This window comes from Pseudophryne corroboree, chromosome 11 (assembly GCF_028390025.1).
Source record: "Pseudophryne corroboree isolate aPseCor3 chromosome 11, aPseCor3.hap2, whole genome shotgun sequence".
Lineage (NCBI taxonomy): Eukaryota > Metazoa > Chordata > Amphibia > Anura > Myobatrachidae > Pseudophryne > Pseudophryne corroboree.
The window spans coordinates 269,516,048-269,588,136 of record NC_086454.1 but is presented as its reverse complement, the minus strand read 5'-3'; the positions used below and the strand labels follow the sequence as shown (position 1 = coordinate 269,588,136).

Genomic DNA, 72,089 nt, shown 5'->3' with positions numbered 1-72,089 from the left:
TTTCTCATAAATTGTATGTGTATTAGTTTTAACCATGGATGAAATACTAGTCACATATTTTAAGCGAAGTCTCTCCAGAAAATTGAAACCTGTATTAAGTTGCTTTTTGAAATCTTGCTACAATGTAACAGTCCACGTGTCAAAATTGTGAAGAAATGCTGAAGATATTCCTGGGTATATTTATAAAACAGTGAAACGACATTCGAATGAGCTATAATGATTAATGGCAATTGCTTTCACTGGTAATTATTTGCTCTTAGATGAACATGCTTGTTAAGCCAATATACTTTCACAGATGTTTGAGCCAGTGATACGTATCATGTACTGAAAGTATAGAATGATTGTTTTTGTCATGCAAATGTCTCTGAAGCAATCACCGTGCGTGTGATAGTGCTCCCGGCTGATTGACTCACCGATCACCTGTTAGATATGGGACTTGAATTTCTCATCTATCCACGGCAGCAGACAGTTCGTCCTCCCGGCCTTTGATGGTATTCACTTATACCTTTAGCCTTATCCGGAGTCCGTGAGTTCAAGCTGATGGTGGTTTTCCCTTCTCAGGTGGTGTCGGTTCACACCGATCAGCTGGTGTGAGTTCCTCCGTATGGATTCCTCCGCTATCTGTGCGGGCAATGATAGACAGTGACACTGAGGAAGCCGCCGATATTGAGGAGTAGGCGGAGAAACGCGTCTGTCTATCATTGCCCGCACAGATAGCGGAGGAATCCATACGGAGGAACTCACACCAGCTGATCGGTGTGAACCGACACCACCTGAGAAGGGAAAACCACCATCAGCTTGAACTCACGGACTCCGGATAAGGCTAAAGGTATAAGTGAATACCATCAAAGGCCGGGAGGACGAACTGTCTGCTGCCGTGGATAGATGAGAAATTCAAGTCCCATATCTAACAGGTGATCGGTGAGTCAATCAGCCGGGAGCACTATCACACGCACGGTGATTGCTTCAGAGACATTTGCATGACAAAAACAATCATTCTATACTTTCAGTACATGATACGTATCACTGGCTCAAACATCTGTGAAAGTATATTGGCTTAACAAGCATGTTCATCTAAGAGCAAATAATTACCAGTGAAAGCAATTGCCATTAATCATTATAGCTCATTCGAATGTCGTTTCACTGTTTTATAAATATACCCAGGAATATCTTCAGCATTTCTTCACAATTTTGACACGTGGACTGTTACATTGTAGCAAGATTTCAAAAAGCAACTTAATACAGGTTTCAATTTTCTGGAGAGACTTCGCTTAAAATATGTGACTAGTATTTCATCCATGGTTAAAACTAATACACATACAATTTATGAGAAAAATTGTGAAGCATTTACTGATTATTATCTAAATAGCTGTAATTATAAGACTCATGCAAATTGTTCTTTTTTAAGAAAGGGAATTGTCCTGTTTTAGAGTCATTATTATTTATGTATGTGGTGAGAGTGTTTCTGCCGGCCGGCAATAAGTTGAAATGTTTTAAACATTGCTAGAAAATTAATAATTTTTTATAACTTTTTTTCATTTAATATAAATAAAATATCCACATCAAATGTGAACTAGCGCTCTCTTGGTTTTCTTTTTTTAAAGTTAAATTTAGATTGGAGGATGGCAAAGGAAAAGTCACTACCAGACACCAGCTCCAGTCACCTAGATGAAAACCACCAAACCAAGGAGGGGAGTACCCAAACCCCGCCTCCTTCCTGCATAACCCGCATTGTGCTGGCCTCGCCACTCTTTTCTCTGGCAAACGTTCGGTTCCCGCAGGGGAACGTCTAAATGTCCAACCGCAAGAGAAGGACACACCTGCCGTCCTTCTAAAGAGGGTGCCCCACAATGACCACTTGTGCCTGTTTGACCGCTGGTTGGTAGCGACTTCCCGCCACCAAAGGTTTACAAAACCGCCACCGCCATCCGAACAAGCAAAGAAGAACAAACTAGAACAAACTAAAGAACCCTAACGAAAAGGACCAAAAACATTGTCCAGGAAAACCTGCACTCCGTCCGGAGAAAGATGAACCCCATCCTCCTTGTAGAACTGCCGGTTACGCAGCACAAGTAAAGGATGCCTGACAGCTACTCCCCCTATGGGCCTAACAAACAGAGACAACGCCGAATTCACCTTCTTGCGAGCTTTCTCCAGAGCTGAGAAACGCACCGCACCCCGCCAATGAAAACGCGGAACTATCTCCGACCACACAATACAGACTCCTTGCCAGTGACAACGAATCGCCACCAAATCCGCAATAATGGACAAAATTAAATCTATGCCCTTAACTCGGCCCAAATTATTGCCCCCTAAATGCAGGACGATACAACTGGGGCGACCCCAGCGGCACTCACGAAGAAAAAGGAGCCGCAACAAATCACCCCAAAGCATGCCCCTGACACCTACCCAACGCAACTCCCTGGATCCGAAAACATCAGCCGCCCTAAGTGCTATGGGATGCCTCGCCGCCCAAAAAACATAAGAATGGCCAACCAGCCACACATGCTCCCCAAAATCAATGACAGCTGAAAAAGAAAAACACCCTAACATCAGAAATTTGAACACAAAACACAGATAATGCAATAAACGAAATAAGCCAAGTGAAGGAGAAAACTCAAAAAACCTCCCGTGGACCTTAAGAGAACAGCCAATTGAAATTAGGCTCCCTCGGAGGAAAATTAAAAAATTCACTTCACACCCTCGATTCCTGAATGGTAAGCGTTCAAAAACCGACGAGTAAACAAGGTTATGGGTTAGCGCAACAGGCGCAACTACATCTTATCAAAACGGACATAAGACTTATAGGAGGCAGACTTCCAACGGCCCAGCTCCCGAATAGCCGCAGGGGATGAGCCCGTAGCCGCTGCATGGGTCGCCGCCCCAATCCGAAAGGAATGGGTCCCGAAGTCCACCCCGCGCAAGCCTAGCGCCTCCAAACATTTCTTAAACACTGCAGCAAATTGAAACTTCGTCAGCGGGCCAGCGTGCGCATGCACCAGCAACTGGTCGCCCCCTGAAGGCCTCAACCGGAGATACTCCTGAGCCAACCTCAGCGGGCACACACTCGCTTCCTCCCGGGCCTCCAAGGACACCCAGCGACCCCGACCTGTTTGATCTGTCTTGGACCGCACAATCCTACAGAGCAACAGGCCATCCTGCAGGCGCACATTCCCGTAAAGCATACCGGATTCACGAGATGCCTTACTGCACGCCACTAACTCGCTCACTCGGAAAGCCCCAAAGAAAGCTAGTGCAAAAGCACATCTAAATAGAGCCACCTCGAACTCCGAGGTCGCAATTTGAGGCAGCACACGCAGCAACTCCGTTAGAAGCTGCAACGGCACGGGTCTACGGGAGTCCGCGGGCGCTGGACGCATCCTAGCCCATCCTTTAAGCGCTCTGGAAAGGACAAAAGACCCGATGGGATCCGTCATCCCGCGGAGCAGAGAGTGAAAAGCAATGCCCGCAAGACATGGCCGCTTTTGACCTAACCCTTTGATAATGTTCCCAAACAAAGGCCAGCAAAACGTCAGCCGGGGACTCACCTGCCACACCGTACCTACTTTGAAAGGCCGACCAATCACGCCAGGCCGCATCATACGCCCTGAGCGTGGAAGGAGCCAACGCACACCTGGCCAGAGCAGCTAACCCGACTCGACAATCTGCCAGACAGAAGGCGGGCACGGTAAACCCTCCGCCGCCGCTCCCGGAACCAACGCCCGCAATCTATCAAACTGGAACCGAGACAACGCATCCGCAATTCCGTTGTCGATACCGGGAACGTGACGGGCCCTGAAAGTAACATTGCGCCGCAAGCAAACTAACACCAGATGCCGCAACAGCCGCAAAGCCTGTGGAGAGGAAGAACGCTGGTTATTGATAGCGTGCACCACCCCCAAGTTGTCGCAACGGAACGAAATGTCCCGATTCGAGAACTGGCCAGCCCTCAACTCAAGGGCAACTATGATCGGGAACAACTCCAGCAAAAGGAGGTTCTTGGTGAAACCCCGTGCCACCCAAGAGGACGGCCAAGCAGCAGCACACCATGCCCCGGCAAAAAATGCCCCAAAGCCCTGACTGCCCGAAGCATCAGTGAACTGGAGCGAACTGTTGGAACAACAAGGGGGAGGCCACAAAACCTCCCTGTTGAAGGATACCAGGAAAGAAGCCCAAATCCGTAAATCATCCCTGATCTTGCGGGAAAGGTACACTGTGTGATGCTGCCGGACCGTCCCCGCCGTGGCCCGTTCAAGTTTGCGACAGAAAACCCTACCCATGGGGATAATCCGACACGCAAAGTTGAACGAACCCAGCAAAGACTGTACCTGCTTAAGCCGAACCCTGCGCTTGCCTAAACAATCGTGAATGAAACCCAACAGCTTCCGCACTTTATCATCGGGGAGGCGACAGCAACCCGCCACCGTGTCTATTTTGATCCCCAAATAGCTAAGACAACTGCAGGGGCCCTCACACTTGTCCTGCGCGATGGGAACTCTAAAACTATCGAACAAGGACCTAGCCACTGACAGAATATCGCCACAGACCGAACTTCCCCCTGGGCCCATAAAGAGAAAATCGTCCAGGTAATGAGCCACCCCCGGTTGCCCGGAGGCGGCTTGGATGCACCAGTGTAAAAACGTGCTAAATCTCTCAAAATAGGCGCAGGAGACCGAACAGCCCATGGGGAGACACCGATCCACGTAAAACTCGTCCTCCAATTTGAAACCCAGGAACTGCAGGGAATCTGGGTGGAAGGGAAGGAGTCGAAAAGCCGATTCGACGTCTAATTTCGCCAACAGGCCCCCCACACCACAGTCCCGCACCAAGCGCAGGGCGTCATCAAAAGACTGATAACGCACCCTGCACACGGCCTCGGGAATGGAGTCATTAACCGAAACGCCAGGAGGATGCGACAAGTGCTGTATCAGGCGGAACTTACCCGGGGCCTTCTTGGGCACCACCCCCATGGGGGAGATGCACAAGGAGGGCAGAGGGGGAAAGGCGTAGGGCCCACACATGCGCCCCAGGCCGATCTCCGCGTCCACTTTCCGCCGGACCTCATGCGGGAATTCGCGAGCTGACTTCAAATTCTGGCGCGCCACCACGTGCACCGAATCCGAAATGGGCAGACGAAAACCCTGCTGGAAACCTTCCAAAAGGAACAACGCTGCCGACTTGTCAGGGTATAAACTAAGCCAGCGCCGCAATTCGTGAACTCGAATAGGGGAGGGGGCCTTACTTACCAACTCCACCGGCCTCGGCCGGAGCGGAGGGCTTACCGCTCGCCGCCGAGGTGCAGTCTTTGGCCGGGTGACCAGCCCCGCACAACTTACATGAGTGGCGAAAACGACAATTTACGCCCCTAGTGCATTTCCCTTCGTTGTAAGCAAAACACCTTCCTTTCCCCGATGACCGGGAACCCGAAACACCGGCCGCCGCGGGCTTCTTGACCGCGGCGTCCGGAGCGGGCTTGACCTGTTGTGTGACCTCCAACCACACCTCGACATCCTTAAACCCCGCGGGCAGAATGGGGTTGCCATCCTGATTATGACGGAATTTCTCGTCGTAATCCCGCCAAGCGGAACCCTTGGACTTTAAGTACATGTCATGCACCAAAAACAAATATTTGACCAAATTGGGATACTCTGCGGGCCGCGATTCGGTGTAGCAAGCCGTAAAAACCAAGAAACCCCGCAACCACTGATGAAAATTACGGAACGCACTCTCACCAATACCCCCCGGTTTCTTAGCTGCCTCAAAAGCCTGCCGCATCTCATCCGTAAGGGTGAAGATGTCAACATACTTTCCCTTCCTGATCTTTTCCCGCATTCGCTTGCGCACCCCCCGAGTAACGGCCGTGTTGGCGCAATGCACCATCTCCGTATAACGGGGGGGGGGTCAGAGGGAACCGCCGCCGACGGCGCCGTCGCCTTACGGGATTCCTTAGCCACGCGCCGCGCGATAAGTCTAGCTAGTTTATGCGGGCGCCGCGGAGAACCGGAAGAAACGCTGCTAGAAGAGGTGGAAGAAGTGCTAGAAGAACAATGGGAATTAATAGCGTACTCACCAGCGCCTGAAGGACCCGGAACAGCCTAGTCCGTTGCACCCGACTCTGGTGGCGGCGGAACATCTCCCGACGGTGCCGCGGCCCTCTCCGACCTCCGGCCCCTCCGCGACGACGACCCAGAACCATCCAGCACCTGAGAGGAGGAAAAAGAAGGGACAACAGGCGCAGGAGAAACCAGCGCATCAACGGAAATGGGGGTAACAGGTGGGAGGGGGGGCAAAGCATAATCACTCGGCGGAGGGGGGCCAGCGGGCAGCGGCGGGCGAGGACCCACGAGGGAGGGGGACGAAACGGCGTGTGGGAAGGTGGACCCGCCCCCCACCGCGCCGCCAACGGCGTAGGCAGGAAGCCACGCGGGAGGCGGCAAGCGCACGGCCGACCCGGAAAATGCCGACGAAACATGCTGGAACGAAGTAGGAGCAGGGGGTGGCTGCCAAAACTGTGCCAACGGATTTGCCACGGCTGGGGAGGGCCCGACATACGAGCCCGCAAAGGCAGGGGGGGGAATCGCAATCTGGGGGCCACCGGCCGACCACGTGGGTTGGACATCAGCGGCTGAACTCGCAACATACGGGTAAAAATGCGGGGAGGAAAAAACCGGCGGGCCCGTTAAAGGCGCTCCGGAGTCCGCTGGCAACGACTGCGCAACTGGCCAGGGAAAGCCACCGGGAAAAAACTGTCCCCCGGCAAACCCGTGAGGCGCGGAAAACGCCAGAGGAGGGCCAGGCAGGTGGAAGGCAGCCGCAATGGATGACTGCGTCGCCACCAGCTGTACCGCCCCCACCGAGCCTGGAGCCCGACGCCCGGGGACGCCGACGCGCCCGTATACCCAGCGGGTGACCAAGAGCCCAAAGGAAACGCCGCTGCTGCAAGAACCCCCACCGGGGACCCCAGCACCGAAACTGCGCGGGGGGGGCCCGGCCGCTGCAATCTGCGAAAACTCCACCCCCCTCAATGCACTGGGGCCCGTCCTAACCACCCCATCCCCAACCATATATGCGGGTGAAAACGGCCCCCCCGCAGGGGGGATCCCTTCCACAGCCGCAGCCGCCCATGTAATTGCTGGCGCAGGAGTTCCCTGCAAACCCCCAACACCTGTACCCCCCGGCAGTGAGTGCTCCCCCCACCCCCCGCAGCCCGCCCGCAGACACTAGGCACCACGTGGGCTGGCCGGAGCCGCCGTCTGGAGGGGAAGAGAAGGCGCGCCACAGTCAGACGCGCCGGGCGAGGGAGCCGCCCGGCGCTCGGAGGCCTCCGGGGACGCCAACGGCCGGAGCCCGGCCGAGATGTCCTCCGCAGTAGCATGGCCCGAGCGGCCGCCGACCGCACCACCACCGCTGGCTGGGGCGCGGGCCTTAGCGGCCTGACCCCGCCGTGATACCACCGCCGCCTGGACCAACCTGCGGGGGGCCGCACTCCGTGATCGCGGGCGAGGGGTGCCCGTGGCTTCCACGAGGAGGTGGGAGGAGGGGGCAGATCGGCGGGGACGCAGCATTGTCAGGGAACAGAACACAGGCACAGCACGGTGAATTATAGAACAGGGCACAGCACAGTAAATTACAGGGATGTCTAGGCAAGGGAGGCAGTAACAAATTAACAATAACACAAATGGGAACAAATAAAGAGCAAAGCACTAAGTATGAGAGGAAATATACTCAGCTGTCCTGGGCCATACAATAAAATGGCAAGAGGAAGTCTGAGGCACATGACCCTGCCCTATATACTCTCCTGAGGCCAACCCCTTACAGCTTGATGGACAACCCTCTGATCCTATAGGAAAAAACCACCTGAAAATATGATCTGCCTAGCAACTGCTTAGTCATAAAACAACCAATCACAAAAAGTTGGGCTCTTATATGGCCTCAGGCTTATGCAGCCTTCAGCTAATTAAAACATCATATTTCTACAATACAACACATACTCATAACCCCGAAAAATGTACAGACATACATGTCATTAACCCCTAAGACAACACATATGTGTAGTAAACCCCCATACATAAACCAAGTAAACATCTCTAAAGCACATGTAAACTCAACACAGACGAAATCAGCATAGAAAATTATTCTGTACTACTGTACCCCAGTTATGCAATACTTTGAAATACTCTTTCTTAGTGCATACCCTCCGGTGTGGCTCCCTTTATGACAAATTCTAAAAGATTGCAAAAAATTACAAAAAAATTGCTTAGACCCAGTGTTTCATTGAGCCCCTTTGGTCGTAGGGTGTCGAGCCTAAAAATCCAACAGGACTCAAGTTGAAGCAATTTGAGGAGTCTATTCCCCCCTCGAATCGACTCTGGAACTTGGTCGATAACACGATATTTCAGAGTCGCCATGCTATGTTTAGAATTTAAAAAGTGGCGTGCCACTGGTTGATCACTGGATCCAGTCTTAACAACTTGATGTAATGGAAGGTAAATTTCTGCAGAGAGGCTACCCAAGATCTTTAACCAAGAAATGTACAGATGGCGCTTTAGTTCAAAGGTGCTGCAGTCCACCAGCTGGGATGGTCAACTATACCCCAAAAGTCACAGTTTATACAATCAAATTTTGCTGTGGTGCGCTCCCTGGGTTACTTGGGCAATGTTCACTCTCAGAAGGACGGTGTTAAACTCTGATGGGGATGTTCTTTTTTCGGCAATGATTCCCCACTCCAATTCACATAATTTTACCATAGAGATGAAAGAGAAAGCGATATATAGTGAAGTACGTTCGGAATGAGTTCTGTTTACATTAATTCAATGAACTCAAATATATCTCAAAATTTGGAATCCCCCTAAATTAGCATACCCACGTACCAGATTGTGTGGGGTGTCAGTCGTGCCCACCCAAATACGCCTGTGGTACTGCTTCCACTGTTTCCTAGCAGATCTCCTCCAGGATATTCCACCACTTCACCACTCCGTTTTGAGTTATGTCCCCAAAAGTAGGAAGAAAATGGCAATATATAGTGAAGTACTATTTGTTCTGGTGTCCAAATGGTATTATTTTATTAAGTTAAAGTGCAACAGAAGGTCTCTCTTAAAAACTTAGCATATATCATCAAAGTGCAAATTTGCAAGAATAAATAGTTTAAATTGTTAAAATTATTTTTCAATCCACCACAGATTAGTGGACCCACGTACCAGAGTTGTAGGAGTGTCTCAAGTGTCCACCCAAAAACGCATCAAATATTGCTCCCCAGGGATTCGCAGCAATGATCCGCGAATTCCCTCTGGATGTGGTGGGTACCTCCAATCAGTCACCAACGCGTTTCAGCCCTTCAATGGCCTTTGTCAAGGTGTGTGGTGTGTATGGGGTAAGGTCTATTTAAACCCCCCTCTGTGATCTGATTGGAGGACCCATCAATACACCCAAAAATATGTACAACTTAAATCATATTGTATTCTGCCTCCCTGTCCCTCGAACTGTTATCCCTAATATACAGTCATATCTTAAATTTTATTATTCTTTGCATTTTATTGCATTTAAAATCGATGGCGTGCGTTCCAAGGTCCGTGGAATGCACACTACTTCCTGTGCCCGCCGGATGTCCCTCAAGTGTAGTTTCCGTGTGCGTTCCATCTGTAATGGAACGCACGTTCTTTCCGCATGGTCACGTGACCGGACGCGCCGTGTGTAGCGCTCCGTGTCATCGAGGGCACGACCTTACCCCATACACACCACACACCTTGACAAAGGCCATTGAAGGGCTGAAACGCGTTGGTGACTGATTGGAGGTACCCACCACATCCAGAGGGAATTCGCGGATCATTGCTACAAACCCCGGGGAGCAATATTTGATGCGTTTTTGGGTGGACACTTGAGACACCCCTACAACTCTGGTACGTGGGTCCACTAATCTGTGGTGGATTGAAAAATAATTTTAACAATTTAAACTATTTATTCTTGCAAATTTGCACTTTGATGATATATGCTAAGTTTTTAAGAGAGACCTTCTGTTGCACTTTAACTTAATAAAATAATACCATTTGGACACCAGAACAAATAGTACTTCACTATATATTGCCCTTTTCTTCCTACTTTTGGGGACATAACTCAAAACGGAGTGGTGAAGTGGTGGAATATCCTGGAGGAGATCTGCTAGGAATCAGTGGAAGCAGTACCACAGGCGTATTTGGGTGGGCACGACTGACACCCCACACAATCTGGTACGTGGGTATGCTAATTTAGGGGGATTCCAAATTTTGAGATATATTTGAGTTCATTGAATTAATGTAAACAGAACTCATTCCGAACGTACTTCACTATATATCGCTTTCTCTTTCATCTCTATGGTAAAATTATGTGAATTGGAGTGGGGAATCATTGCCGAAAAAAGAACATCCCCATCAGAGTTTAACACCGTCCTTCTGAAGAGTGAACATTGCCCAAGTAACCCAGGGAGCGCACCACAGCAAAATTTGATTGTATAAACTATGACTTTTGGGGTATAGTTGACCATCCCAGCTGGTGGACTGCAGCACCTTTGAACTAAAGCGCCATCTGTACATTTCTTGGTTTGAGTTATTGTTGGGTCACGCGTATAAGATTGGCAGCATTATGCTGGGCTATAGAGGGCAGAGAAACCTACTTTTGAATTCAGTATTTACCCTAAATACGATAGATGAAAATTCCATTAACAAAGAGAAGGATGAATTAGATTTTAAGGATATAGAAAGCAATATGAGAAAATTAGAGTATATCCTTCTGAAAGAGAGCAGGGTGTGGTGGGAAACCACGACTCTGGAAAGATACGTTACAGAGAAGCTTATACCTAGGGGTCTGAGAATAGAAAAAAGACCCTCCTCAGATCAAGAGAGTAAGGAATTTTATGACCAATGGGACACAATTCAAGAAGAATGTTCATTTGCCCTTATAAATTTAATAATAAATGAAAGGAAAAGAAACTTGGCCCAATTAGAGACCCAGATAGAACAATATACAGAATTACTTACACCATATAGAGATTTGGATGATTATATTAGAATAGAGGGTGAAATGGAAAGAAGGATAGTCAGAAAAGAGAAAGAGACCATTTTGAGGGGAAAAAAAGAAATTTATTAGGGATAAACAAGAGAAAAAAAGTAAAACTGGCAAAAGAGATGAAGATACACGTAAATCAGTAGAAATAATAAAATACAGTAGAGAAGAAATTCCATGTAATTGTGAACGTAGCCCGTCCCCAGAAAAACACACTGCACCAAGATTTGAAAGGAGGATGAGATATCAGGGTAGGAATTAGTGATGAGCGCCTGAAATTTTTCGGGTTTTGTGTTTTGGTTTTGGGTTCGGTTCCGCGGCCGTGTTTTGGGTTCGACCGCGTTTTGGCAAAACCTCACCGAATTTTTTTTGTCGGATTCGGGTGTGTTTTGGATTCGGGTGTTTTTTTCAAAAAACCCTAAAAAACAGCTTAAATCATAGAATTTGGGGGTCATTTTGATCCCATATTATTATTAACCTCAAAAACCATAATTTCCACTCATTTTCAGTCTATTCTGAATACCTCACACCTCACAATATTATTTTTAGTCCTAAAATTTGCACCGAGGTCGCTGGATGACTAAGCTAAGCGACCCTAGTGGCCGACACAAACACCTGGCCCATCTAGGAGTGGCACTGCAGTGTCACGCAGGATGTCCCTTCCAAAAAACCCTCCCCAAACAGCACATGACGCAAAGAAAAAAAGAGGCGCAATGAGGTAGCTGTGTGAGTAAGATTAGCGACCGTAGTGGCCGACACAAACACCGGGCCCATTTAGGAGTGGCACTGCAGTGTCACGCAGGATGTCCCTTCCAAAAAACCCTCCCCAAACAGCACATGACGCAAAGAAAAAAAGAGGCGCAATGAGGTAGCTGTGTGAGTAAGATTAGCGACCCTAGTGGCCGACACAAACACCGGGCCCATCTAGGAGTGGCACTGCAGTGTCACGCAGGATGGCCCTTCCAAAAAACACTCCCCAAACAGCACATGACGCAAAGAAAAAAAGAGGCGCAATGAGGTAGCTGACTGTGTGAGTAAGATAAGCGACCCTAGTGGCCGACACAAACACCGGGCCCATTTAGGAGTGGCACTGCAGTGTCACGCAGGATGTCCCTTCCAAAAAACCCTCCACAAACAGCACATGACGCAAAGAAAAAAAGAGGCGCAATGAGGTAGCTGTGTGAGTAAGATTAGCGACCGTAGTGGCCGACACAAACACCGGGCCCATTTAGGAGTGGCACTGCAGTGTCACGCAGGATGTCCCTTCCAAAAAACCCTCCCCAAACAGCACATGACGCAAAGAAAAAAAGAGGCGCAATGAGGTAGCTGTGTGAGTAAGATTAGCGACCCTAGTGGCCGACACAAACACCGGGCCCATCTAGGAGTGGCACTGCAGTGTCACGCAGGATGGCCCTTCCAAAAAACCCTCCCCAAACAGCACATGACGCAAAGAAAAAAAGAGGCGCAATGAGGTAGCTGACTGTGTGAGTAAGATAAGCGACCCTAGTGGCCGACACAAACACCGGGCCCATTTAGGAGTGGCACTGCAGTGTCACGCAGGATGTCCCTTCCAAAAAACCCTCCCCAAACAGCACATGACGCAAAGAAAAAAAGAGGCGCAATGAGGTAGCTGACTGTGTGAGTAAGATAAGCGACCCTAGTGGCCGACACAAACACCGGGCCCATTTAGGAGTGGCACTGCAGTGTCACGCAGGATGTCCCTTCCAAAAAACCCTCCCCAAACAGCACATGACGCAAAGAAAAATAAAAGAAAAAAGAGGTGCAAGATGGAATTGTCCTTGGGCCCTCCCACCCACCCTTATGTTGTATAAACAAAACAGGACATGCACACTTTAACCAAACCATCATTTCAGTGACAGGGTCTGCCACACGACTGTGACTGATATGACGGGTTGGTTTGGACCCCCCCCAAAAAAGAAGCAATTAATCTCTCCTTGCACAAACTGGCTCTACAGAGGCAAGATGTCCACCTCATCATCATCCTCCGATATATCACCATGTACATCCCCCTCCTCACAGATTATCAATTCGTCCCCACTGGAATCCACCATCTCAGCTCCCTGTGTACTTTGTGGAGGCAATTGCTGCTGGTCAATGTCTCCGCGGAGGAATTGATTATAATTCATTTTAATGAACATCATCTTCTCCACATTTTCTGGATGTAACCTCGTACGCCGATTGCTGACAAGGTGAGCGGCGGCACTAAACACTCTTTCGGAGTACACACTTGTGGGAGGGCAACTTAGGTAGAATAAAGCCAGTTTGTGCAATGGCCTCCAAATTGCCTCTTTTTCCTGCCAGTATAAGTATGGACTGTGTGACGTGCCTACTTGGATGCGGTCACTCATATAATCCTCCACCATTCTTTCAATGGTGAGAGAATCATATGCAGTGACAGTAGACGACATGTCCGTAATCGTTGTCAGGTCCTTCAGTCCAGACCAGATGTCAGCATCAGCAGTCGCTCCAGACTGCCCTGCATCACCGCCAGCGGGTGGGCTCGGAATTCTGAGCCTTTTCCTCGCACCCCCAGTTGCGGGAGAATGTGAAGAAGGAGATGTTGACAGGTCGCGTTCCGCTTGACTTGACAATTTTCTCACCAGCAGGTCTTTCAACCCCAGCAGACTTGTGTCTGCCGGAAAGAGAGATCCAAGGTAGGCTTTAAATCTAGAATCGAGCATGGTGGCCAAAATGTAGTGCTCTGATTTCAACAGATTGACCACCCGTGAATCCTTGTTAAGCGAATTAAGGGCTCCATCCACAAGTCCCACATGCCTAGCGGAATCGCTCCGTGTTAGGTCCTCCTTCAATGTCTCCAGCTTCTTCTGCAAAAGCCTGATGAGGGGAATGACCTGACTCAGGCTGGCAGTGTCTGAACTGACATCACGTGTGGCAAGTTCAAAGGGCAGCAGAACCTTGCACAACGTTGAAATCATTCTCCACTGCGCTTGAGACAGGTGCATTCCACCTCCTATATCGTGCTCAATTGTATAGGCTTGAATGGCCTTTTGCTGCTCCTCCAACCTCTGAAGCATATAGAGGGTTGAATTCCACCTCGTTACCACTTCTTGCTTCAGATGATGGCAGGGCAGGTTCAGTAGTTTTTGGTGGTGCTCCAGTCTTCTGTACGTGGTGCCTGTACGCCGAAAGTGTCCCGCAATTCTTCTGGCCACCGACAGCATCTCTTGCACGCCCCTGTCGTTTTTTAAATAATTCTGCACCACCAAATTCAAGGTATGTGCAAAACATGGGACGTGCTGGAATTTGCCCATATTTAATGCACACACAATATTGCTGGCGTTGTCCGATGCCACAAATCCACAGGAGAGTCCAATTGGGGTAAGCCATTCCGCGATGATCTTCCTCAGTTGCCGTAAGAGGTTTTCAGCTGTGTGCGTATTCTGGAAGGCGGTGATACAAAGCGTAGCCTGCCTAGGAAAGAGTTGGCGTTTGCGAGATGCTGCTACTGGTGCCGCCGCTGCTGTTCTTGCGGCGGGAGTCCATACATCTACCCAGTGGGCTGTCACAGTCATATAGTCCTGACCCTGCCCTGCTCCACTTGTCCACATGTCCGTGGTTAACTGGACATTGGGTACAGCTGCATTTTTTAGGACACTGGTGACTCTTTTTCTGAGGTCTGTGTAAATTTTCGGTATCGCCTGCCTAGAGAAATGGAACCTAGATGGTATTTGGTACCGGGGACACAGTACCTCCAACAAGTCTCTAGTTGGCTCTGCAGTAATGATGGATACCGGAACCACGTTTCTCACCACCCAGGATGCCAAGGCCTCAGTTATCCGCTTTGCAGTAGGATGACTGCTGTGATATTTCATCTTCCTCGCAAAGGACTGTTGGACAGTCAATTGCTTGGTGGAAGTAGTAAAAGTGGTCTTACGACTTCCCCTCTGGGATTACCATCGACTCCCAGCAGCAACAACAGCAGCGCCAGCAGCAGTAGGCGTTACACGCAAGGATGCATCGGAGGAATCCCAGGCAGGAGAGGACTCGTCAGAATTGCCAGTGACATGGCCTGCAGGACTATTGGCATTCCTGGGGAAGGAGGAAATTGACACTGAGGGAGTTGGTGGGGTGGTTTGCGTGAGCTTGGTTACAAGAGGAAGGGATTTACTGGTCAGTGGACTGCTTCCGCTGTCACCCAAAGTTTTTGAACTTGTCACTGACTTATTATGAATGCGCTGCAGGTGACGTATAAGGGAGGATGTTCCGAGGTGGTTAACGTCCTTACCCCTACTTATTACAGCTTGACAAAGGGAACACACGGCTTGACACCTGTTGTCCGCATTTCTGTTGAAATACCTCCACACCGAAGAGCTGATTTTTTTGGTATTTTCACCAGGCATGTCAGTGGCCATATTCCTCCCACGGACAACAGGTGTCTCCCCGGGTGCCTGACTTAAACAAACCACCTCACCATCAGAATCCTCCTGGTCAATTTCCTCCCCAGCGCCAGCAACACCCATATCCTCCTCATCCTGGTGTACTTCAACACTGACATCTTCAATCTGACTATCAGGAACTGGACTGCGGGTGCTCCTTCCAGCACTTGCAGGGGGCGTGCAAATGGTGGAAGGCGCATGCTCTTCACGTCCAGTGTTGGGAAGGTCAGGCATCGCAACCGACACAATTGGACTCTCCTTGTGGATTTGGGATTTCGAAGAACGCACAGTTCTTTGCGGTGCTACTGCTTTTGCCAGCTTGAGTCTTTTCATTTTTCTAGCGAGAGGCTGAGTGCCTCCATCCTCATGTGAAGCTGAACCACTAGCCATGAACATAGGCCAGGGCCTCAGCCGTTCCTTGCCACTCCGTGTGGTAAATGGCATATTGGCAAGTTTACGCTTCTCCTCCGACAATTTTATTTTAGGTTTTGGAGTCCTTTTTTTACTGATATTTGGTGTTTTGGATTTGACATGCTCTGTACTATGACATTGGGCATCGGCCTTGGCAGACGACGTTGCTGGCATTTCATCGTCTCGGCCATGACTAGTGGCAGCAGCTTCAGCACGAGGTGGAAGTGGATCTTGATCTTTCCCTAATTTTGGAACCTCAACATTTTTGTTCTCCATATTTTAATAGGCACAACTAAAAGGCACCTCAGGTAAACAATGGAGATGGATGGATACTAGTATACAATTATGGACGGACTGCCGAGTGCCGACACAGAGGTAGCTACAGCCGTGAACTACCGTACTGTACTGTGTCTGCTGCTAATATAGACTGGTTGATAAAGAGATGTAGTAGTATGTATAAGTATAAAGAAGAAAGAAAAAAAAACCACGGGTAGGTGGTATACAATTATGGACGGACTGCCGAGTGCCGACACAGAGGTAGCTACAGCCGTGGACTACCGTACTGTACTGTGTCTGCTGCTAATATAGACTGGTTGATAAAGAGATGTAGTAGTATGTATAAGTATAAAGAAGAAAGAAAAAAAAAACCACGGGTAGGTGGTATACAATTATGGACGGACTGCCGAGTGCCGACACAGAGGTAGCTACAGCCGTGGACTACCGTACTGTACTGTGTCTGCTGCTAATATAGACTGGTTGATAAAGAGATGTAGTAGTATGTATAAGTATAAAGAAGAAAGAAAAAAAAAACACGGGTAGGTGGTATACAATTATGGACGGACTGCCGAGTGCCGACACAGAGGTAGCTACAGCCGTGGACTACCGTACTGTACTGTGTCTGCTGCTAATATAGACTGGTTGATAAAGAGATGTAGTAGTATGTATAAGTATAAAGAAGAAAGAAAAAAAAACCACGGGTAGGTGGTATACAATTATGGACGGACTGCTGAGTGCCGACACAGAGGTAGCTACAGCCGTGGACTACCGTACTGTACTGTGTCTGCTGCTAATATAGACTGGTTGATAAAGAGATGTAGTAGTATGTATAAGTATAAAGAAGAAAGAAAAAAAAACCACGGGTAGGTGGTATACAATTATGGACGGACTGCCGAGTGCCGACACAGAGGTAGCTACAGCCGTGGACTACCGTACTGTACTGTGTCTGCTGCTAATATAGACTGGTTGATAAAGAGATGTAGTAGTATGTATAAGTATAAAGAAGAAAGAAAAAAAAACCACGGGTAGGTGGTATACAATTATGGACGGACTGCCGAGTGCCGACACAGAGGTAGCTACAGCCGTGAACTACCGTACTGTACTGTGTCTGCTGCTAATATAGACTGGTTGATAAAGAGATGTAGTAGTATGTATGTATAAAGAAGAAAGAAAAAAAAACCTCGGGTAGGTGGTATACAATTATGGACGGACTGCCGAGTGCCGACACAGAGGTAGCTACAGCCGTGAACTACCGTACTGTACTGTGTCTGCTGCTAATATAGACTGGTTGATAAAGAGATGTAGTAGTATGTATGTATAAAGAAGAAAGAAAAAAAAACCTCGGGTAGGTGGTATACAATTATGGACGGACTGCCGAGTGCCGACACAGAGGTAGCTACAGCCGTGAACTACCGTACTGTACTGTGTCTGCTGCTAATATAGACTGGTTGATAAAGAGATGTAGTAGTATGTATGTATAAAGAAGAAAGAAAAAAAAACCTCGGGTAGGTGGTATACAATTATGGACGGACTGCCTAGTGCCGACACAGAGGTAGCTACAGCCGTGGACTACCGTACTGTGTCTGCTGCGACTGGATGATAAATAATGATATAAAAAATATATATATATCACTACTGCAGCCGGACAGGTATATATTATATAATGACGGACCTGCTGGACACTGTCTGTCAGCAGAATGAGTTTTTTATAGAATAAAAAAAAAAACACCACACAAGTGAAGTCACACGACGAGTGTTTAACTTTTTCAGGCAATCACAATATAGTATACTACTAACTATACTGGTGGTCAGTGTGGTCAGGTCACTGGTCAGTCACACTGGCAGTGGCACTCCTGCAGCAAAAGTGTGCACTGTTTAATTTTAATATAATATGTACTCCTGGCTCCTGCTATAACCTATAACTGGCACTGCAGTGCTCCCCAGTCTCCCCCACAATTATAAGCTGTGTGAGCTGAGCACAGTCAGATATATACATAGATGATGCAGCACACTGGGCTGAGCAGTGCACACAGATATGGTATGTGACTGAGTCACTGTGTGTATCGTTTTTTTCAGGCAGAGAACGGATATATTAAATAAAACTGCACTGTCTGGTGGTCACTGTGGTCAGTCACTAGTAAACTCTGCACTCTCTACACTTCTACAGTACTCCTAAGCTCCAGTAAATCAGGTCAATCTCTCTCTCTCTCTCTTCTAATCTAAATGGAGAGGACGCCAGCCACGTCCTCTCCCTATCAATCTCAATGCACGTGTGAAAATGGCGGCGACGCGCGGCTCCTTATATAGAATCCGAGTCTCGCGAGAATCCGACAGCGTCATGATGACGTTCGGGCGCGCTCGGGTCAACCGAGCAAGGCGGGAGGATCCGAGTCTGCTCGGACCCGTGAAAAAAACCATGAAGTTCGGGCGGGTTCGGATTCAGAGAAACCGAACCCGCTCATCTCTAGTAGGAATATGAGTCCAGTCCCAGAGAGGTTTGCAACACCTCAATACAAAAGAAGAATTCACCAGGGGAATAATAAGAATTTACTTACCGATAATTCTATTTCTCATAGTCCGTAGTGGATGCTGGGGACTCCGTAAGGACCATGGGGAATAGCGGCTCTGCAGGAGACTGGGCACATCTAAAGAAAGCTTTAGGACTATCTGGTGTGCACTGGCTCCTCCCCCTATGACCCTCCTCCAAGCCTCAGTTAGGATACTGTGCCCGGACGAGCGTACACAATAAGGAAGGATTTTGAATCCCGGGTAAGACTCATACCAGCCACACCAATCACACCGTATAACCTGTGATCTGAACCCAGTTAACAGCATGATAACAGAGGAGCCTCTGAAAGATGGCTCACAACAATAATAACCCGATTTTTGTAACAATAACTATGTACAAGTATTGCAGACAATCCGCACTTGGGATGGGCGCCCAGCATCCACTACGGACTATGAGAAATAGAATTATCGGTAAGTAAATTCTTATTTTCTCTAACGTCCTAAGTGGATGCTGGGGACTCCATAAGGACCATGGGGATTATACCAAAGCTCCCAAACGGGCGGGAGAGTGCGGATGACTCTGCAGCACCAAATGAGAGAACTCCAGGTCCTCCTCAGCCAGGATATCAATTTTGTAGAATTTTACAAACGTATTTGCTCCTGACCAAGTAGCTGCTCGGCAAAGTTGTAAAGCCGAGACCCCTCGGGCAGCCGCCCAAGATGAGCCCACCTTCCTTGTGGAGTGGGCATTTACAGATTTTTGGCTGTGCCAGGCCTGCCACAGAATGTGCAAGCTGAATTGTACTACAAATCCAACGAGCAATAGTCTGCATAGAAGCAGGAGCACCCAGCTTGTTGGGTGCATACAGGATAAACAGCGAGTCAGATTTCCTGACTCCAGCCCTCCTGGAAACATATATTTTCAGGGCCCTGACAACGTCTAGCAACTTGGAGTCCTCCAAGTCCCTAGTAGCCGCAGGCACCACAAATAGGTTGGTTCAGGTGAAACGCTGAAACCACCTTAGGGAGAAACTGAGGACGAGTCCTCAATTCCGCCCTGTCCGAATGGAACATCAGATAAGGGCTTTTTCAGGATAAAGCCGCCAATTCTGACACGCGCCTGGCCCAGGCCAGGGCCAACAGCATGACCACTTTCCATGTGAGATATTTTAACTCCACAGATTTAAGTGGTTCAAACCAATGTGACTTTTGGAACCCAAAACTACATTGGGATCCCAAAGTGCCACTGGAGGCACAAAAGGAGGCTGTATATGCAGTACCCCTTTTACAAACGTCTGAACTTCAGGGACTGAAGCTAGTTCTTTTTGGAAGAAAATTGACAGGGCCGAAATTTGAACCTTAATGGACCCCAATTTCAGGCCCATAGACACTCCTGTTTGCAGGAAATGTAGGAATCGACCCAGTTGAATTTCCACCGTCGGGCCTTACTGGCCTCGCACCACGCAACATATTTTCGCCAATTGCGGTGATAATGTTTTTGCGGTTACATCCTTCCTGGCTTTGATCAGGATAGGGATGACTTCATCCGGAATGCCTTTTTTCCTTCAGGATTCGGCGTTCAACCGCCATGCCGTCAAACGCAGCCGCGGTAAGTCTTGGAACAGACATGGTCCTTGCTGGAGCAGGTCCCTTCTTAGAGGTAGAGGCCACGGATCCTCCGTGAGCATCTCTTGAAGTTCCGGTTACCAAATCCTTCTTGGCCAATCCGGAGCCACGAATATAGTGCTTACTCCTCTCCATCTTATCAATCTCAGTACCTTGGGTATGAGAGGCAGAGGAGGGAACACATACCCTGACTGGTACACCCACGGTGTTACCAGAGCGTCTACAGCTATTGCCTGAGGGTCCCTGGACCTGGCGCAATACCTGTCGAGTTTTCCCAACGGTTTATAATCATGTGGAAGACTTCTGGGTGAAGTCCCCACTCTCCCGGGTGGAGGTCGTGCTGAGGAAGTCTGCTTCCCAGTTGTCCACTCCCGGAATGAATACTGCTGACAGTGCTATCACATGATTTTCCGCCCAGCGAAGAATCCTTGCAGCTTCTGCCATTGCCCTCCTGCTTCTTGTGCCACCCTGTCTATTTATGTGGGTGACTGCCGTGATGTTGTCCGACTGGATCAACACCGGCTGACCTTGAAGCAGAGGTCTTGCTAAGCTTAGAGCATTGTAAATGTCCCTTAGCTTCAGGATATTTATGAAGTGATGTCTCCAGGCTTGACCATAAGTCCTGGATATTCCTTCCCTGTGTGACTGCTCCCCAGCCTCGCAGGCTGGCATCCGTGGTTACCAGGACCCAGTCCTGAATGCCGAATCTGCGGCCCTCTAGAAGATGAGCACTCTGCAACCACCACAGGAGGGACACCCTTGTCCTTGGTTACAGGGTTATCCGCTGATGCATCTGAAGATGCGACCCGGACCATTTGTCCATCAGGTCACACTGGAAAGTTCTTGCGTGGAATCTGCCGAATGGGATTGCTTCGTAGGAAGCCACCATTTTACCCAGAACCCTTGTGCATTGATGCACTGAGACTTGGCTCGGTTTTAGGAGGTTCCTGACTAGCACGGATAACTCCCTGGCTTTCTCCTCCGGGAGAAACACCTTTTTCTGGACTGTGTCCAAGATCATCCCTAGGAACAGAAGACAAGTCGTCGGAACCAGCTGCGATTTTGGAATATTGAGAATCCAACCGTGCTGCAGCAACACTACCTGAGATAGTGCTACACCGACCTCCAACTGTTCCCTGGATCTTACCCTTATCAGGGAATTGTCCAAGTAAGGGATAACTAAAATTCCCTTCCTTTGAAGGAATATCATCATTTCGGCCATTACCTTGGTAAAGACCCGGGGTGCCGTGGACCATCCATACGGCAGCGTCTGAACTGATAGTGACAGTTCTGTACCATAAACCTGAGGTACCCTTGGTGAGAAGGGTAAATTTTAACATGAAGGTAAGCATCCTTGATGTCCCGAGACATCATGTAGTCCCCTTCTTCCAGGTTCGCAATCACTGCTCTGAGTGACTCAATCTTGAATTTGAACCTCTGTATGTAAGTGTTCAAAGATTTTAGATTTAGAATCGGTCTCACCGAGCCGTCCGGCTTCGGTACCACAACAGTGTGGAATAATACCCCGTTCCCTGTTGCAGGAGGGGTATCTTGATTATCACCTGCTGGGAATACAGCTTGTGAATGGCTTCCAAAACTGTCTCCCTGTCAGAAGGAGACATCGGTAAAGCCGACTTTAGGAAACGGCGAGGGGAAGACGTCTCGAATTCTAATTTGTACCCCTGAGATATCACCTGAAGGATCCAGGGGTCTACTTGCGAGTGAGCCCACTGCGCGCTGAAATTCATTGAGACGGGCCCCCCACCGTGCCTGATTCTGCTTGTAAAGCCCCAGCGTATACTGAGGGCTTGGCAGAGGCGGGAGAGGGTTTCTGTTCCTGGGAACTGGCTGATTTCTGCAGCCTTTCCTCTCCCTCTGTCACGGGGCAGAAATGAGGAACCTTTTGGCCGCTTATCCACGAAAAGACTGCGCCTGATAATACGGCGTCTTCTCATGTTGAGAGGCGACCTGGGGTACAAACGTGGATTTCCCAGCTGTTGCCGTGGCCACCAGGTCTGAAAGACCGACCCCAAATAACTCCTCCCCTTAATAAGGCAATACTTCCAAATGCCGTTTGGAATACGCATCACCTGACCACTGACGTGTCCATAACCCTCTACTGGTAGAAATGGACAACGCACTTAGACTTGATGCCAGTCGGCAAATATTCCGCTGTGCATCACGCATATATAGAAATGCATCTTTCAAATGCTCTATAGGCAAAAATATACTGTCCCTATCTAGGGTATCAATATTTTCAGTCAGGGAATCCGACCACGCCAACCCAGCACTGCACATCCAGGCTGAGGCGATTGCTGGTCGCAGTATAACACCAGTATGTGTGTAAATACATTTTATGATACCCTCCTGCTTTCTATCAGCAGGATCCTTAAGGGCAGCCATCTCAGGAGAGGATAGAGCCCTTACAAGCGTGTGAGCGCTTTATCCACCCTAGGGGGTGTTTCCCAACGCACCCTAACCTCTGGCGGGAAAGGATATAATGCCAATAACATTTTAGAAATTATCAGTTGTTATCGGGGGAAACCCACGCATCATCACACACCTCATTTAATTTCTCAGATTCAGGAAAACTACAGGTAGTTTTTCCTCACCGAACATAATACCCCTTTTTGGTGGTACTCGTATTATCAGAAATGTGTAAAACATTTTTCATTGCCTCAATCATGTAACGTGTGGCCCTACTGGAAGTCACATTTGTCTCTTCACCGTCGACACTGGAGTCAGTATCCGTGTCGGCGTCTATATCTGCCATCTGAGGTAACGGGCGCTTTAGAGCCCCTGACGGCCTATGAGACGTCTGGACAGGCACAAGCTGAGTAGCCCGCTGTCTCATGTCAACCACTGTCTTTTATACAGAGCTGACACTGTCACGTAATTTCTTCCAACAGTTCATCCACTCAGGTGTCGACCCCCTAGGGGGTGACATCACTATTACAGGCAATCTGCTCCGTCTCCACATCATTTTTCTCCTCATACATGTCGACACAAAAGTACCGACATACAGCACACACACAGGGAATGCTCTGATAGAGGACAGGACCCCACTAGCCCTTTGGGGAGACAGAGGGAGAGTTTGCCAGCACACACCAGAGCGCTATATATATATACAGGGATAACCTTATATAAGTGTTTTTCCCCTTATAGCTGCTGTATAGTTAATACTGCGCCTAATTTGTGCCCCCCTCTCTTTTTTAACCCTTTCTGTAGTGTAGTGACTGCAGGGAAGAGCCAGGGAGCTTCCCTCCAACGGAGCTGTGAGGGAAAATGGCGCCAGTGTGCTGAGGAGATAGGCTCCGCCCCTTTATCGGCTGCCTTATCTCCCGTTTTTTTATGTATTTTGGCAGGGGTTAAATGCATCCATATAGCCCAGGAGCTATATGTGATGCATTTTTTGCCATCCAAGGTGTTTATTATTGCGTCTCAGGGCGCCCCCCCCCAGCGCCCTGCACCCTCAGTGACCGGAGTGTGAAGTGTGCTGAGAGCAATGGCGCACAGCTGCAGTGCTGTGCGCTACCTTGTTGAAGACAGGACGTCTTCTGCCACCGATTTTCCGGACCTCTTCTGCCTTCTGGCTCTGTAAGGGGGCCGGCGGCGCGGCTCTGGGACCCATCCAAGCTGGGCCTGTGATCGTCCCTCTGGAGCTAATGTCCAGTAGCCTAAGAAGCCCAATCCACTCTGCACGCAGGTGAGTTCGCTTCTTCTCCCCTTAGTCCCTCGATGCAGTGAGCCTGTTGCCAGCAGGTCTCACTGAAAATAAAAAACCTAAACTAAAACTTTCACTAAGAAGCTCAGGAGAACCCCTAGTGTGCACCCTTCTCGTTCGGGCACAGAGATCTAACTGAGGCTTGGAGGAGGGTCATAGGGGGAGGAGCCAGTGCACACCAGATAGTCCTAAAGCTTTCTTTAGATGTGCCCAGTCTCCTGCGGAGCCGCTATTCCCCATGGTCCTTACGGAGTCCCCAGCATCCACTTAGGACGTTTGAGAAAATAGAAGAAAGTACTTCTTAACCAATAGAGAAGGATATTCAAATAGGAATGATAGAACTGAATACTATACAGGAAGGACTTATAGGAGAGATCAGTCAAATCATGATAAATTCTATATAAAAGATGAATGGAGGCATAGTCAGGAAAGGCGACACTCTCCACCTCGAAGGACAGAAAACAGATATCAATCTTTTAACAACAATGATTTTTTAGGGGGGAGCAGGAGGAGGCAAAGAAGGTTTTAGTATTTAAGCGGACTAAAAAGAAACGAGGAAAAAGAGGTAGTGGCCTTACTAAAAAGAGGAATACGAAAGAAAATACTCCCATTCCAGAGAAAATAGCCGTATTCAATTTAAGTAAACACACACTCTCCACAGATGAGAAGGAAATTCTTGAAAGAGGTCTTAAATTCGCCCCTGACAATAAGCTCAACAAATTCCAAGCCTATTTAGATATACAAAAATTTGTCCGAAAGGTATCTTTAAAGAAATATTTTTTAACACAAAAGGGAGAAACAACATTGGCAAGAGACCCTTTTAGGCCCAAATCCACGTTTAATCCCACATTTAATCGTGGGTGTTTCATAGAAAGTTTCAACAAGGCTGTGACGACGGATTTGGAGGAAGCTGCTTTCAAAACGAAAACTCACCAAAACCTAACTAAAAATCAAAAAGAAGCCATTGATAGTCTAAGTGACAATACAAATATAGTTATCAAACCGGCTGATAAGGGGGGGTATTGTTATCGTGGACTTTGACAAGTACGATGAGGAAATAAAACAAGAGTTGGAAGACAAAGAGACATACATGACACTGAGAGGAAATCCCAGTGAAAGAATAGAGAAGAATCTTGCACATTTACTATCTAAATATAAAGAACAAAAAATGATTACAGATAAAGAACAGTATATTAAAGTGAAGGATCCTAGCCTTCCAGTATTTTACGTACTCCTGAAAATACATAAGGATGCAAGAAACCCCCCCAGTAGACCCATAGTTGCAGGGACAAATTCAATTACTTCCAATTTATCTCATTTTATAGACCATCACTTGCAGCCGGAGGTTTTAAAAATTAAATCATATATTAAAGACACCACCGACGTTCTGAACAAATTAAAGACAGTATCCTGGAATGATAATTCCTTTTTATGCACAGCTGATGTTCGCAGTCTTTATACCATTATAGACCACAAGAAAGATATTGAGGCGGTGAAATATCATTTGGAAAAAAATGAAAATTCTGGTATTTTAATCCCCTTTTTATTAGAGAGTATAGATTTTATTTTGAAGAATAACTTCTTTTGGTATAACGGGAAATTCTTTCAGCAAATAAGAGGGACAGCCATGGGTACCCGTTTTGCGCCGTCATACGCAAACCTTTTCATGAGCCTTTGGGAGGACAGTTGTATTTGGGGAAACAATAACTGTCTACCACAGATCAAATTTTGGCATAGATTTATTGATGATATTGTATTTATCTGGGAAGGAGAAAAAGAACTCCTAGAAGATTTTCATAAATCCCTCAATTTTAATGATTTTAATATTCATCTGATTTTTAATACAAGTAAGGAGGAGATCAATTTTTTAGATCTCACCATATATATATATATATAAAGGAGGTACAAATCCATACAAAATCCTATTTTAAACCCACAGATATTAATGCATATATTCCTACAGGAGGTAATCACCATCCAAATTGGATTAAGAATATACCAAAAGGACAATTTAAGCGCATGAGAAGGAACTGCACAGAAATAGAAATATATAGAAAACAGGCTAATGATATAAAAAACAAATTTAGGGCCAAAGGCTATCAAGAGGAGCCTATGAATATACTAATTGATGAATTAGCAGTAGTAAATAGGGAAGATACTCTGAAACCCATAATAAGGGAAAATACAGAAGAATTCACACTGCCTTTTATCACAACTTTTAATAGTCAATATAAAAGTATGGAAAAAATCGTGAGAAGACACTGGCATCTGTTGGCACGTGACCCAGTTTTAAAATCAGTGCTACCACCACAACCTAAATTCATTTATCGAAGGGCCCCGAATCTGAGGCAGAGGATTGTAAAGAGTGCAATGGCCCCCAAAAAATCCAATAGAATAAAGACGAAGGGCTTTCACAGGTGTGGTCTTTGTAAAATGTGCCAAACACATACAACACAGGCATCTAAAACGGAGAATTATCAGTCCACGTCCACAGGAGCTACATATGTTATTAACGAATTCATTACTTGCAATACTAAGAATTGCATATATCTAATGGAATGTAAATGTGGTATGCAATATATTGGACGTACATCTAGACCGCTTAAAATAAGATGGGCGGAGCATGTGAGAAATATAGAGAAAGGGCTCATTACCCATTCAGTCTCCAATCACTTTAAAGAGGTTCATCAAAACAAATGTGAGGGCCTAACAAAGGTGATAGGGATAAGAGCAGTGCAAAACCATTGGAGAAGAAATAATGGAGAAGAAGTATTAGCACAAACAGAAATGAGACTCATATACAAAATGGGTACACTGAACCCCAAAGGGTTAAATTTGGACTTCGAATTAAAATGGTTTTTTTTTATAACACTGCACTTTTTAGAATACAGCACTTTATATTTATTAATTTTTTTACTATCCCTATTATAGTTAGATGTGTTGTGGAGGCTGTAAGTAGAATATGCCATATACAGAATGGTTTTGGACATTCTAAATGAACCCCATATAGACATTTTTTATAATAATGCACTTTATATTAATTTATTATGTTGGATATCTCTATGACTGTTAGATGTGCTGTGGAGGTTGGGAATATGCCGTATACAGAATGAGTTTTGAACATCCAATAGAATCCTATATTGACATCTTCCACATATTCCTGAGTCTATCATATATCTGGAAGTAAACACCGATGGAGCGCAAGCTGTTAGTGCGCTCCATAAAGGTGAAAAACAATAAGGGGAGTACGGGGCATGATGACACGGAGCGCTACACACGGCGTGTCCGGTCACGTGACCATGCGGAAAGAACGTGCGTTCCATTACAGATGGAAGGCACACGGAAACTACACTTGAGGGACATCCGGCGGGCACAGGAAGTAGCGTGCGTTCCACGGACCTTGGAACGCACGCCATCGATTTTAAATGCAATAAAATGCAAAGAATAATAAAATTTAAGATATGACTGTATATTAGGGATAACAGTTCGAGGGACAGGGAGGCAGAATACAATATGATTTAAGTTGTACATATTTTTGGGTGTATTAATGGGTCCTCCAATCAGATCACAGAGGGGGGTTTAAATAGACCTTACCCCATACACACCACACACCTTGACAAAGGCCATTGAAGGGCTGAAACGCGTTGGTGACTGATTGGAGGTACCCACCACATCCAGAGGGAATTCGCGGATCATTGCTGCAAACCCCGGGGAGCAATATTTGATGCGTTTTTGGGTGGACACTTGAGACACCCCTACAACTCTGGTACGTGGGTCCACTAATCTGTGGTGGATTGATAAATAATTTTAACAATTTAAACTATTTATTCTTGCAAATTTGCACTTTGATGATATATGCTAAGTTTTTAAGAGAGACCTTCTGTTGCACTTTAACTTAATAAAATAATACCATTTGGACACCAGAACAAATAGTACTTCACTATATATTGCCATTTTCTTCCTACTTTTGGGGACTTAACTCAAAACGGAGTGGTGAAGTGGTGGAATATCCTGGAGGAGATCTGCTAGGAATCAGTGGAAGCAGTACCACAGGCGTATTTGGGTGGGCACGACTGACACCCCACACAATCTGGTACGTGGGTATGCTAATTTAGGGGGATTCCAAATTTTGAGATATATTTGAGTTCATTGAATTAATGTAAACAGAACTCATTCCGAACGTACTTCACTATATATCGTTTTCTCTTTCATCTCTATGGTAAAATTATGTGAATTGGAGTGGGGAATCATTGCCGAAAAAAGAACATCCCCATCAGAGTTTAACACCGTCCTTCTGAAGAGTGAACATTGCCCAAGTAACCCAGGGAGCGCACCACAGCAAAATTTGATTGTATACCCAAGATCTTTGTTAAAGCAGGCACGTGCCAAGGCAGTGGCCCAAAAGAGAAGCAGTTTGCTTTTAAGAGAAACTTCTCAAAAGTCCAAAGACAGGCTCCCATGGGTCAACACGTTTGACACCAATAGCCATCATACAAACAAAAGGGCCAAATCACTATGGTCTATGATCACCTCTGATCCTGATCTGAAATCACTAAAACACACTAGGATTATGCCGAGTTATAGAAGGGGAAAAAACATCAAAGACCTAGTGGTCAAAACAGATTTAAGTAAATTAAAAAAACAGGCCCCTCAACATTTCTTAAGTCGACCTAATGGCTGCTATAAGTGCATTGGCTGCACAACTTGCAGCTACATGTCTCCTGGCGATGTAATTACACATCCTTATTCTGGCAAAAAAAATCACCATAAACTGGCCTCTGTCTTGTCATTCTAAATTTGTAATTTATGCCATTATCTGTCCATGTGGACTTTATTATATTGGCAAGACAGAGTGCCAGTTTAAAATAGAGATGAGCGGGTTCGGTTTCTCTGAAACCGAACCCGCACGAACTTCATGTTTTTTTTACGGGTCCGAGCAGACTCGGATCCTCCCGCCTTGCTCGGTTAACCCGAGCGCGCCCGAACGTCATCATGACGCTGTCGGATTCTCGCGAGACTCGGATTCTATATAAGGAGCCGCGCGTCGCCGCCATTTTCACACGTGCATTGAGATTGATAGGGAGAGGACGTGGCTGGCGTCCTCTCCATTAGAAATTAGATTAGAAGAGAGAGAGAGATTGTGCAGAGTCAGACAGAGTTTACCACAGTGACCAGTGCAGTTGTTGTTAGTTAACTTTTATTTATTTTAATATAATATATCCGTTCTCTGCTATATCCGTTCTCTGCCTGAAAAAAAACGATACACAGCAGCAGCCAGTCACACAGTGTGACTCAGTCTGTGTGCACTCAGCTCAGCCCAGTGTGCTGCACATCAATGTATAAAAGGCAAAGCTTATAATAATTGTGGGGGAGACTGGGGAGCACTGCAGGTTGTTATAGCAGGAGCCCCCAGGAGTACATAATATTATATTAATTTAAAATTAAACAGTGCACACTTTTGCTGCAGGAGTGCCACTGCCAGTGTGACTAGTGGTGACCAGTGCCTGACCACCAGTATAGTAGTATATTGTTGTATGTATTGTATACTATCTCTTTATCAACCAGTCTATATTAGCAGCAGACACAGTACAGTGCGGTAGTTCACGGCTGTGGCTACCTCTGTGTCGGCAGTCGGAACTCGGCAGGCAGTCCGTCCATCCATAATTGTATTACAATATATACCACCTAACCGTGGTATTTTTTTTTCTTTCTTTATACCGTCGTCATAGTGTCATACTAGTTGTTACGAGTATACTACTATCTCTTTATCAACCAGTGTACAGTGCGGTAGTTCACGGCTGTGGCTACCTCTGTGTCGGCAGTCGGCAGGCAGTCCGTCCATCCATAATTGTATTATTATTATAATATATACCACCTAACCGTGGTTTTTTTTTCATTCTTTATACCGTCGTCATAGTGTCATACTAGTTGTTACGAGTATACTACTATCTCTTTATCAACCAGTGTACAGTGCGGTAGTTCACGGCTGTGGCTACCTCTGTGTCGGCAGTCGGCAGGCAGTCCGTCCATCCATAATTGTATTATTATTATAATATATACCACCTAACTGTGGTATTTTTTTTTCTTTCTTTATACCGTCGTCATAGTGTCATACTAGTTGTTACGAGTATACTACTATCTCTTTATCAACCAGTGTACAGTGCGGTAGTTCACGGCTGTGGCTACCTCTGTGTCGGCAGTCGGCAGGCAGTCCGTCCATCCATAATTGTATTATTATTATAATATATACCACCTAACCGTGGTTTTTTTTTCATTCTTTATACCGTCGTCATAGTGTCATACTAGTTGTTACGAGTATACTACTATCTCTTTATCAACCAGTGTACAGTGCGGTAGTTCACGGCTGTGGCTACCTCTGTGTCGGCACTCGGCAGGCAGTCCGTCCATCCATAATTGTATTATTATTATAATATATACCACCTAACCGTGGTTTTTTTTTCATTCTTTATACCGTCGTCATAGTGTCATACTAGTTGTTACGAGTATACTACTATCTCTTTATCAACCAGTGTACAGTGCGGTAGTTCACGGCTGTGGCTACCTCTGTGTCGGCAGTCGGCAGGCAGTCCGTCCATCCATAATTGTATTATTATTATAATATATACCACCTAACTGTGGTATTTTTTTTTCTTTCTTTATACCGTCGTCATAGTGTCATACTAGTTGTTACGAGTATACTACTATCTCTTTATCAACCAGTGTACAGTGCGGTAGTTCACGGCTGTGGCTACCTCTGTGTCGGCAGTCGGCAGGCAGTCCGTCCATCCATAATTGTATTATTATTATAATATATACCACCTAACCGTGGTTTTTTTATACCACCTAACCGTGGCAGTCCGTCCATAATTGTATACTAGTATCCAATCCATCCATCTCCATTGTTTACCTGAGGTGCCTTTTAGTTCTGCCTATAAAATATGGAGAACAAAAAAGTTGAGGTTCCAAAATTAGGGAAAGATCAAGATCCACTTCCACCTCGTGCTGAAGCTGCTGCCACTAGTCATGGCCGAGACGATGAAATGCCAGCAACGTCGTCTGCCAAGGCCGATGCCCAATGTCATAGTACAGAGCATGTCAAATCCAAAACACCAAATATCAGAAAAAAAAGGACTCCAAAACCTAAAATAAAATTGTCGGAGGAGAAGCGTAAACTTGCCAATATGCCATTTACCACACGGAGTGGCAAGGAACGGCTGAGGCCCTGGCCTATGTTCATGGCTAGTGGTTCAGCTTCACATGAGGATGGAAGCACTCAGCCTCTCGCTAGAAAACTGAAAAGACTCAAGCTGGCAAAAGCACCGCAAAGAACTGTGCGTTCTTTGAAATCCCAAATCCACAAGGAGAGTCCAATTGTGTCGTTTGCGATGCCTGACCTTCCCAACACTGGACGTGAAGAGCATGCGCCTTCCACTATTTGCATGCCCCCTGCAAGTGCTGGAAGGAGCACCCGCAGTCCAGTTCCTGATAGTCAGATTGAAGATGTCAGTGTTGAAGTACACCAGGATGAGGAGGATATGGGTGTTGCTGGCGCTGGGGAGGAAATTGACCAGGAGGATTCTGATGGTGAGGTGGTTTGTTTAAGTCAGGCACCCGGGGAGACACCTGTTGTCCGTGGGAGGAATATGGCCGTTGACATGCCAGGTGAAAATACCAAAAAAATCAGCTCTTCGGTGTGGAGGTATTTCACCAGAAATGCGGACAACAGGTGTCAAGCCGTGTGTTCCCTTTGTCAAGCTGTAATAAGTAGGGGTAAGGACGTTAACCACCTCGGAACATCCTCCCTTATACGTCACCTGCAGCGCATTCATAATAAGTCAGTGACAAGTTCAAAAACTTTGGGTGACAGCGGAAGCAGTCCACTGACCAGTAAATCCCTTCCTCTTGTAACCAAGCTCACGCAAACCACCCCACCAACTCCCTCAGTGTCAATTTCCTCCTTCCCCAGGAATGCCAATAGTCCTGCAGGCCATGTCACTGGCAAGTCTGACGAGTCCTCTCCTGCCTGTGATTCCTCCGATGCATCCTTGCGTGTAACGCCTACTGCTGCTGGCGCTGCTGTTGTTGCCGCTGGGAGTCGATGGTCATCCCAGAGGGGAAGTCGTAAGCCCACTTGTACTACTTCCAGTAAGCAATTGACTGTTCAACAGTCCTTTGCGAGGAAGATGAAATATCACAGCAGTCATCCTACTGCAAAGCGGATAACTGAGTCCTTGACAACTATGTTGGTGTTAGACGTGCGTCCGGTATCCGCCGTTAGTTCACAGGGAACTAGACAATTTATTGAGGCAGTGTGCCCCCGTTACCAAATACCATCTAGGTTCCACTTCTCTAGGCAGGCGATACCGAGAATGTACACGGACGTCAGAAAAAGACTCACCAGTGTCCTAAAAAATGCAGTTGTACCCAATGTCCACTTAACCACGGACATGTGGACAAGTGGAGCAGGGCAGGGTCAGGACTATATGACTGTGACAGCCCACTGGGTAGATGTATGGACTCCCGCCGCAAGAACAGCAGCGGCGGCACCAGTAGCAGCATCTCGCAAACGCCAACTCTTTCCTAGGCAGGCTACGCTTTGTATCACCGCTTTCCAGAATACGCACACAGCTGAAAACCTCTTACGGCAACTGAGGAAGATCATCGCGGAATGGCTTACCCCAATTGGACTCTCCTGTGGATTTGTGGCATCGGACAACGCCAGCAATATTGTGTGTGCATTAAATATGGGCAAATTCCAGCACGTCCCATGTTTTGCACATACCTTGAATTTGGTGGTGCAGAATTTTTTAAAAAACGACAGGGGCGTGCAAGAGATGCTGTCGGTGGCCAGAAAAATTGCGGGACACTTTCGGCGTACAGGCACCACGTACAGAAGACTGGAGCACCACCAAAAACTACTGAACCTGCCCTGCCATCATCTGAAGCAAGAAGTGGTAACGAGGTGGAATTCAACCCTCTATATGCTTCAGAGGTTGGAGGAGCAGCAAAAGGCCATTCAAGCCTATACAATTGAGCACGATATAGGAGATGGAATGCACCTGTCTCAAGTGCAGTGGAGAATGATTTCAACGTTGTGCAAGGTTCTGATGCCCTTTGAACTTGCCACACGTGAAGTCAGTTCAGACACTGCCAGCCTGAGTCAGGTCATTCCCCTCATCAGGCTTTTGCAGAAGAAGCTGGAGGCATGAAGAAGGAGCTAACACGGAGCGATTCCGCTAGGCATGTGGGACTTGTGGATGCAGCCCTTAATTCGCTTAACAAGGATTCACGGGTGGTCAATCTGTTGAAATCAGAGCACTACATTTTGGCCACCGTGCTCGATCCTAGATTTAAAGCCTACCTTGGATCTCTCTTTCCGGCAGACACAGGTCTGCTGGGGTTGAAAGACCTGCTGGTGACAAAATTGTCAAGTCAAGCGGAACGCGACCTGTCAACATCTCCTCCTTCACATTCTCCCGCAACTGGGGGTGCGAGGAAAAGGCTCAGAATTCCGAGCCCACCCGCTGGCGGTGATGCAGGGCAGTCTGGAGCGACTGCTGATGCTGACATCTGGTCCGGACTGAAGGACCTGACAACGATTACGGACATGTCGTCTACTGTCACTGCATATGATTCTCTCAACATTGATAGAATGGTGGAGGATTATATGAGTGACCGCATCCAAGTAGGCACGTCACACAGTCCGTACTTATACTGGCAGGAAAAAGAGGCAATTTGGAGGCCCTTGCACAAACTGGCTTTATTCTACCTAAGTTGCCCTCCCACAAGTGTGTACTCCGAAAGAGTGTTTAGTGCCGCCGCTCACCTTGTCAGCAATCGGCGTACGAGGTTACATCCAGAAAATGTGGAGAAGATGATGTTCATTAAAATGAATTATAATCAATTCCTCCGCGGAGACATTGACCAGCAGCAATTGCCTCCACAAAGTACACAGGGAGCTGAGATGGTGGATTCCAGTGGGGACGAATTGATAATCTGTGAGGAGGGGGATGTACACGGTGATATATCGGAGGGTGAAGATGAGGTGGACATCTTGCCTCTGTAGAGCCAGTTTGTGCAAGGAGAGATTAATTGCTTCTTTTTTGGGGGGGGTCCAAACCAACCCGTCATATCAGTCACAGTCGTGTGGCAGACCCTGTCACTGAAATGATGGGTTGGTTAAAGTGTGCATGTCCTGTTTTGTTTATACAACATAAGGGTGGGTGGGAGGGCCCAAGGATAATTCCATCTTGCACCTCTTTTTTCTTTTCTTTTTCTTTGCATCATGTGCTGATTGGGGAGGGTTTTTTGGAAGGGACATCCTGCGTGACACTGCAGTGCCACTCCTAGATGGGCCCGGTGTTTGTGTCGGCCACTAGGGTCGCTTATCTTTCTCACACAGTCAGCTACCTCATTGCGCCTCTTTTTTTCTTTGCGTCATGTGCTGTTTGGGGAGGGTTTTTTGGAAGGGACATCCTGCGTGACACTGCAGTGCCACTCCTAGATGGGCCCGGTGTTTGTGTCGGCCACTAGGGTCACTTATCTTACTCACACAGCGACCTCGGTGCAAATTTTAGGACTAAAAATAATATTGTGAGGTGTGATGTGTTCAGAATAGGCTGAAAATTAGTGTAAATTATGTTTTTTGAGGTTAATAATACTTTGGGATCAAAATTACCCCCAAATTCTATGATTTAAGCTGTTTTTTAGGGTTTTTTGAAAAAAACACCCGAATCCAAAACACACCCGAATCCGACAAAAAAAATTCGGTGAGGTTTTGCCAAAACGCGGTCGAACCCAAAACACGGCCGCGGAACCGAACCCAAAACCAAAACACAAAACCCGAAAAATTTCAGGCGCTCATCTCTAGTTTAAAACAAGGATGGCACAACATAGACAGGCCATCAGAGCAGCCATTAAGACTGGATCCAGTGATCAACCAGTGGCACGCCACTTTTTAAATTCTAAACATAGCATGGCGACTCTGAAATATCGTGTTATCGACCAAGTTCCAGAGTCGATTCGAGGGGGGAATAGACCCCTCAAATTGCTTCAACTTGAGTCCCGTTGGATTTTTAGGCTCGACACCCTACGACCAAAGGGGCTCAATGAAACACTGGGTCTAAGCAATTTTTTGTAATTTTTTGCAATCTTTTAGAATTTGTCATAAAGGGAGCCACACCGGAGGGTATGCACTAAGAAAGAGTATTTCAAAGTATTGCATAACTGGGGTACAGTAGTGCAGAATAATTTTCTATGCTGATTTCGTCAGTGTTGAGTTTACATGTGCTTTAGAGATGTTTACTTGGTTTATGTATGGGGGTTTACTACACATATGTGTTGTCTTAGGGGTTAATGACATGTATGTCTGTACATTTTTCGGGGTTATGAGTATGTGTTGTATTGTAGAAATATGATGTTTTTTAGTCACAGACATAGGGTTCAGTTTACTGCATTACATGTCGCTGGTCATAGATTAGATGTTTCTATAAAGGTTATTGAGATATACACCCTCACATGGTCTAGGATGGTAGATGTACCATGTACTCCGCATAAGTACACACAGCAACAAATTAGTGGATGTTTTTAAACTCGTCCTTTTCACACATTTTACAGTGATCATAGGCCACTGAGGTCTCTGTTATTCACGTGTGGTTTAGGGTTATACACAGTTTTTGTATTATTTTTTAGCACTACACATTATGAGCATCGCTCTCTTATTACGTTTTTTAACTAGCGGCACTATGAAATGCGGATTTTTATGCTTTTTTAATAAAGGACCAGCGGCAGGTGTGCACATGAATTTTATGTTTGTTTTACAGGGTCACCATGGCAACCGTGACCGGGACCACGCGACGTCACTTCCGGCGGAAGTGGTCATTCCGGATGGCCGGACGGCGGGCCGGGCACGGCGTGGCCAGTGGGACTCAGACACGGGGAGTGTTCAGGGGGTGAGTGCCTCTATATATTGTGTTTGTTTTTGCACTGTACACTATCCTGATGAAGGGGTCCAGTACCCCGAAACGTTGATGTAGCACTTTATGCACTAAAGTCACTTTTTTGATTTAAAAGTCTCCGAGTACCGCCTCTTTCATTGCGTTTTGGATATGGGGGTGACACCCTAGTGGAGGGCACCGGAGAAAGCTAGCCCGAGGGGCAGTCCGAGTGCCGGCGCTGTGTGTATCTATATATATATATATATACACACATATACATATATATAGTAAATTACTGCTAGTGCATGCATAATAATATACCAGATTAACAAACAGCAATGCCCTGTAGAGAATACACCATAGTCCTGTACAGTATAAGGTAATATATGTATAATGTATAATTCAAGTACACAGTCTGGAACCTGATCCCTAAAGGAGGAGGAGGGCGTGGGGCCCACCGGGGGTTTCTCCTGTACCCCTGTGGGCCAGTCCAACCCTGCATATGCCTACCCCATACCTCCCAACTTTTGTAAGGAGGGGATGGAGACCCTCGCACAGCGTAGCCGCCTGAGACTTGAAAATGGGCCAAGTGGGCGTAGCCTAGCGGCACAGACCTGTTTTGGCATTTGGGGGCGTGCCCGCAGATTGGACAGCAGAACAGTGTCCGAATAGCGGGACTGTCCCACTGGAATCGGGACAGTTGGGAGGAATGCCTACAATGACACCAAAGAATCAGTATAAAGTCTTCACACGGTCAAAATAAGACAGCTGCTGTAGTAGATGAGATACATCACCATCCAATCATGAACTAGGTTATTACAGTATCTATACAGCATAATTCTATGACCCTGGATGATTACCAAAATCATAAAAGCTGTGGGAGACACTTCTGATGCCATATGTGGTTCTAGGGCCATTGAATGCTCACAAAGTGCCAGGTTATCTCCATTCAACCCCAGGAGAGGAAGGAAACACTAAGGAACATTCTACTATATGAAGTATTTTGTAAAGAAATTTCAAGCAATTTGATTCTCGCTTGGATGTTGTGGCGAGCAGTATGAAGCCCCTTGCGGGGTCGCTGTGCTTGCCACGCAGAGAGCTCGGTGGCTCGATGCGCCCGCCACAGGTTCTATTTCCACTCCATGGGTGTCAAGGACAGGGCTGTCATCAGAAATTGTGGGGCCCAGGTCTGTCAAAATAGGCAGCTCCCCCCACCCCTTAAAAATAAATAAATAAATATATATATTTAAAAAATAAATAAATAAATCCTGTGCACATACAGAGCAACACTATATTAATGACCCTTGCACTATAATAATGCCCCTTGCACCATAATAATGCCCCCAGTAGCGGTGCTGCTTATACACAATGCCCCCGAATAGTGGTGCCGCTTACACACAAACTGCCCCCAGTAGCGGTGGCGCTTAAACACAAACTTCCCCCTGTAGTGATGCCGCTTATACATGCCTCCAATAGTAGCGCCACTTACACATAATGACCACACACAGATACACACATACATACATACATGCATACACACACACACACACACACACACATACATACATACATACACACACACACAGATACACAAATACATACACACACACACACAACACACTTTCTCTCTCTTACTCTCTCTCTCTCAACTTACTTATCACAGGCTGGCAGGAGCTTTTGCATATGCTCCTGTGGTAGTAGCAAGCCTGGTCCCGTGTAGCCCCACCCACTCCATTCCAGTAGCTCCACCCCCTTTTCATACCCGAGTTCTGACACTGTCACAAGAGGGGAGAGTGGACGCTACATGCTTCAATTGAAAACGTCCCTCCCAAAATGGCCGCCACCTCAGAGGAGACAGTTATTAAAGATACTAGAGGCGGCGGCCATTTTGGGAGGGACGCTTACAATTGATACTTGCAGCGTCCTCCCCTCCTGTGACAGAGTCAGATCTCGGCATGAAAAGGGTGGCGGAGAAGAGCGGCGGGCGGACAGCGGCATGAGCGGCCCGCACCCTCTCCTCTCTGTTAGAGAGGCTGGGACTACTGTGCCCGCAGGACCCCCCTGATGGTGGGCCTGGTCGTGGACACCCAGGAGTGGGAATATTCCTTGTTGGTCGCCATGCCGACCGGCGGGCTATTCATCGCTCGGGATCCCGGTGTCCGTAATGTGACCGGCAGTCTCCCGGCCGCCAGTCTTATAATCGCATCCCATTCGGATGTATGGTCACTTTGTAGTAGGATAATGATTGCACATACTGTTTGGAGGGTGACACTCCCTGCCCCATTTGTTGACAGTTAAGTCTACATACATCAGGTCGACACGAGAATGTTGTCATGTTTGAACTGTCAACAAGCAGCATGTCAGCAAGGACCATGTCATTATTCATCATGTCTGCATGAATGATATGTTTATATGATGAACTGTTGATAAACTGTACCTGGTGGTTTAGTGATGTTTTACTTTCTCCCGGCAGCTACAACAGCGTCTTCTACTGGGTCCCGGCATCATGTGTGGAGTAGTTGTGGCGGTGGCGACCTCATTGTGTCAACATTTCACATGGTGGCATTTCAGTTGTCGACGCTGCGAACATGTCGATATTCTGACGATGTCGAGATATGGTGCCTGTCGACATGTTGAACCGTGGTGTTGACATTACGAATGGCAACATGGTGTGTTCAGCCGTGCATTAGCCCCATTCTATGTACATATATGCTTCTAAGCAAATGTAACTTACTATCTTATAATACAGGCATATTAGTATGAATTAGTACTTATTTATCTTTACTATTACATCAGATATGTTTTATTCACCATGTATACAGTTTATGCAGTTTGTTTAGATGACATTGTATCTACAGTTTTCAATCCATATTTTATGTTAAATAGGCTTTGGTTACCTTTGACCTAATTGGTATACAAGAGGCTGTCATATTATTAAAACACACACACACACACACACACACACACACACACACACTACTTTACTATTGATTATTGACTGTTCATTATCATGTAGTGCTATGTGCATTGTCTTAAGGTCTTGTAAGTGTATTGCCGGGGTGATGTAGAGAGGCTCCAGGGGATCCATATGGTTGTTGTAGAAGGGAGCTTAGATACAGCTGACTTTCAAGAAAATGGCTTAAAACCAACGCATTTCACTACTGGAATGTGTCTTCTTCACTGGATTCTCTTTCAAGCGGTTTGAACTGTGGGACACATATAAGCTATATGTACATGAAACTCAGCACGTTCTAATGGTAGGAGCTGGGCCACTGAAGGCTGGTTGAGCACGTTTTTGGGCCTCATAGCAAGTCCATATGAAGAAATGTCCATTTTCATTCCTATGAGATATAACATGTATTTAACAGGTGGAAAGGGAACATTTATAGGGGGTTTGCATGGGCTATGGGCAGACTCCAACAGTGGAGCTTGGTTTATTGCAAGTAGAGATGTGCACCGGAATTTTTTCGGGTTTTGTGTTTTGGTTTTGGATTCGGTTCTGCGGCTGTGTTTTGGATTCGGACGCATTTTGGCAAAATCTCCCTTAAAAATTTTTGTCGGATTCGGGTGTGTTTTGGATTCGGGTGTTTGTTTTTTTTAAAAACCCTCAAAAGCAGCTTAAATCATAGAATTTGGGGGTAATTTTGATCCTATAGTATTATTAACCTCAATGACCATAATTTCAACTCATTTCCAGTCTATTCTGAACACCTCACAATATTATTTTTAGTCCTAAAATTTGCACCGAGGTCGCTGGATGACTAAGCTACGCGACCCAAGTGGGCGGCACAAACACCTGGCCCATCTAGGAGTGGCACTGCAGTGTCAGACAGGATGGCACTTAAAAAAAATGGCCCCAAACATCACACGATGCAAAGATAAATAAAAAAATAAAAAAAGAGGTGCAAGATGGAATTGTCCTTGGGCCCTTCCACCCACCCTTATGTTGTATAAACAGGACAGGCACACTTTAACAAACCCATCATTTCAGCAACAGGGTCTGCCACACGACTGTGGCTGAAATGACTGGTTGGTTTGGGCCCCCACCAAAAAAAGAAGCAATCAATCTCTCCTTGCTCAAACTGGCTCTACAGAGGCAAGATGTCAACCTCATCATCATCCTCCGATTCCTCACCTCTTTCACTGTGTACATCCCCCTCCTCACAGATTATTAATTCGTCCCCACTGGAATCCACCATCTCAGGTCCCTGTGTACTTTGTGGAGGCAATTGCTGCTGGTGAATGTCTCCACGGAGGAATTGATTATAATTAATTTTAATGAACATCATCTTCTCCACATTTTCTGGAAGTAACCTCGTACGCCGATTGCTGACAAGGTGAGCGGCTGCACTAAACACTCTTTCGGAGAACACACTGGAGGGAGTGCAACTTAGGTAGAATAAAGCCAGTTTGTGCAAGGGCCTCCAAATTGCCTCTTTTTCCTGCCAGTATACGTACGGACTGTCTGACGTGCCTACTTGGATGCGGTCACTCATATAATCCTCCACCATTCTTTCAATGGTGACAGAATGCAGTGACAGTAGACGACATGTCAGTAATCGTTGGCAGGTTCTTCAGTCCGGACCAGATGTCAGTTTTCACTCCTGACTGCCCTGCATCACCGCTAGCGGGTGGTTTTGGAAATCTGATCCTTTTCCTGGCAGCTCCAGTGGCAGGAGAAAATGAAGGAGGAGCTGTTGGCGGGTCACATTCCGCTTGACTTGACAATTGTCTCACCAGCAGGTCTTTGAACATCTGCAGACTTGTGTCTGCCAGAAAGAGAGATACAACGTAGGCTTTAAACCTAGGATCGAGCACGGTGGCCAAAATGTAGTGCTCTGATTTCAACAGATTGACCACCCGTGAATCCTGGTTAAGCGAATGAAGGGCTCCATCCACAAGTCCCACATGCCTAGCGGAATCGCTCCATTTTAGCTCCTCCTTCAATCTCTCCAGCTGCTTCTGCAAAAGCCTGATGAGGGGAATGACCTGACTTAGGCTGGCAGTGTCTGAACTGACTTCACGTGTGGCAAGTTCAAAGGGTTGCAGAACCTTGCACAACGTTGAAATCATTCTCCACTGCGCTTGAGTCAGGTGAATTCTCCCTCCTTTGCCTATATCGTAGGCAGATGTATAGGCTTGAATGGCCTTTTGCTGCTCCTCCATCCTCTGAAGCATATAGAGGGTTGAATTCCACCTCGTTACCACCTCTTGCTTCAGATGATGGCGGGGCAGGTTCAGGAGTGTTTGCTGGTGCTCCAGTCTTCGGCACACGGTGGCTGGATGCCGAATATGGCCCGCAATTCTTCGGAACACCGACAGCATCTCTTGCACGCCCCTGTCATTTTTGAAAAAATTCTGCACCACCAGATTCATTGTATGTGCAAAACATGGGACATGCTGGAATTTGCCCACATGTAATGCACGCACAATATTGGTGGCGTTGTCCGATGTCACAAATCCCCAGGAGAGTCCAATTGGGGTAAGCCAATCTGCGATGATGTTCCTCAGTTTCCATAAGAGGTTGTCAGCTGTGTGCCTCTTATGGAAAGCGGTGATACAAAGCGTAGCCTGCTTAGGAACAAGTTGGCATTTGCGAGATGGTGCTACTGGTGCCGCTGCTGCTGTTGCTGCGGGAGGCAATACATCTACCCAGTGGGCTGTCACAGTCATATAGTCCTGAGTCTGCCCTGCTCCACTTGTCCACATGTCCGTGGTTAAGTGGACATTGGGTACAACTGCATTTTTTAGGACACTGGTGACTCTTTTTCTGACGTCTGTGTACATTCTCGGTATCGCCTGCCTAAAGAAGTGGAATCTAGATGGCATTTGGTACCGGGGACACACTACCTCAAGAAATTCTCTAAGTCCCTGTGAACTAACGGCGGATACCGGACGCACGTCTAACACCAACACAGCTGCCAAGGCCTGAGTTATCAACAGGATGACTGCTGTGAAATTTCATCTTCCTCGCAAAGGACTGTTGGACAGTCAATTGCTTACTGGAAGTAGTACAATTGGTCTCCCGACTTCCCTTCTGGGATGATGATCGACTCCCAGCTGCAACAACAGCAGCGCCAGCAGCAGTAGGCGTTACACTCAAGGATCCATCGGAGGAATCCCAGTCAGGAGAGGACTCGTCAGACTTGCCAGTGACATGGCCTGCAGGACTATTGGCGTTTTTTGTCTAAGGAGGAAATTGACACTGAGGGAGTTGGTGGTGTGGTTTCCAGGAGCTTGGGTACAAGAGGAAGGGATTTAGTTGTCAGTAGACTGCTTCCGCTGTCACCCAAAGTTTTTGAACTTGTCAATGACTTCTGATGAATGCGCTCCAGGTGACGTATAAGGGAGGATGTTCCTAGGTGGTTAACGTCCTTACCCCTACTTATTACAGCTTGACAAAGGCAACACACGGCTTGACACCTGTTGTCCGCATTTCTGTTAAAATAATTCCACACCCAAGAGGTGATTTTTTTTATATTTTGACCAGGCATGTCAATGGCCATATTCATCCCACGGACAACAATGTCTCCCCGGGTGCCTGACTTAAACAAACCACCTCACCATCAGAATCCTCCTTGTCAATTTCCTCCTCAGCGCCAGCAACACCCATATCCTCATCCTGGTGTACTTCAACAGTGACATCTTCAATTTGACTATCAGAAACTGGACTGTGGGTGCTCCTTCCAGCACTTGCAGGGGGCGTACAAATGGTGGAAGGAGCCACCTCTTCCCGTCCAGTTTTGGGATGCTCAGGCATCGCAACCGACACAATTGGACTCTCCTTGGGGATTTGTGATTTAGAAGAACGCACAGTTCTTTTCTGTGCTTTTGCCATCTTAACTCTTTTCATTTTTCTAGCGGGAGGATGAGTGCTTCCATCCTCATGTGAAGCTGAACCACTAGCCATGAACATAGGACAGGGCCTCAGCCGTTCCTTGCCACTCCGTGACGTAAATGGCATATTGGCAAGTTTACGCTTCTCCTCAGACGCTTTTAATTTAGATTTTTGGTTCATTTTACTGAACTTTTGTTTTTTGGATTTTACATGCTCTCTACTATGACATTGGGCATCGGCCTTGGCAGACGACGTTGATGGCATTTCATCGTCTCTGCCATGACTAGTGGCAGCAGCTTCAGCACTAGGTGGAAGTGGATCTTGATCTTTCCCTATTTTACCCTCCACATTTTTGTTCTCCATTTTTAATGTGTGGAGTTATATGCCAGTAATATTATTATATCAATAACAATGGCCTACTGTACTGTACTACTATATATACTGGTGGTCACCAAAATGCTGCACTGTACTACTATATACTGCTCACAACAATGCAGCACAGATATGGATACTTGAAGTGACACAGAGCTGCAAGGTACAGCAATGGCCTACTGTACTGCACTACTATATATACTGGTGGTCACCAAAATGCTGCACTGTACTACTATATACTGCTCACAACAATGCAGCACAGATATGGATACTTGAAGTGACACGGAGCTGCAAGATACAGCAATGGCCTACTGTACTGTACTACTATATATACTGGTGGTCACCAAAATGCTGCACTGTACTACTATATTCTGCTCACAACAATGCAGCACAGAAATGGATACTTGCAGTGACACGGAGCTGCAAGATACAGCAATGGCCTACTGTACTGTACTACTATACTGGTGGTCACCAAAATGCTGCACTGTACTACTATATACTGCTCACAACAATGCAGCACAGATAAGGATACTTGAAGTGACACGGAGCTGCAAGATACAGCAATGGCCTACTGTACTGTACTACTATATATACTGGTGGTCACCAAAATGCTGCACTGTACTACTATATACTGCTCACAACAATGCAGCACAGAAATGGATACTTGAAGTGACACGGAGCTGCAAGATACAGCAATGGCCTACTGTACTGTACTACTATACTGGTGGTCACCAAAATGCTGCACTGTACTACTATATAGTATATACTGGTCACACAACAATGCAGCAGATATTGAGCACTGATCAGGATACTGTCTAGAACTGAGTCAGACACGGAGCTGCAAGATACAGCAATGGCCTACTGTACTGTACTGTACTACTATAATATACTGGTGGTCACCACAATGCAGCACACTGAGCACAGATATTGAGCTTTTCAGGCAGAGAATGTAGCCACGTCCTCTCCGCTCAATCTCCAATGCACGAGTGAAAATGGCAGCGATGCGCGGTTCTTTATATGGAATTTGAATCTCACGAGAATCCGACAGCGGGATGATGACGTTCGGCCTTGTTCAGGTTAACCAAGCAAGGTGGGAAGATCGAGGCTGCTTTGGACCCGTGTAAAACACGTGAAGTTCGGGGGGGTTCGGATCTGGACGAACCGAACCCGCTCATCTCTAATTGCAAGGCATTGGTCATTCATCCTCTGTTGGTGCTCTGTGCAGCTCAGGGGACAGATTCCGCTTGGCTAAAAATTGCCAATTAGCTCCTGGTAGAGGCTGGCTTTGAATTTCTATTCAGAGCCCCCAATAGATAAACATGACCCTTGTAAACTGGCAATGCCTCCTCCAAATGCTTGCCATAACCCACTCCACTGATGTGCTGCTACTAATAGGTGGCAGACTTTAGTACTGGAGGGGAGGTATCTTCGTATGTGCTCACTAAAGGTGCCATGGCTTCTTGCTACACTGCTGAAACATGCACACCCAGATTGCTACATGTGTGGGCTGCGGGCAATATAAAGGTTCTTGGTGCTTCCAGTAAAGAGGAGTGAATGCAAAATAGGTTTATGAAGTATAAAACTGTTCAAACAAAATATGGTGTAATTGTTATGCTCTAAGTAAATTATATATACAGTATATTTGGTGTCCTGATTTCCCAATCATAAATAATGTAACGTGCAGAAATGTGATGCACATAGACACAGCTGTGACACAGATGAACAGAAAATTGGCTTACTGAAAAGCCAGAATGATAAATGGGGGATCACAAACCATTAACAGAAGGCTGGGGCCCCCAACACAGTGTTTTATTAAGAAGAGGTTAGAGAGTGTGTGCTTCATGACAAATAATATTTCTAATTATGAACTACAGATAGATTGTTTAAAATTTATTTACAAGGTGGCCCTTTTACAAATTACATGCCATGAATAAATGTCCTAAACAACTTCTGCATAAGGTTCAGAAATTTGTCTGAAAAATTAGAGGAATAAAATGGGATTAAGATTACATTAATGACACAATGTGTGTAACACAGGTGTATGACTTAAGTTAATATGTGCATGTTTTCCAAGTCATGTACATAAGGGTCCCATACATCAGGGGCTATTTTCCCAACTCACCAATCTATCCAGAACCGCCAATCGGAAACAGTGATCAGTGGCCATCGATGATCGGATATCTGTAGGCAATCAGGGAAATTATTCATGTTAAAAATCCCGGATTTGTCGATCCCTACCTTTTCTGGTCAGGATTGGGGAATTTAGATTTTTTTTTTTAAATCCCCAATTTCCCGATCCGATGTTGGGAAATCAGAACATTGCAACAATTAGTTGCAGTAGTGTGGGGGTCTATACAGTATTGATCTGATCTATGGGTCAGATTCTAAATGTGCACCAGAGTCTCATGACAACACCAGAGACAGAAAGTGACTAGTTTCTATTTAAATATAGTAAGTGAACGAGTCAACATAATTCTCATCTATTACTGGAGCATGTTACCTATCTAGAATTTTGTGATGACAAGTAATGTTCTCTATTATAACATTGGACTCTGATTTTAATTAGGTCATCAAGCACTTTTGCCTGATGAACTAATTGCAGCTGCGGCGCAGTCACACCAAATGTGGATGGCGTGCGCGCCAGTGCCCACATTAGGTGTGATGAGCATGAGCATGCCCGGATATAAGATGCACCTAGATAGAAAGTTTTCAGAAAATTTGCAATATGAAAAATGTATAGGACATTACCTGACCTACATAACCTCAAAGGATGTAGATATCCCATTACTCTGCATCTCTGCGAAGGACATAGATCACTGACGGGTCACTTACCGCAACACTTTTCTGGAGACTGAACTTCTGATACATTCCAGCACAATTGACTCCTGTATCCAGACTTACCTACTCGTCCGGATTCTCCAGGAGACTAAGAAATTTTCATGGATGCCACTCAGGCCGGCGAAAAAGTGGATGGTCCTCCCACATCCTGCCAACTTCCTAATAATGGCAGGAATTATTGGTCCATGTGGCAGGGGCTGAACCAATATGACATGACATGACATCAATTGATACATTTCCCCCATAATGACATAAAACAACTGAACTTACAATCTACGAGGTGTAGGGTACGAGTTTTAGATAAATGAGTGAAATGACAGCTGTAGCTGGTGTTCGGGAAAACTGTGTGGTTACAGTAAGGAAATGGAGCACAGAAACACGAAAGATGAACCAGTCACTGTTGAAATGTCAAAACACTGAGCTGCTGGCAACATGAGTAGCCCTCACCATAGCCTTCAAAGGAACCTCTTCCTCTTCTGGTACTGTGGAACACTACTGCTCCCCTGTTACATTGTTTCTCTTCCGGTTATCTGCTAAAGGTGCATACAAATGGAGAGATTTTAACTACTAGAGATTTTGACTGAGAGTTTTCCATTGAACTGGCAGTAGGAGATTTTGACTAACTTTTACCAGCGATTTTGGCTATGAGCGATTTTGGCTAACTCATTTAAGCAAGGGGATGCTTTTTCTATTCCAGCGACCTAGCCAAAATTGACTTGCCTGGCGGGGACCGCATCGCTATCGCTGGCTGTGTACACACAGAGCGATATGCACTGACTTTCTGAGCGATTTTGACTATATAGTCAAAATCGCTCAGCTATATCGCTCCATGTGTATGGACCTACGTGGTTGTAACACGGGTACTTGAAATAAGGACTCGGTTTTCTGGTGAAAACAGTGTCTTGTTACTGGCAGCAGACACTGATAAACATGCCCAGGCATCAGTAGGTAAACACAGTAACATAGTTTCTGAGGTTGAAAAAAGTCTATTTGTCCATCACCTGTTAGTGATCTCCTACCAAGGCCAGATTAACAATGGGGCAGATGGAGCTGCAGCTCGAGGCCCCCCATTGACAATAGGTCCACAGCATCACAGGCAGTGCAGCCAGTGGTGAGTGTTAAAACATTTTTCCTGTCACTACCAATACCAAAGCCCAGCTCACTCCCATAAAAAATAACACCACCTAACCACCTGATTACCTGTGCCCCCAGCCGGCCGACAGAAGCTCCTCCTATTTAAGATTCAGCCAGCCGAAGCACCGCTCCTGGAGATAACCAAAGCACCACCTCCCACACTCCTGTTAGAAGCTCTCTTCCCCAGTGTTGTCAGAAACACCGCCTCCCAACTTCGTCCAAAGCACCACCTCCTGGGACACCCAAAGCTCCGCCTCCCAGGACATCTGACCCTCCACCTCCCGGGACGTCCGAATCTCCATCTCCAGGACCATCTGAAGTTCCACCTCCCGGAACCGTCCGATGCCCGTTCTCCCGGACCCGTCTGAAGCTGCACCTGCAGGCTGTCACAACTTCTGAAGTTTCTCTTAAGCAGCTGGATCAGCAGCAGGGCTGGAGGTACAGCTGGTGGCCAGTGGGGATGGGAGGGGGGTTGGCATAAATAATAGAGCATTCAGAACAGCGGTGCCAGGAGGTTTATAATGCAGCTGTTACCACAGGGGTGGCAGCTCTTCCTGTGTACATGCTGCACCCCCTGACCACACTTCTGCTCCTCCCTCGTCCTCTGCTCCTCTTCTCCCCACCTTATGCTCTCTCACTCAGAGAAGCATTGGGCTGGGTGGTGGGGAGGATGTGCTCTCAGGTTAAGTTTTCCCCTAAATGGCCTGGGACATCAGATGCGGCTGCAACACAGTAGAGCCCCTTATACATGTTACACAACACAGTAGAGCCACTTATACAGTAGAGTCGCTTATACATGTTACTCTGCAGCTTCTAATGCAGAGAGAGGTGCTGCATCAGCAGCTGGGACAGAGAGAGGTGCTGCAGCAGCCCGGAGAGTGGTGTAGCAGGACAAAAGTAACCCTGTTGCTCAGCTACAAGCAGACAGTGAGTCAGTGTGCGCCCCTCTGCTTCTCCTGCTCTGCAGCTGCCTGTACAACAGTCTGTGCTATAGCAGGCTGAGGGATGCAGGTGGCGCTGCACCCTCTAACTTTTCTAGTGCCCAGAGCTCACGCTCCACCGGAGCCACCCTCGCTACACCTCTGAGTGTAAGTACGTAGCATAGTAATGTAGAGTAGATCGGTGAGCTCTCTCTGGTTAGCTGGCCATGGAGCTCCTTCTCTATGACCCCAGTCAGCTGTGCTGTAGACTGGTAGCTAACTTTACAGCATATGAGATGCTGGTTCCAGCCGATCTAGGTCTGTTAGGGAACCCTGTACTGCAGGATAAGTAACTAGAGCCCCTCAGTGGATAGTCTTCTGCCTGTAGCAATGACCCATTGTTCCCTTAGTGCAAGCAGGCACACCGGTACTTAGGCCCTCCCCAGGTCTTATTGTCTCCGGGCAGTAACTACTTATACAACAGACAGAGAACCGCTAGGTGGTGTTAGATGGCAGGAAAACACTACAATACAGCTGCTGAATGTGCAACTGTAAACTAGTTACTAGGATTACCCTCAAGGTGGTAAATAGGGTATATGCCAGAAGGGCTAAGCACAGTCACAGAATCATAGTCAATGGCCGGTACAGATATAACAAGACACGGCAAGGCAACTGGAATAAATGATAATAAACCAAGACTTAGCTTAACTGGAGACAGGAATACCAGGATGGACATGGATGACATGGACACGGGTGATATAGACAAACCATGGACTGGAACTATGATGAATCCTTCCACCGGGTGTTCTGAGAATCTTCCTGAACAGGAATCCACCAAACCTTCCTGGAGATGGTAACGACAGGATCCTCCAATGAACACGCAGCACAAGGTCTTTCCAGAATCCTTCCAAATGGAATATTTCCCCACAGGTATGAGTCTTTCTACCAGAGAATAAAAGGGACCAGAATCCACTGGACCTTTCTGGAGCTGTTAATACGACAGAATCCTCCAGCAGATTAGGCAAGAACAGACCTCCTCAAAGTTCACCTAGTAGAATCTCTCATACAAGCAAAGAAACAAATTTGAATCTTTCTCCCAATATTAGCTTTGGAATCTTTCCTGACTGAATCGGCATAGACCTTCTTGGAGCTGTTCAAGATTTTCCTAGAGGATGCCAGACAGAGTCTTTCCAAAGTTCTTAACAGAATCTTTCAAGTAGTTTCCCAGGTCAAATGACACAGCCTACATGAAGCTATCACCAACACTGACTGAGCAAAAAGAAATCCTATTTATAAGGAGCTGATTAGCTGCCTGGAACCAGCTGAGTGCTGCCATCACAGAGCCTGCATGATGACAGCACCTGACACAGTGCACATTAGCCCAGTACTGCAAACTTTATCACTACAGCCTGAAGCAGCCAGCTAATGACATGGCATTCCTGTCGCTAAACGACGGCCGCGACGGAGGTACGCAACAGTGTCACAGAGCAGCAGCCCGGCGATCAGCTGACTAGAAGAAATAGCTCACCTATCAGGGCAGGCAAGTGGAGGTGAAGGTGGGTGAGGGTCATGGGAATGAAGGGGGTGGGGGGTAGCCAGTGGCGTTATGTCTATTTCTTATACTATTGTTCATGATTTTTTTTATACTATTGTGCATGATTTACCCACCATATCCCTGCATATCCTTATCCAGTAGGAATTTATCTAGCCCATTCTTAAAAGCAATGACCGAGTCCGCCATTACTACTCTCCCAGGCAGGGAATTCCAAATACGTATTGTCCTTATTGTGAGGAAACCTTTCCGTCTCTGTGTGCGAAATCTCCTCTCCACTAACCTAAGCGGGTGTCCACGTGTCCTCTGTATTGATCTTACAAAAAACAAATCCACCTCTAGCTCTGTGTATCCCTTCTCGGCCTTTTGGCTAAGATCAAGTGTAGTACCTGCTCGAGGGAACCACTTGGTGGAGTGCCTGTTCTTACACAAGGAGCGTGAGAGGTTCCTAGTGTGGAATGGAGAAACACCTTGTGGAGTACCATTCCGGGGTGTGGCAATGCCTCTGGTCGAGAGTGGAGAAAAACTGGGATTAGTATCCATTGCCTTCTTAGGGGTTGAAATAGGACCCCTTAAGTGGAGCGGGAACTGCCTGGTCTAGTATATACTCTCGTACTGGGGGTTGACCCTGGCACAGAGTGGGTATGAATCTTGGTCTGGCTGAGAGGTAGGGAGCAGCCTGAAGCCTGAGGTGATATGTGCCCCTGGCAGAGGCGGATCCAGAAGAAAATGATAGGGGGGGGGCACCATGGAAGGGGCAAGTACATTTGCGTGCGGCTTCGGTGCATGTGAGGTGCAGTGTGCAGGGGGCAGCGTTTGATGGGCAGGGAGCAGCGTGTGAGGGTCAGGGTTCAGGGGGCAGTGTGTGAGGTGCTGGGTACAGGGGGCATTGTGTGAGGGGCAGGGGGCAGCGTGTGAGGTGCAGGGGGCAGCATGTGAGGGCACAGGGTATAGGGGGCAGTGTGTGAGAGGCAGGGTGCAGGGGGCAGCGTGTGAGGAGCAGGGGGCAGGGTGTGAGAGGCAGGGGGCAGCGTGTGAGGTGCAGGGGGCAGGAGGCAGCGTGTGAGGGGCAGGGGGCAGGAGGCAGCGTGTGAGGAACAGGGTGTGAAAGGCAAGGTGCAGTGTGTGAGGGGCAGGGGGCTGTGTGCGTCAGTGTGTGAGTGTGGGGTTGAAGAGAACTCTCATATGTGGGCTGCAGCCATGGAAGTGAGTAGTGAATTGGCCACAGGGGCTGCCTCTCAGTAGCAAAGCTGGCCAGCCCCCCTCCTGCTTACCTAAGCCTGCTTTCTGGCACCAGTGTCCAGGCTAAGCAGCTGAGGTCGGAAAGCTGTTTCTCAGCCATCATACCCGCCGCTTTCCGCAGCAGCTCCGGTCTTCAATGTGAGGCGCTCCGTGGTAGGTTGGACTAGTACCAGCAGGATGCCGCCCACTATGCAAATACTCCAGTCGCAGCAGCGCAGTGAGGCTGCCAGCCTGAATATGTGGGATGCCCGACCCCTCACTGCTTTGGCTGCGGCTGGAGTACTTGCATAGTGGGCAGGCGGCAGTGCTTAAAGTGGTCCTAGAGAGGTGGTGGAACTCACCCCCCTCCCCACGGCGCCCAAGTAATAAAGGTATTGCACGCGCCGCAAAAAAAGGGCGTGGTCTCCAAAAGAATAGGGCATGGTCACACAATAGTAATAATGCCCACAGTAGTAGCACCCCGTAATACACATAATGCCCACCACAGCAGCGCTTCTTATACAATGCCCACAGTTGTAGTGCTTATTGGCCCTCATTCCGAGTTGATCGCTTGCTAGCTGCTTTTAGCAGCATTGCACACGCTAGGCTGCCGCCCTCTGGGAGTGTATCTTAGTTTAGCAAAATAGCGAACGAAAGATTAGCAGAACTGCTACTAAATAATTTGCTGCAGTTTCTGAGTAGCTCCAGACCTACTCCTAGACTGTGATCACCTCAGTCCGTTTAGTTCCTGGTTTGACGTCACAAACACGCCCTGCGTTTGACCAGCCACTCCCCTGTTTCTCCAGCCACTCCTGCGTTTTTACCTGGCACGCCTGCGTTTTTTAGCACACTCCCTGAAAACGGCCAGTTTCCGCCCGGAAACACCCACTTCCTGTCAATCACACTACGATCACTCGAGCGATAAGAAAAAACGTCGCTCGAGCTTGTGTAAATCTACAAAGTTTTGTGTGAAAGTACTTACCGCATGCGCGCTGCGTACCATGCACATGCGCATTTTTGTCGTTTTTTTACTTAATCACTGCACTGCGAAAATCGTCAGCGAGCGAACAACTCGGAATGACCACCATTATGCAATGTCCACTGTACTGGTAAGGGGCCCCTTATATAGACCCCATAGTAGTGGTGACCCTTATGCAATGCCCGTATTGCCCCCAGTAGTAGTGTTGCCTGTAGTAATGCCCCCAGTCGTTTAGCGCCCTAGTAGTTATGCCCCCAGTGGTAATAATGCCCCTGCAGTTATGACCCCAGTAGTTTACCTCCCCCCTTTAGATTAGCCTCCCAGTGGTAATGCCCCCAGTAGTTTGCCTGCTTGTAGTTTAGCCACCAGTAGTAATGCCCCCCTGTAGTTTGCCCCATTGTAGTTTAGCCCCTGTAGTTATGCCTCCAGTAGTTTAGCCCCTGTAGTTATGCCCCCCTTGTAGTTTAGCCCCCAGTAGTAATGACCCTGGAGTTATGCCCCCAGTAGTTTGCCCCCCCCCCCCCTGTAGTTTAGCCCCCAAGTAGTAATGCCCCTGTAGTTACGCTGCCAGTAGTAATGCCCTCCAGTAGTTTGCCCCCAGGAGTTAGCCCCTGTAAATGCTGATTTACTTACAGGACTAAAAGCAATACTTAAAACCACACTTAATACACTATAAAATAGAGCCGAGGCGGCCGCTGTATGCAATCCTTAACCTACGAACTTATTACTCAGTTTGCGTACAAAGTCCCATACCGTGTACACACTTTGCGTACTAACGCTGCGACGGACGTACAGAGTACACGCGGTGCATACACACACAACAACACGCCATGAGCACTATGCAGCTTCACATGTGTCTGGAATACACTTACAAATCTAGCAGGGAAAGGAGACACGACACCAATTGTATTTAGGAAGTTGGGATCTGACCCACCAACATATAATTAATAAAAGGGGGTTACAACAAAGATACAATAACAGAAAAGAGGCTACAATACAATGGTACATACGTTTGGTTTCGCCAGCGCCACGCGGTCCCGGTGCTCAGGTCTATCAGGCAAGATGACCCTTCAGAGAGAGAGATTACCGACCAGCTAGGCAACTTGGCTTTTTATACAGTTGATCAAAACATAATACAATAGACACTGTGTGCTCTTCTTCCATTGGTTTGGGGGTGGGACATATCCTGTGCACCGGGGATCATTGGTCAGCTCAAAAGGTGGGCAATGGCTAAGACTTGAGATGTGATTTCTCAAGTCTTATATATATATATATATATATATATATATATACACACACACATTTCCAAGAGTTTAGCTATCTAAATGTCTGGTTTGTAATTTGTCAGCTATTGCAAATTGAGTTTCTCTTCAAACTAGGTTCCTGGATATTGTCTTTTTTGTTTGTCCTGTCTTCAGATAAGACAATGACAATCCAGTATTTATTGTCTTCAACAGATACTGGACAACTCTAGAACAATGGGAGTAACCAAAGGTATTTGCCTTCTTCATAGGATTTCAAAGCTTTGCGTAAACAAGGCCATCTGGTACATTGTATTAGAGTTTCTGGGAGGATAATTTATGTGTGAACCATCTTCATGCTATTAGAAGGATGAGCAGACAGTGGGTGATTTATGCATTATATGGATTAAATATATAATATGTCTTTGTGGCTTTTCCATGTGAGTACAAATGCCTCCGTAATTACTCATACCATGCACTAACACGCACGACCGCGTGAGCGATCATACGCAATTTGAGAATATGTGCATGCACGGCAGAATAAGTACACGCACGGAGGCCATCTGTGTGATGTTTGTATGTGATGTGTGTACTGTAATATTTTCCGACTTCGACAGTCCACCCTTTGGCAGTCATCAATAACTGCCACTCTTAACTAATCAATAAACAGAAAAATATTACCTATACAATATATACAGAAGCTTGGATGATCGGGGGAGGGTTGTAGGTGGGAAAGTTATAACCTAGTGGAATAGTAAAAGCATGTATGTATGAATCCATGTCTGAGGGGCATGTATCATCGTGCCGTATATGTTCTAAATAAGCTTCAAGGTATTGCGAAGTATACATTAAAGCCTTCTCATCCCATATTAAGGGTCTGTAAATGGGCCAACAAACACTACCGAGCTCTTTTCGGCTTCTTATTCCAACAAATGGGGAGCACATTTAGTTGATGATACATGGAGGGGGAACATATGTGAATGCTACTATATGTGTATAACACCTGTCGACTATGTGTGCCATTAACTGAGGGTTGCAGAGATGAAGATAAGACATAAATATAAAAATACATTCACATAAACGTTGGGTAGGGCTGACGTCTTTTCCGGTTGGATGTTTCTGGGTAAGGGGGAGACAGAGAAAAACGGGTGAAAGAAACAGGCCATGAAATTCATTTTTATAATCCTTATCATTTCACAGTTTCTATTGATGGATCATAAATCAAATCTGCTGCTGTAACAGCGCCCTCGCTCCTTAGACTCATCAAATTTGTGCTGCGCTTGCATCGCGTTAGAATTCGAACACACCTGAATATCAGGCCAATAATTATGATGACTCCCAGGATACAAAGGAGAAACTTCCCCACACTCATAATTACATTTTGAGCCCACTCTCCTAACCCTGAGAACCATTTGCGTGGGTTCAACCATGAGACCCAGCCAGTCAGTTCATTACCCACAGACGCTAAGGTAAGATTGTGCTTCCTCCTGAACTCCCACTTCAACTGCAAGATCTTGTCCATCTTCTGATCGATGATCTCCGTAGGGTCGTCAGTGCTGTTCATAATATATGTACAGCACTTCACACCATATTGAGTTGCCAGGGTAACACAGTACCCACCTGTCACGGCTGTAACATAATTAAGGACCATCCTGTGCTAAATCAGTTCCTTCTTGTAGGCTTGTAACTCCCTTCCCATATACCTGAAGGTGTCCTCATACATCTCTGTGATATTGTCTATCAAGTTCGCTAGCGCATGGATGTACCTATAATTTATAGTTCCTCTGGCAGTACGGGTGATATCTAATGCGAGAAGGAACTGAATCCCGGTGGATTTATGGATCAAATCAGAGGCTGCGTGCTCTGCCCTATCTATGAGGTGTCTCTTGATGATGTGTTCATAGTGAGTATGAGTATAAGGAGTCTGAGCGCTGCGGTGAACGTCTTTCATTTTGTCGTGGGTTATGGTCATGACCTCTGGTAGTACTCTCCCAATATAACACAATCCCTCAGAACTCGAAGTAAGCCACTTGTACGCTTTCCTCCCACATATGAAATAGGCATCATCTGGGAGAACATAGGGTACAAAATGTAACATCACCATATTGCAAACTATCCAGGTAAAGAAACCAATCCCTAGTTCTCTCATTTGCTCAGTACAAGTATCGGGCTGGATGATATGGGCACAATACCCTGACGATAATTTTCCAACCCACATGGTCTTGCTTCCACGTGTATACCCATACCGAAAATACCTCCCACTTTTGGCTATCTGGCGTACAAGTTCAGAGTCGATAGGAATCCTATCAGCTCTGTGTGAAAAAGTCATTGTCTGGTTATTCCACGTCACTTCCCAATTTCCTGGTTTTTGGTAATTGGAAATATTAAAACACAACAGGGACCTATCTACGTTGTACTGGTGGGGCTTCAAGCTAGGGGGCCTAGGGATATTGAATTTCTTGTCCACCGGTCTCCCACCCCGTAACTCGAGTACCTCATCTATTGCTAAAGGGTATGGTACTAATCCTGACTTACTCTGACCTTGAGGTACTTGTGAGCACACCCAACATTCTGTCTGGTTTAAGACCTTACCCACTAATGAGTGGTAATCACTCAACGGATGTTGGTCTATGTCGATATTAATGTTAGACTGACATCTCTGGATGCACCCATCTTCGACTGTGTTCTCACAATATTTACAAATACAATATTCATCAGACAATAACCCTTCACATTGCCTCCGAGTTCCATGACTACCAGAGCCATCAGAACCCATTCCAGAGCAAGTTTTGTCAAAGGGTAAAGTTGCATTTATTCCATTCTTCCCATTAACCAAATCTGTGTTTTCTATATGACTCGTGATTCCTTACTATATGTCCCTTGGTCCCGTCTATGTGTTTAATGATGTGGCTTGTGTTTTCTGTCTAGGGGGTCTATATTAACTATGTGTCCTGCTACTCCTACAATCTCTGGCGAAATGCCCTTCCTTTTTACAAAAGTAACATATTCTCGGTCTTTTCCAAACTGCAGGGGTCTGGGGTTTGAGCTGATGAGTTTTTCCTGTCAGAGCCTGTATACTTACTGTCATCAGCTTATCCCCCTGTTGTTCTCTGCACCTAGCAATATTCTTGTGGTGTCCAATAGCGCACTCTCTAGACTAGCTACTGTGACCCCTCTCCAATTAGGCAAAGATGTTTGCACCCTATCCCTTAATGTTTTATTGAGCCCGTCCATTAGCACAGAGACAGCCACCTCCCTGTAATTCGCATCGTTCCCTATATTTGATACCCCAATGTATCTATCCATTATTTGCAGAGCCCGATGGAAATATTCAGATGCCATTTCATTTTCTCTATGTTTTATGGAGAAAATTATTCTCCACTTAACAGTAGTGGGGAAATACAACTCTAGTTGCCTGTTAATTCGTTCCACGTTCTCCTGATTGTGTTCGTCAGTCATAGGACCATCCGACTCTAATCTACAATCAGTGATACATTTTTGGGTTTCAATATTAGGGGGTAAGCACGCCTTCAAAAGTATCCGCCAATCTTTGTTTGTTCATATGCATTACACAAATCCTTTACATACTTCTGACATCTGGCTAAATGCTTTCGGGGATCGGGGAATTCTGAAATGATTGACCACAGCTCTAATATGGACCACGGGCAATACATTGCATTATTCCTGGTAAGGATTATTCCCTGACTATCGGTCCTCCTATTGGAAGTTACGATTTCCAAGACAGGATGTAATCCCACCATTTCATTTCTAATCTGCTCACTGTGAGGTGTTATTGTCTCTGTGTAATGAACAGTCTCACACTTACCGATGTCTGAGATCTCACCAGTCCTTTCAGTGGGGGATACTGTTACTGCTCTTACTGGTTGGACAGGCCCCACCTGAGTTTCCTGCAAGGTGACTGCCTGAATGAGAGCTGCGATTTGGCTGGGTCCTTCATCTTCCTGTGACCTATAACCTTGGAGAGACTTCAAAACAGGATACAACTTGCAAAAGTTAGGGTTAATACATTGCTCTTGCATTTTACTATCATTTACAGATATACCATTGACTGTAGCCATCTTTTCCCTTTCGACCTGTGTCGGTAATGGTGTGTTCGTGCCCTCATTCCTGCTAGGTTTGGAACTTGCTTTGCGCGTTTGTACCCTTTGCACCTCCCCCTCTTGTTGCCACAGGTTTAAACAATCGTTATGTCTGATCCTTTGTTTTCTGAATTTAATCAGACATATTTTACTACCTACATTCTGCAGTACCTCTGGTTCAAAGCTGCCCACCCTAGGGAGTGATACCCTATCTTTGTCAGTCATACATACCCACTCATTGCAAAAAGCCTTCGTGTGTGAACCATATTTTTCACACATAATAAACATTGCTGACCCTCTCGGCCGCAATCCTTCAGCCTGAACCCTAGTTAGCATACGTCTCTCACTTGAGCAACTGGCTCCCATAATTGTGGGCCTTTTCCCAGAAACACCAAAATACTCAATGCAAGCAGACGGGGAAAGTTCTCTGAGCGCTCTTCACCCACTCTCGCCCACGTTAGCCAGTACTACGATACACTGTCTATAGTGGATCGCGATGTACCCAACCTAGGGCCCCTAACTGGCTTCTATTTACTGGAAGTTTTTTAGGAGTGACTTACCTTTTCCAGTAAATATCTACCATTGGAGATTTTCCTGAGAGAGACCAGCGAAAACTCCCTATGCACTTATACACAAATCACGCTTGTGTATGCTCTACACAGCGCTGATGATACCACAATTTTATGCAAAAGCTCGTAAAGGGGTATCAAGTTGCGCTATGTATCGCACCCACAAACATGCGGTCCAATCGCACAGCGTATAGGTACTTGTTACCTATCCGCTCTACAACCACTGGAATCGAATCACAAGCTGCGAAACCTCAGCCGAGCGTATAAAAAAACTATATGGGTCACAATTCAGTACTGAGCTCCTGCCTCCGGCTTTCGGTGGGCAGAGACGGGCGCCCGCTGGTAACACAATCTCAGCGGGCGCCCGTCATCTCCCTGTGCGGCGCCGGGGACATTTAGGGGGGGGACAACGATGGAGGGAAAACTGCCACAAATGAAAGTGGGGCACGGGCCCGAGTGCCCCCCCCTGGATCCGCCACTGGCCCCTGGTGCCAGAAGAGCCAGGGGTGCCCGAATATGCACTGGTGATGTCTGCCCACCTTTGCACTAGTACGGCACTTTGCACCTTCACTTCCCCAACTTCTGCTGCACTTTTTTTCCTTTGCCCTGGCCTTTCGGCTAGGGCAGGGATAATTTTTTAAACCCCCCTTCCCCCCGGCCTTCTGGCTGGGACTTATTTATTTCTTCATACACGTGTTTTGCACTATTTTACACTACATAGCACTTATTTATGTTTTTTTGTAAGTCACGTCACGGTTTTTTGTTGGGGTTTAGGTAAGACCCTTATGGGCCACCCTCTCCCCTAGTTGCCGAGGCCCTATCCTTTTGAGGAGGGCCAGAGGCTGTTTCGATCCCCATGGGGAAGCTTCGGCCAACCTTGGGGATATTCGAGGGTCCCTCTGCGCTTCGGTAAGGGGGAACCCACAGTCCCTTTTTCCCCTCAGTAAGCCTTTTGGCTCTGAGGGGTAGAGTAGTAATGGGGCCCTTCTCCTTTTGGAGAGGGTCCAAGAACCTACGCCCCCAGCACGTTTGGCACAGACACTGGGTGATGAAGCCACGCACCTCGGGCTTCAAGGGAAAAAAATAATCTGTAAATATTCTGCAAGTATACCAACATTTTGAAAATACCTGCCCACCAACTGAAGCTATAGGGTCGGGGGCAGCTGTAAACTGGATACCCCTCTCATTAATACATCTCTAAATGTCAGTGTTGCATTCTACTTATATCTCCTTTATATACTGTAACAACTCTATGAAACTCGTCCCAATAGGAGTCATTCACTTTATACAGAAACAATATTCAAGTAGAAAATCATTGCAGTTAAATACCTTAGCAGCTCATTTATTTTACAGTGACGTTTATTATCCAGATTAAGTAAGACATTGTTAAAATTCCTTTTTTATAAAAAGGACTTATAAATAGTTTAATATTCTAACATGTCCTCATCAAAACCCTGACTAATGAATGCAAAGTAGTCAATAAAATACTGTACAACCAGTTCATTTTTTAGTTGCCAGCACTTATGCTGTAGACAAACTGACCATGAGAGAAATCGGATGATCTACCAAAATCAACAGATTTCTAGTGGTACAAAGCCATTAGCACAGACAAACAAGGGTCAAGTAGCTCACCATACTATGCATTCATTTTACTATCCCATAATAGTGGTGTGGTGAAAAGCACTGTGGTTAAAATCAGGCAGGCATGTTTAATTAGTGCTTACCTTGCATTTTTGGTCTAGCACACCAACTCAACATTATATTAAAATAGTCCACGTATGTAATTTAGAACTGGTTGGGCTCCATTCTCTGAAAGCACAAAATAATATGAAATTATCAGTCTAAGAAAAGGGAAAAATGGGAAGATGTCCATATTCACTGCACACTGTCTTTTACATTCCTTATTTCTCTGAATGTAGAACATTCTTTGGTCATTTCTGTAACTGTAAGAGTAGCAAGAATTATATATACACATAGTGAGCGAATATAGGAGACTGAAACATTTTGTCGTACATTTTTTATAGCCATACACTGCAGAATTGTCATGCTTTTTAGTGTTTAATTAATTACAATATCTATCTATTATTCAGGGGTATGGTATCTGTCGGTACACAAAGGACCATCCATCACCGCTAAATGAAAATAGAAGAAGTTGGGTGCAGCATGGGAGAAATCCTGAAGTTGGGTGGAGCATGGGAGAAATCCTGAGGTTGGGTGGAGCATAGGAGAAATCCTGAGGTTGGGTGGAGCATGAGAGAAATCCTGATGTTGGGTGCTGCATAGGAGAAATCCTGAAGTTGGGTGGAGCATGGGAGAAATCCTGAGGTTGGGTGCAGCATGGGAGAAATCCTGATGTTGGGTGGAGCATGGGAGAAATCCTGATGTTGGGTGCTGCATAGGAGAAATCCTGAGGTTGGGTGTCACATAGGAGAAATCCTGAGGTTGGGTGGAACATGGGAGAAATTCTGAGGTTGGGTGCAGCATGGGAGAAATCCTGAGGTTTGGTGTAGCATGGGAGAAATTCTGAGGTTGATGCAGTATGGGAGAAATCCTGAGGTTGGGTGGAGCATGAGAGAAATCCTGAAGGTGGGAATGAGAAGAAGTGATCAGGGTTGAAGTGAAGCAAAAGTCAGTAGAAGAGTGAAGTGGGGTATGTGGAAATGAGACTGAAGATGTAGCGTGGAGGAGAGTAGTTGTTGGGATCCTTACCGCCGGCAGATCAAACTCAACCTGCTGTGGGTTATAGTACTGTGTGCATATTGTACCATACTATTATCATGTTTAGTGTATCAGAGGGACCACATATTACAATTTTCCCACTTAGTAATACAAAGAGTAAAAATAGTTTTTTCTATATTTTCCTTGTGGGAAAAAATGAAAGAATTATATATTTGTGTCAGGAATCTCATTTGCATGTAAACGAATATCATCTTGTTATTAAAACAGTATTGGCACACGATGAATGAAATCTTTACTTCTTTCTTGTGCACAATGCCAGTATGCATCTGTAACCACACATTGCCCAGAGCTGTGCTCACCACATAAAAAATTAAATAAACACCAGATAATGATTTATTCAAGTGTCTGCGCAATCATTTTGACTATAAAAAAAATGAACAATAGCAAAACAAGCATTTTGATAAAGTACCAGCCAATCAGATCCTAACTGCCATGTGACATGCTATGTTTAAAACATGGCAGTTACTCATACTTGCCTACATTAGATTTCTCCTCTCCGGGAGAAGCCCGGAGAGGAGACGCTGCAGGAGATTTTGGGGGGTAGGGCCGGACTGTGACATCATCAAGCCCCGCCCCCACATCAGAAAACGCTGCGATTTGCGGGTCTGCGGGAAGGGGGCGGTGCTATAATGACGCGATTTGTGTCATTTTAACCCCTTCTCCACCCAATGGACCCGCAAATACCCCCGCATCACTAGGGTGTGAGCAGGATGCGGAAGACCTGCCTACTCTTCCGGGGGTGCCGGGGCAACCCAAAAAAATGGGAGCCTCCCGCAGCTTCCGGGAGAGTAGGCAAGTATGCAGTTACTAGCTGATTGGTTGGTACTTTCTCTCTCTCCACTTTGAGCCGAATGCACTAAAGTAAAAAAGAAGAGTTACCATTGTTAACTCTCTTTCTGCGAGGTACACTGGGTTCCACAGGAAAACATTGGGGTGTAGAGTGGATCTTGATCCAGAGGCACCAACAGGCTAAAGCTTTAGGCTGTCTCAGGATGCATTGGGGCCTCCTATGTAACCCCGCCTCCAGGCACTGTGAGCTCAGCTTCGTTAACCAGTCCAATGTAGGAGCAGGTAAGAGAGTAGGCAGATGTTAGTCACATAGAACCACATTCTCACGGCTGGTGAAGGGACCAGTGGCTAATGCCATACAAACCCATAGAAGCTAGGTGCGTCAGGGTGGGCGCCCTGTGGAACCCAATGTACCTCGCAGAAAGAGAGTCAACAATGGTAAGTCTACCATAACTCTCCTTTTCTGCAACAGGGTACATTGTGTTCCACAGGAAAACATTGGTGATGTCCTAAAGCAGTTCCTCAAAAAAGGGACAAGCCTTAGTGGGTATGAGAACCCGGCATCCAAAGGAAGCATCCTGGGAGGCGGAAGTATCAAAGGCACAGAACCTAATGAACGTGTACCGCCCAAGAAGGTCCAACACACCAAGTAGAATGGGGTTTAATGGCAGCAGGAGCTGGGAGTCCAGCCTGCGCATAAGCTTGTGCAATCACCATTCTAATCCATCTGGCCAAGGTTTGCTTATTCGTAGGCCAGCCACGTTTGTGGACACCAAACAGTACAAAAAGGGTATCTGACCTCCTGATAGAGGCAGTCCTCTCCACATACAGAGAGCCCTTATGACATCCAAAGACCGCTCTTTGGGGGACAAATCAGAAGAGATAAAGGCCGGGACCACAATCTCTTGGTTAAGGTGAAAAGATGACAACACTTTTGGTAAAGAACCTGGGCGAGTTCTAAGAACTGCCTGGTCATGATGGAATATTATAAAGGGTGGACGACAGGACAAAGCGCCTAGGTCCAACACCCTTCTAGCAGAGGCAATAGCCAGAAACAGGACCCTGGCTGTGAGCCATCTAAGGTACACTGACTCAAGAGTTTCAAATGGAGAATCTTGCAGGACATTCAGGACAACAAACAGATCCCATGGAGTCACTGGAGGGACATAGGGAGGCTGAATCCTTAACACACCCTGAGTGAATGTATAAACGTCAGGTATAGATGCAATTTTTCTCTGAAACCACACTGACAAGTCAGATATGTGAACCTTGAGGGAGGCCAGATGAAGGCCTAAGTCCAGGCCTTGTTGCAGGAAAGCCAGGATTCTGGATGTTTTGAGTCTGTACGCATCATAGTTCTTATCAGCACACCAGGTGAAGTAAGAATTCCAGACTGGTTTGCGGGCTTTCAACATAGTTTGGATGACCGCCTCAGAGAATCCTTTAACCCTCAGGAGTGATGCTTCAAGAGCCACGCCATCAAAGCCAATCTGGCCATGTGTGGATAGAGACAAGGGCCCTGTACGAGGAGGTCTGGTCATTGAGGAAGTAGATGAGGACGCTCTGTCGATAGACCCTGCAGGTCAGAGAACCAATGCCGTCTGGGCCATGCCAGACCGACTGGAAGTAGTGTTCCTCCTTCTTGCTAGAACTTCCGCAGGACCCTGGGCAGGAGTGACACTGGAGGGAACACATAAGGCAGCTGAAAGTTCCAGGAAATGGCCAGTGTGTCCACAAATGCTGCTTGAGAATCCCTGGTCCTTGATCCGAAGAAAGGAACTTTGTGATTGTGTCAAGACGCCATCAGGTCTACATCTGGTAGGCCCCATGTGTCCACTAGGAGTTGAAAGTCTTCCGGATGAAGACTCCACTCTCCGGCATGTACGTCAGACTGGGAAAGTCCGCTTCCCACTTTAAGACCACCGGAATGAACACTGCCGAAATGGCTGTCAGATGGCGTTCCACCCATTGAACGATATTTGACACTTCCAACATTGCCATTCGGCTTTGAGTGCCGCCTTGATGGTTGATGTATGCCACTGTGGTGGTGTTGTCTGACCGAACTTGAATAGGCCTGATCTGTACCAGAGGCAGGGCGAGAGTTAACGCGATTGAATACCGCCTGCAGCTCCAGAATGTTTATCGGTAGGAGAGACTCCTCCTTGGTCCAACGACCCTGGAAAGAGTGTTGCTCTAACACCGCATCCCATCCACGCAGACTGGTATCCATCGTCAGCAGGACTCAGTCAGGGATCCAGAAGGGACGGCCCCTGCTCAGTTGCTGGTCCTGTAGCCACAGGTCAGCGATAGACGAACCTCCAGAGTCAAAGTAATCATGTGAGATCTATCCGATGAGGTCGGCCATCCCACTTGGAAAGAATTAACCTCTGCAGAGGGCGAGAATGAAATTGAGCGTATTCTACCATATCGAAGGCCGACAGCATCAGTCCAAGTACTTGCATCGCCGAGCATATCGACACTCTGGGGTGACAAAGGAAGCATCTTATCCTGTCCTGAAGCTTCAGGACTTTCTCTGGAGGCAGGAACAGATGTTGACTGTGTGTGTCCAGGAGTTCTCCCAGGTGTACCATGCTCTGAACTGGGACCAGCGAGGATTTCTTCCAGTTGATGAGCCACCCATGGGCTTGTAGGAAGTTTACCGTCGGTTGTAGATGACTGAGCAGGACATCATGGGAGTTTACGCCAGGATCAGCAAGTAGTCCAGATACGGCAGGATCCTGACTCCCTGGCGACGGAGATGTGCCGTCATGGGTATGGGTCGCTGGGTCAACACACATTAGGTCGACATGCATTGGGTCGACCACTAAAGGTCGACATGCACTAGGTTGACAGTATATCTAGGTCGACAGGGTCATTAGGTCAACATGTGCAAGGTCGACAGGTCAAAAGGTCGACATGGGTTTTTAAACTTTTTTTGGTCTCATTTTCTTTGTAGAGTGACGGGGAACCCCAGTTAGTGCACCGCATCCCCTTGCATGGCTCGCGAGCAAGGTGCCTCGCTCCACTACCGCTGCACTTGGCACAGATTACTGTTTCCATTAGTAGCTCACGTGGATCGTAAAGTATGAAAAAGGTCAAAAAATGAAAAAACTTGTGACAAACTGCGCATTTCGACCTAATGAACCTGTTGACCTAGACGCCCTGTCGACCTAGTGCATGTCGACCTTTAGTGTTCGACCCAATGCTTGTCAACTTAATGCATGTCGACAAACGACCGCAACCCGCCGTCATTATGGCCATGACCTTGGTGAAGATCCGAGGAGCCATAGCTAGTCCAAATGGCAGAGCCTGGAACTGATAGTGTAGGTTGCCAAGAGCCAACCGCAGATACTGCGGATGTGACTTGGCAATAGGTGTATGCAGGTACGCATCCTGAATATCCAGGGATACCATATAGTCTCCAGGTTCCATCGCCAGCACAATTGAGCGCAGCGTCTCCATACGGAACTTGGACACTCTCACAAACTTGTTTAGTGATTTGAGGTTGAGTATAGGCCGGAAAGACCCATTGGGTTTTGGGACTAGAAACAGGGTCGAGTAGTAACTACTGCCCTTTTGGGACAAAGGTACCGGCACTAGCACTCCTGTATCGAGGAAAGAACTCACAACCTGCTGCAGAAGTTGTGCCTTTAGTGGATCCGAAAGGATGACCGTGGTGCACAACTGGCGAGGGGGATGTCTCTTGAAAGAGACAGCGTACCCGTGAGAGACAACTTCTCGCACCTATGCATCTGAAGTGGTCTTCAACCAGACCTGGGTGAACTGCAGAAGTCGGCCTCCTGCCCTGGGGTCCCCCCAAGGGGAGGCCCGCCCCGTCATGTGGCAGGCTCGTTTTGTTTAGAAGCAGGCTGATGGGCCGCCCAGGACTGCATTGTCTTGAGCTTAGTGGTTTTGGAAGCACAAGATTGTCTCGTGTATGCCTGACCTTTTGCTTTCCTTTGAGGTCAGAGGGAACGAAAAATGGTACCTTTTGCCTTCTGTGTAGAAGGATTAGTATTTGGGAGAAAGACAGTCTTAGCAGCCGCAGTTAATACACAGTTTTATTTAGATCTTCCCCAAAACAAGATGTATCCCTTAAAAGGGAGTACCTCTATGGTCTTTTTGAAGTCCAAGTCCACCTTCCATGACCTCAACCACAGAATACGGTGAGCCAGGACAGATGTAGTCGACGCCTTGGCCGCCAAAACACACCCGCCTCAGAGGATGCCTCTTGAATATAATAAGAAGCGGTGGTGATGTGAGACAGGTATTGTCTGGCATTGTCAGATATATCCTCGGGCAGCTCTTCCTCTAATGCCTGAACCCATGCTTCAATACCTTTAGCAACCCAGGAGGCAGCAATAGTGGGTCTATGTACAGCACCTGTCAGGGAGTAAATAGATTTCAGGCATCCCTCCACACGCTTATCTGTCGGTTCTTTCAGCGAAGTGACAGTGGTGACAGGCAGAGTGGATGACACCACTAGGCAGGTGACATGAATTTTCCCACTTGTTACATAACTCTGCAGGGAGAGTGTAGCGAGCTAAGGTGCATTTAGAGAGAGGGAATTTCTTCCCTGGATTAGACATGGGTTCCTGCCTGATGTCCACCAAATGGTCAGAGTGGGATAACAGATTTTTAGCCACCTTCTGCTGTTTAAACATGTCAGTTTTCTTGGTGAGAGTAGTGGATTCCTCATCATCAGTGATTTGAAGGATTTGCTTAGTAGCAACCACTAGTGCAGGGACGTCAATTTGCATTGTAGAATCCACATCAGAAACGCCTGATTCAGTGTCTGGCAGGACAGTGTGCTCCCCCTCCTCTTCAGATGAAACATCTGAGAGATTTGTGGATTGTAAGGAGGAAGCAGCCCACTTAGATGACCCAGCAACACGGGAGTGACCTGGGGTAGATTTTTGTCTGACCAAGGAATAATTCAACTACTGCAACTGTTTAGACAAGTTTTCCGCCCAAGGCGGATTAACTATAGGGACTATTTGAGGCAGTAATGGTACAGGTGGTCCCATAGGGGGCGTTAGGCGTTCCACTAGACTACCCAGTAGACTTGAAAACGCAGCCCAGGTTGGCTTCTGATTGGATACAGGAGCTGCGGACTGAGTAGAGGGTGTATGACACATAGTACACAGACCATCATACACAGCTTCTTCTGATAAATCTTTGGCGCATGCTCTGCATGATGCAAGAGAGTCCACAGACTTACTGCCCTTTCTGTTAGACATTGTACACAAATCCAACACATAGCAGTTTAGTATGATGAGGCCAGACAGGGTATAATACCTGCGAATAAATCCATTAGTATGTGACTGAGTCCCCAGTACACAACACCTGCGAATAAATCTGGTATTATGTTACTGAGAACACAGTAGAATACACTAAATAGGTAAATACTGTGACACACTATATAAATGACCCTGACGCACCTAGTCCCTTAGGGTACGGAATATAGTGATAGATATCTGGGAAACATTGAAAGTGAAACCTCACAGCAGATACAGCCACACACAGTCACATTAGCAATGCAGATAATTATTAGTATGACAATAAAACTGCACTGAACTAATATATGTACATACTGTATATACTGTACACAGCGCGGTCCTAAACCGGAGGTATATATCAGAATACTCGTACAATATATTCTGTATTTGGTACACTTTTTCTTAACGAACGCTGTCTGTATAAAGACATGTAGAATACTCAAGTGTTTGTAAAGTCACAGCGCTGTATACAGGCGGCTTTACAAGGGAGACTTTGCCATGCAGTCCTGGAGACCAGCTGCAGCTATACTCCTAAGATGGCGCCCAGCATCTCAGTCAGGGAGTGCGGGAAAGTGTGAGGCAGCTCCAGTATGGGAAAATCTGCAGTAGATGTCGCCCTGGGCTGGGGAGGGGCTACAGGTCAAGCGCTGACTCCCCTAAGCTGGTCTTCCACCCCAGGTACTAGTGAGCCTTATTAAATGGGGTGTTAGTACACCTGACCTGTGCTCTATTGCCCTGGTGGTCTAGTGGGCTCCCTGCTCGGTGACAGTGTCCACGCCAGCATTGTGATCCGTCTCCCTAGACCGCGACAGGAACGCGACTTAATGGCGGGTCCCACCTTGGGGACCCTCCTACCTCCTCCCTGTAGCGGCCAAATGAACCAGGAGACCGTGTGCCTAAAGCCGTAGCGTCTCCGCCGCAAGTACCCGGGAACAGGCCGTGGGAGTATGCGATGCCGCTTGGGAGGTGATGGAGACGCAGTGCTGAATGTCAACCTGTAAAAGCGCTGCGGCCCTTGAAGTCTTCTTATAAGCTTTTTCAGGGCTGTCAGCGCAGCCCCCATGTTAGGTGACCTGCTGCTACAGGCACCAACTCAAAACTAAGCTCACAGTGCCTGGAAGCCCTAATGCATCCTGGGACAACCTAAAGCTTTAGCCTGTTGGTGCCTCTGGATCAAGATCCACTCTACACCGCAATGTTTTCCTGTGGAACATAGTGTACCCTGCTGCAGAAATACCCTGTTTTCGGGGTTTTTATTGCATTTCCGGACAATGGATTTCCGGGTATCAGCCACGGGAGTCCATCTGCGTATGCAAAAGCTGGCATTACCCTACAGAAGCCTCTGGGCTTCTTTCTGCACTGTGCTGTGAGAGCAAGTCGATTTGATCCCTCCTAAGATCCTCCATAGCTGCTGCGTCACTCTGCGCATGCGCAGACGGACTCCCATGGCTGATACCCGGAAGTCCAGTGACTGGCGCTCAACGCAAAGGGCAGCTCTTATCGGAAGAGCTGTCCTTTGTGATACTAATCGCCTATGTTAGTGCATATGTGATTAGTACCACTGCGATGCCAGTGCCATGTGTGGCAGAATGTATTCCGCCTTCTTAGTGCATCCTACCCTTTATCGCTCTCCAAGGCTTAGAATACCTTTATGTTTTCATTACAAACATCATACAGTGGCAAATTAACATTATTTCATATCAAATATTCCAAGTTTTAGAACTGGTCAGGAACCCACAGTTTAATAACAATTATGAAACATAGTCTATATTACACTATTATAGAGAACTGAGTACTTTGCAATATGCTGGAAGTGACAGAAGCTGCTTGTGAGCGGAGGCGATTTACAGCTTAAAGAGCGGCATCATGATGTCGCTGCTATAACTAACTGATACAGTAGATCCCTCCAGTGTCGGACTGGGGCATGTAGGGCCCACCAGAAAAATGCAGTGGTAGGGGCCCATGTTAGGGGTGTGGCCAGTCTTCGGAGGGGGTGTGGCCTGCCAGCTCATTGGCTTGACTAACCATTAAGCAGTGGTTCTCAAACTCGGTCCTCAGGACCCCACACGGTTCACGTTTTCCATGTCACCCAGCAGGTGAACTGTGTATCACCAACTGTCACATTTTAAAAATCTACAGGTGACCTGCAAAACATGAACCGTGTGGGGTCCTGAGGACCGAGTTTGAGAACCTGTGCATTAGAGAGTGCAACTTTTGGGCCCCTTCATAAATATATACAGTAAATTCAGCTGCTGCATGCATGATAATGTACCAGCTTAATAACAGATTAATAACAGCAATGCACTGTAGAAAATACACCATAGTCCAGTATAAGGTAACATATGTATAATGTACAATTCAAGTGGAACCTGATCTTTAGAGCAGCAGGAGGGCCCACCTGTGGTTTCCCCTGTACCCCTGTGGGCCAGTCCAAGCCTGGATCCCTCTAAACCCTTTTCCTACTGACCACCTGGGAAATTACTAGAGATGTGCGACAGGCACTTTTCGTGATTTGTGTTTTCGTTTTGGTTCTGGTTCCATGCTCGTGTTTTGGATCTGGATTGGTTTTGCCAAAACCACCCTTTCGTGTTTTGGTTTTGGTTTTGGATCTGGATGATTTATGGGAAAAAACATAAAAACAGCTAAAATCACAGAATTTGGGGGTAATTTGATCCTACGGTATTATTAACCTCAATAACATTAATTTCCACTCATTTCCAGTCTATTCTGAACACCTCACAATATTGTTTTTAGGCCACAAGGTTGCACCAAGGTGGCTGTATGACTAAGCTAAGCAACACAAGCGTGCAGCACTTGCACCTAGCCTACCTAGGAGTGGCACTGCAGTTGCAGACAGGATGGCAGATTTAAAAACTAGTCCCCAAACAGCACATCATGCAAAGAAGTAAAAGAGGTGCAATGAGGTAGCTGTATGACTAAGCTAAGCGACATAAGTCTGCGGCACAAACACCTGGCCCATCTAGGAGTGGCACTGCAGTTGCAGACAGAATGGCACTTAAAAAAACTAGGCCCCAAACAGCACATTATGCAAAGAAAAAAAAGAGGTGCAATGAGGTAGCTGTATGACTAAGCTAAGCAACACAAGTGTGCTGCACAAACAACATGGGACATGCTGGAATTTGCCCAGATGTAATACACGCACAATATTGGTGGCACAGGAGCGCGTACCCCTAAACCACACACATACACATGGCAAAGCTTGTAAAATTAATTTGGATAATAATAAACCTTTTATTTGGAGCTATTATAATAATATGCAACACAGGTGAGCGTAGCCCTACACCACACTGGGCAAACCCTGTAAAAATGATTTGGATAATAATATAAGTAATGTATATAACCCTTTTATTTGGAGTAAATAATATACAGCACAGGACATCACCACTGGACTTATGGTAGCACAAGACACCACCACTGGACTGATGCAGCACAAGACAGCACCACTGGACTGGACTAATACGGCAGTACCCCTGGACTTATATGGCAGTACCCCTGGAGTTGCACGGCAGTGTCAGACAGGATGGCACTTTAAAAAACTAGTCCCCAAACCGCACATGATGAAAAAGAGGTGCAAGATGGAATTGTACTTGGGCCCTCCCACCCACCCTTATGTTGTATAAACAGGACATGCACACTTTAACAAACCAATCATTTCAGCGACAGGGTCTGCCACACGACTGTGGCTGAAATGAGTGGTTTGTTTGGGCCCACACTAAAAAAGAAGCAATCACTCTCTCCTTGCACAAACTGGCTCTACAAAGGCAAGATGTCGACCTCATCCTCTGATTCCTCACCCCTTTCCTCACCTCTTACGGAAAGTGGTGATACATAGCGTAGCCTGCCTAGGAACGAGATGTCGTTTGCGAGATGCTGCTACTGGTGCCGCTGCTTTTGCTGCTGCGGGAGGCAATACATCTACTTAGTGGGCTGTCACAGTCCTATAGTCCTTAGTCTGCCCTGTTCCATTTGTCCACATGTCCGTGGTTAAGTGGACACTGGGTACATCCACATTTTTTAGGACACTGAGGACACTTTTTCTGATGTCTCTGTACATTCTTGGTATCGCCTGCCTAGTGAAGTGGAACCTAGATGGGATTTGGTACTGGGGACACACTACCTCCATCAATTCTCTAAGTTCCACTGAACTAATGGCGGATACTGGATGCACGTCTAACACCAACATAGCTGTCAAGGCCTCAGTTATTTGCTTTGCAACAGGATGACTGCTGTCATATTTCATCTTCCTCACAAAGGACTGTTGGACAGTCAATTGCTTAGTTGAAGTAATACAAGTGGTCTTCCGACTTCCTCTCTGGGATGACGATCGACTCCCAGCAGCAACAACAGCAGCGGCAGGAACAGCAGCAGTAGGCGTACCACTCAAGGATCCTCCGGAGGAATCCCAGTTAGGAGAGGACTCCTCAGTCTTGCCAGTGACATGGCCTGCAGGACTACTGACGTTCCTTACTGGGGAGGAAGTTGACATTGAGGGAGTTGGTGGTGTGGCTTGCAGAGGCTTGGGTACAAGAGGAAGAAGGGATTTAGGTGTCAGTGGACTGCTTACGCTCTTACCCAAAGTTTCAGAACTTGACACTGACGTCTGATGAATGTGCAGTAGGTGATGTATAAGGGACAATGTTCCTAGGTGGTTAACATCCTTACCCCTACTTATTACAGATTGACAGAGTCAACACATAGCTTGACACCTGTTATCCGGATTTGTGGCGAAATAATTCCACACCGAAGAGGTGGCTTTTTTGGTATTTTTCCCTGGCATCACAATGGGCTTATTCATACCACGGACAACAACTGTCTTCCCCGGTGCCTGATTTAAACAAACCACATCACCATCAGAATCCTCATTGTCAACTTCCTCCTCAGCACCAGCAACATCCATATCCTCATCCGGGTGTACTTCAACAGTGACATCTTCAATTTGAATATCAGAAACTGGACTGTGGGTGCTACTTCCAGCACTTGCTCTTCCCGTCCAGTGTTGGAAAGGCATCGCAACCGCCGACACACTTGGGACTCTCCTTGGGAATTTGTGATACCATCTTAGAACGCATAGTTCTTTGCTGTGCTTTTGCCACCTTAACTCTTATCATTTTTCTAGCGGGAGTATGAGGGCTTGCATTGTCATGTGAAGCTGAACCACTAGCCATGAACATAGGCCAGGGACCTAGCCGTACTTTGCCACTCCATGATGTAAATGGCATACTGCCAAGTTTACGGTTCTCCTCTGACCATTTCAATTTATTTTTTACTGAACTTTGGCTTTTTGGATTTCACATGCCCTCTACTATCACATTGGGCATTGGCCTTGGCAGACGACGTTGATGGAATTTCATCATTTATGTCATGACTAGTGGCAGCAGCTTCAGCACTAGGAGGAAGTGGATCTTGATCTTTCCCTATTTTATCCTCCAAATTTTAGTTCTCCATTATTTTTCTGGAGTTGTATAACAATATGCAGTACAGGAGAGCCTACCTCTACACCACACAGGGCAAACCCTGTGAAAATTATTTGGTTTAAATATTAATAACCCCTTTATTTGGAGTAA

At 46.7% G+C, this 72,089-nt stretch overlaps 1 pseudogene; it reads left to right on the top strand.

The window, feature by feature from the left end:
- Positions 1 to 49,937: 49,937 nt before the first annotated feature.
- On the top strand, positions 49,938 to 49,995 carry LOC134971036 (U2 spliceosomal RNA; annotated as a pseudogene).
- Positions 49,996 to 72,089: the final 22,094 nt, after the last annotated feature.